Below are 60,948 nucleotides of genomic sequence, written 5' to 3' on the forward strand. Positions count from 1 at the left end.
AAAGTAATCTGTGGTAGCAGATTCAACAGACGCATGGTTCTTTGCTCTGGGTACATTATGAGCTGTTTATTGTTGACATAGGAACATTTCTTGAGCAGAGTTTTTTTCACTCCCCACTGACAATGTGAAAACAGTTGGGAAGAAACCACTTGTATGTGCTCACTCAGCACTTTCCACTAGAAAATAACATGATATGGACAGAAGACCTTAGACCAGGGGTCTTCAAAGTGTAGGAGACTGAGCCCCCCCTCAGAGAATGAATGAATAGCTGCTCCCCCCACCAACACACATGCACACAATTTCAACATCTTCGTGTGTTTCTTTTTACTTTTACACATCTTAAACACATTTTAAAAGTATTTGTGTGTTTTTAAGGAACTGTCTCTGCATCCATCCATCCATTTTCTTCCTCTTTATCCAGAGTCGGGTCGTGGGGGCAGCAGCTCAAAGCAAAGCCGCCCAGACCTCCCGATCCACAGACACCTCCCCTAGCTCCTCCAGGGGGACCCCAAGGCATTCCCAAGCCAGCCGAGAGATGTAGTCCTTCCAGCTTGTCCTGGGTCTTCCCCGGGGCCTCCTCCCAATGGGACGTGCTCGGAACACCTCTCCAGCAAGGCGTCCAGGGGGCATCCGGAAAAGATGCCTGAGCCACCTCAACTGGCTCCTTTCAACGTAGAGGAGCAGCGGCTCGACTCTGAGCTCCTCCCGAGTGACCAAGCTCCTCACCCTATCTCTAAGGGAGTGCCCAGCCACCCTGCGGAGGAAACTCATCTCGGCTGCTTGTACTCGCGATCTCGTTCTTTCGGTCATGAGCCAAATCTCATGACCATAGGTGAGGATCGGAACATAGATCGATCGGTAAATCGAGAGCTTTGCCCCCCTACTCAGTTCTCTCTTCACCGCGATGGTCTGATACAGCGACCGCATCACTGCAGATGCTGCACCGATCCGTCTATCGATCTCACGCTCCATTTGTCCCTCACTCATGAACAACACCCCGAGATACTTAAACTCCTCCACTTGAAGCAAGGACACTGGCGCCCCCCAGGGGTGGCATACCTCACAGTTTGAAAACCACTGCCTTAGACTGTTGCCTGTTGGACTGACCACCCATGTGCCTGACCTCTGCCTGTCACTGTTGTAATGAGCACACACAACACAAACACACTTGTAGCTGAGCTACACTTAAAAATACACCCACAGAGTGAGTCGTAATAATAATATGAATACAATAAGAACCAGGCCTCATTCCTTGCGCTTTTTAAGAGATGATAGTGTTGGGTGATGAAGTGTTTTTGCTTCGTCATTTTCACACCCAGTGGCCATTTTGTGTAAGGAGCGAGTCTGCTAGCAGTCATCATCAGTGTGTCCCTGAGTGTGCTGTGCTGGTTTGCTATCATGAGGACAGCAGAAAATGTTTGCGCCATACAGTAGACCACCAAAGACAAACTGTAACGTCGAGTTTTACAGCTATTTCTCCAACACAATATTCAGATATGTCTTGCATAGGTGGGTTCACAATGCACATGCAGGCAGCCTGTGTACACAAGGAGGCACATTAATGCAATAAACTACATAAAACTGAATTAAATAAAAGTGAAAACTGATTTTAAAAATTAAAAACAACAAAATATAATAGATTAAAGTTTCTGCAGGTGGACAGCATCAGTTCAAAACCAGCAGGTGTATGTATTGATTGGGGGTGTGTGCTCCGCACCTTATGGATAGGATGTTGCAAGAATGAAAAATTAATTTTCCTTCAACTATTTCATCTCAGGGTTCTGTGGTGACCCATCTCGTAAATGATACACTTGCTCACTTTGATGCTTCACTTGCAGATCTTCACCAGTAAACCTCTTATGTGTAAATAGCAGTGGGCCAGGTTCCCGTGGCAATGGCAGATTACACTGACTAATTAAAATCGTGTGAACCCCAAAATGATGATTAGACTCAATACATCCCCATTGTGAGTTACTTTACGCTGATATTACATGCAGTGTAAACAGCATTGAACATGCCTTGAATGCGCATGGGCTATGTGCATCAGACTGTGCTCTATAGTTCGAGCTCATGTTGTTTTCTAATGAACAGATTTTCTGTAAACCAAACAAGAAAGCTGGAACAGAAATAGAACCTGAAATAAGCATAATAAAATTTGCCAGTGGGTATGAAAAAAAGAGGTCAAGATGAAAAATGTATATATAAAAGTAAGTGGTAATATATATATAATATATATATATATATATATATATATATATATATATATATATATTACCATTTACTTTATATTCATTTAATATGAGTGTCTCTGAATGTTGCAGAGTACACCCAGGTACATATCATTCCCATTACATGCTTGTTTGTAAATGCTACTTCCGCGTTTCCCCCACACTTTTCTAAAAAGTTAAAAAACTGTCTTCTGCTGAAGAGCACAGCATGCTGTTCATGTGTTTCATGTTGTGGAGGAAGATTAGATGGAGGCTTCTGCTCAGAGAACAGTAAGTCCACATTACTGCATATTGTACTTACTTTTAGGTCAGTGTACCCCTGCTCTGCAACAGTTAAATCCTGCTATTCAGATTTTGTGGATATAACAATAATAATCCATTCTATTTATATAACACTTTTATAATACTTAAAGACACTTTACAATACATAAAAAGCAATAAAACACATTTAGAAAATCTAAGAGGATGATAATTTAACCCAACATCACAAGTTTTTTAAAAAACATGTTTCAAACTTTACTGATTGCTCAGAATGTTCTACAACTCTACTTTCACCACAGACTAAACCTGCTTTCAGGTCAGGATGAGGTATTCTTTATTTTATTTTATTTTATTTTATTTATTTATTTATTTTGTGGCAAAAATAAAAATGGCCAGTTTTTGTCAAAACATTAGTCCTTAGTGACAACAATACACATTGCACACATTAATACATTCCTCACATCAATGCGTCAGTACTATAGTCAACAAGAGAGCATTGAACATTTTTCTGCACTAAAACATTAGACAATAGATCACATTTTACTGCCATAAATATCATCTACTGTTTTGTTTGTGCACCTCTGAAGTTTTGATTTGATGGTATTTGATGGTATGAACCTGCAGCGATGTGAAGCCACCCACCTTTTGTTTCAGGACCTGCTAAATTTGGGACTCAGAGATCACTGGTGGAGGTCTGAGTCTCACGTGTACCATGCAGCCTCAATCCTCTTACAAATGCACTTCTTCAGACCAGACTATAAGATCAGCTCCCGATGCCAAGTCTGATCCTGAAAATGCACCAGATTCTCTGCACCGACTCACACCAGCAGATATCAAACACCACGGCCAAACCACTGACCTCTGCACACAACTTCTACAGCTGCTGGTCCTGAAAGCTTCTGACTTTGTTACGTTTCTGTTAATAACACTACAATGTTGCAGAGATTTCTTCATGGTTTACAACATAGATTTTCTATATAAACATTGGGGATTTTATGGTGAACTTAGTACGTTATCCTTATGTTACTGTGAAATAACTAAGGCAAATTTAGTGGAGAAAAGGTGCAGGGAAACATTCAATAATACCTTAGATTTAAGATGGTAATGAATTTTACTGACATTCTCTACAGGAGGGGTTATACCCTGCTATTACACCCCCCCATCCAGTGATGTGAGAGGTTGGAGGTCATGTAATTACACCCACTTCTCAGTTTTAAAGGAAGGTTTGCATATAATAATAATAATAATAATAATAATAATAATAATAATAATAATAATAATAATAATGTTTTAAGGGTGGTAATAAAGTAATCAAAGCTTGTATAATGAGTTGGAATGATGTGTGAGTCCAGATTTTTTTAAAACCTTAGACCTCAACAATTTTTAGAAGAGGAACTCATCCCATTTATTTCCTGTTAATTACGTAATTTTTTAACATTAATTTGCTGTCTTAATGTATTTATAAATTGTTTAGGTTCTTGTTATTGTATGCACACTATTATTATTATTGTTATTATTATTATTGTTATTATTATTATTATTATTATTATTATTATTATTATTATTATTATTATTATTATATTTTACTTCTATTTTTCATTTGATTTTTAAATGGACCATAATGGAAATAAGTGTTTTCAATTTCTTGTGTCATCCATGTATTTTCAACGTATTTACAATTATATTATGTACTTACATTGAGCTTGCTAAATAAAATCACTCACCACACTCACACTTTTAATATAAAGATGACTTATCGCCTCCTGCTGGAATGGAGTGTGTAGTTAGCAACATACATTTTTCAGTGTTGTTAGCTAATATCTGTAGCATCTCCAAAAATATTTGTCCTATCAAAGTTCCATTTTGGGCAGCACGGTGGCTTAGTGGTTAGCACTGTTTCCTCACAGCGAGAAGGTCGTGGGTTCAATTCCCGTGGCCTTTCTGTGTGGAGTTTGCATGTTCTCCCCGTGTTTGCGTGTTTCCTCCAGGTGCTCCGGTTTCCAAAGACATGCAGGTTAGGTGGATTGGAATCTTTAAAATTGCCTGTAAGTGTGTGTGTGTGTGTGTGTGTGTGTGTGTGTGTGTGTGTGTGTGTGTGTGTGTGTGTGTGTGTGTGGGTGTGTCTGTGTTTGTTTGTCTATTTGTGGCCCTGCAACAGACTGGCGTCCTGTCCTGGGTGTACCCCGCCTCGCGCTCTATGATTGCAGGGATTGGCTCCAGCCCCCCGCGACCCTTAATTCGACTAAGCGGTAGAAGATGAATGAATGAATGAAAGTTCCATTTTTGCAGCGTTCATCCATGACCCAAAATACATAAGCATACCAAACGGCAAATGTCAGCTTTCCACAGTTTCTTTGTGATCAAAGTTGCACACACGCATGCACAGCTGCTGTAAGGAGATGCTTTTAATTTGACAAACAAAGACAGTGGAGGAAGACAATAAAAACACTACACATTTCACTCATGGTACAATAGGAAACTTAAGTCACTCATGGTAACACACCTATCTTTGGACAGTTTTGTCTATTCCTCTTTGCAACACCTCTCAAGCTCCATCAGGTTGGATGGGGAGTGCTGGTGCACAGGCATTTTCAGATCTCTGCAGAGATGTTCAGTCAGATTCCCATAGCACGATGTGGCCTGGTTTCCTCCAAACATAAAACCAAAAGTAGTCAAAACTGCCAAATATACCCTGGACCCAGAGAGTTATAGACTTGCTTAAGGACAAGGGGAACTGAACCGAGGATCCTGCCTCTCTAACCTCCAGACTACTTTCCCTTCTGACATGGATTTGTCCCTTTTCATGGTTGTTTGGTGGTCACATGAAATATAAAATACTAATTTAAGAAATATTTGAGGGGATTTTAAAAACATTTCAATGCTTTATTTCTGTAAATGTCCATTGGAAATGTTGGAATTTAGTCATTAAACTCTAATGTAATAAATAATTGTGCTGTTTTCCACCTGCTTATTTATTAATGATTTACTTTCGTGTATTACTCCAGTTACATGGGGAATTATGGGAGTCCCTGCATGTGACGTCACTGCAGAACCTGTCTCTGTGAACCTTTTACTATTGATTTTTTTTAACTGATTTTTGTGCATTTATTTATTTTAATTTGGTGTGCCATGGAAAAGCGGATGGAAAATTCTGATGTCATCAACCTTGGCGCGGCAGGGCAGAGGAGCATGCAGACCTTCAGGGTGCCACGTTGGCGCCCATGTGTTGGTGCCCCATAGATGGTGAAATAGATGGTGCAGTGCCGCCCGCCTGCACTGCACCTGCGTCCCAGCATGCTGATTGATCAGTTTGGTCATGTGGAATGTCACCATCTGCTCCCCGGTCCCACTCACCCCTTCTTGTGTGAATGCCAATCAGATGCAGGCTGATAGTTATTTAAGCCGTGTCCAATCAGGCGCATGAGAAATATACCAGTAACATGTTAAATGTGTGCTGCAGGCAGAAAATGGACCACAGATTGTCTTAAAAGGATGTCACACTGCAATATTTTTTGCTTTTCTTATAGATTATAAAATTAATCTTTCTGCCCTTTAATAATATTTTTTTGAGAATTTAATAACTGGAGACTGCACTTATGCACAGTGAAGACTTATTTATTTATTTAGCATTTTATTTTTGAAAAAAAAAAGTTATTGTGTCCTAGTGACTTTTTTTTTTTTATCTTAATGGCCAACAACATATTAGAGGGCACCAGGAGTGACACTCTTCATTGTAGATTATCATAACCAATGACATTTCAACCATGAGAAAATAAAGATATGCAAATTTGAACTCATTAACATTTGCATTACCTGTTTGAATAATCACACTCCTGACAAGATGGCAATTAAGTAAGATTGATGCAAAGTTCAGGGTTGGGGGACTGTATGTATTAGCTCACTGGGTCATTTACTCAACCTGTGTGTGTGTGCGTGTGTATGTGTGTGTGTGACATATTCCTGTGGGATGTCTGATGAAGTGCATTTATATCAAAAGTTACTGTAAATTAAAATAGAGCATTTCTAAATTAACACAGCTGTATTAATTTGAAAGTGCTTCATCTTTCAAACGTGTAAAACTTAATAACACAAATCTTTAGGCCACACCCCCGACACAAACAAACAAACAGCCCACAGGTGACTGTTGGGTTGAAGATGAGCAGACTGACCTCCTAACCCAGTTATCTCTGGTGCGGCCGCTCAGGATTAGAGTTTGACTTTAAAGATGCGGCACAGCTCACCTTCACAGAGACAGACAGCAAAGCACGATAATTAGATTCTTTGTTATCAGGTCAGATTTTTACACTCTACAGTTTCTCCTTTGCCTCCCTGCAGGAAGTGAGAAGTGGATGGGCACTCATAGAGTGCAGACCTCGGCCACAGCCAACAGTCCATTCTTCTATAATGTGTGTTTCTGAACCTCTGCTATAAAAATATATTCTGTCTCAGTGGATGGGAACTTTTATCCAAATCTGCATGAATCCCACAGATTCATAGATATATGAGGTCTGTGATGAAAAAAGCGGTCCTTTTTATTTTTTTCAAAAAATAAATGGATTTGATTTATATGTTTTTACGTCAGACATGCTTGAACCCTCGTGCGCATGCGTGAGTTTTTTCACGCGTGTCGGTGACGTCATTCGCCTGTGGGCAGGCCTTGAGTGAGGAGTGCTCCACCCCGCCCGTCGGAATCTCTTTGTCTGAATAGTCGCTGCGGACGGCGCGCGTTGCTTTATCAACCTTTTTTCTGGACCTGTGAGGAATATCCGAGTGGACACTATTCGAGAAATTAAGCTGGTTTTCGGTGAAAAGTTTAACGGCTGATGAGAGATTATGGGGTGTTTCTGTCGCTGTAAGGACTTCCCACAGAGCTGGACGTTGTGCAGCGCTTCCAGGCGCCGTCATCGGCCTGTTTCGACCTGAAAACATCCTAATTTAAGGCTTAATTCACCCAGGACGTCGTGAGAGAACAGAGAAGATTCAGAAGAGGCCGGCATGAGGACTTTATGCGGACATTCCACTGTTTAAGGACATTTTGTAATGAAAGACCTGCGCGCAAATTCGCCGAGTCGTTTCCGTGACGACTCGGCAAATCTGTGTGCGCCGCGACAGGAAAAACACCTCCGTGTTGAAAACCATTTGTAAAATTCAGGCGGCTTTTGAAGGCTTTCAACAAGTGAGTAACTGAGAAATTGTTTAACAGCTTGTGCATGTTCCAACTTGCCCGTTAAGGTTTCCAACGGAGGTGTTTTTCCTGTCACGACCCCCCGCGGTCGGGTCCGGCCCGACATGCGACTCTGCCCGCACGTTCTTTCATTACAAAATGTCCGTTAACAATGGAATGTCCGAATAAACTCCTCATGCCGACGACTTCTGAAAGTTCTCTGTTCTCTGATGACTTCCTGGGTCAACAGAACCTGAAATGTGGAAGTTTTCAACTTGAAATGGTGAGACGCTGCCGCCTCGAAGCGCAGATCGCCGTCAGGCGCCGTGGGCCGTCCTTAAAGCGACACTACCAGACCAAAATCTCTCATCAGCCGTTAAAATTTTTACCGAAAACCAGCTGAATTTATCGAATGGTGTCCACTCAGTTGTGCCTTACAGCTTTGAACAAATTTTTATCAAACAAAGCAGCAGTCTCTGAGCCATTCCTAAACAATGAAAAAACGATGAGAGGGTGGACCACTCCTCACTCAAAGACTGCCCACAGGCGAATGACGTAACCGACAGGCGTGAAAAAACTCTCGCATGCTCACGAGGGTTCAAGCATGTCTGATGTAATCACACATGATTCAAATCCATATGGTTTTTGAAAAAAATAATAAGGTCTGTTACTTTTATCACAGACCTCGTATTATGAAAACAGTTTTTTTTGCCATTTCATTTTTCATTTCATTTATTTAGCACAAATGAGAATCACAATAGAAAGAGAATAAAAAATGTACATACATATATATACATACATACACATACATCTATAAACATGAGATTATAATGATGAAAAGAAAAAGAAACACAATATGAATATACTGTGCAGGGGAGAGGTCGAAGCCAGAGAGGCTTATCAGAAACCCACTCCCAAACAAAAAGAAAAAACAAAAATATCACAACAGTAAACAAAAGAATTAAATCAATTCATGAAGTATAAGACTTTTGAATCAGTTAAAACCAGGTAATATATTAACATTATAAATACTCATACAGGAGTTCTGCTTTTAATCCGCTTTTATATCTGTATAAGGTGATGGGTGGATTTAGAAGATGTACTGTATTATTCCAAGATTTAACACCATGATATTTAATGTGATGCTGACAACGAGTTGTTCGTGCAAAAATAAATGCAAATATGAGGTCTGCCTTGTCAGATAATTATGAATTTGTTTTTATGGCAAAAAATGGCAACAGTTTGTTTGCCATAAAGTTCCCTGCAATATTTCTTGAGAAACTGGTGAAAATGTAACCATGTTAGAGAAAGATTTATTTATTTATTTCAAACATTTATATTTTCTTCTCCTGACATGTTCAAAATGGAGATGGTGGATGTATAAACTTATTCCTACCCAGTTGCATAACTCAACTTAACAAACAACTTTACCATTTTTCCCAACTATTTACACTATGTACAGTTTCAAAACAATGTTCAGTTTTCTTATCAAAAACAACAAACAAACTAAAAACAAAAGAACAAAACAAACAATGTTTCTTTTTATATTGTCATTACTATCCTGGATTAAACCACTGCACTTCATCTTCATATTTATTTTAAAAATGTATTTTGTATACTGATGTATCTTTTTACTTTACTTAAGTTCATCTGTTAGCTTAATTTTACCCCTGACACAAAAACACTTACACTTGTCAAAGTTGTCCAGACACACAGCATTTTTAAATTCAGTTCTCCTCTCACGTTATATCTCCCTTTTCTCTCTAAAACAATTTATTTTATTTGGAAGTATATTATTTCTTGGTTTAAATATTTTTTCTGCTCTTTTAAAATGAATCAGATCCTGAAATTTTATAGCTTGTGTTTTTAAAAATAATTCACTTGTTTGGTCCCTATATCCAGCATTATTTATTAATCTAACACAGGAACTCAATATGGTAAAATCAATGTGCGATATAAAGTGTATAATGCTTTCTCATTTAGTATGTGTCTTGTTTTCCTCAGGACAGCGATGCTCCGTGTCAGCATCCCTCGAAAATATTTCACGTGTGGTTTCCAACAGATTTTGTGGTTTAAAATCACATCAAGGATTTTAATTTAATTCATTTTTTCAGTCTTTACATCATCAATACTTGCTTTTACTCTTCAGTCATCTTATGGTTTCCAAACAACATAAAACTAGTTTTGTTCAAATTTAAAGACAATTTATTTATGTCAAACCAATTTTTAACTTATTTCTTTCTTTTGTGACCACCTGCAATTTCACACCAGAACAGAAAATATTTGTGTCATCTGCAAATGACATAAATAAATGAATGAATAAAAAACATATTAAATAGAAATCTTGGATCAGCCCCTTGATTTGAATCAAGACTGAATTTTTTGCATAATTCTGCAGACAGACAGACAGACAGACAGAGATAGATACAGACAGACAGACGGCGGGGGGGGGGGGGGGATACAGACAGACGCATAGACATACAGACATGCAGGCAGACAAGCAGACAGGTACAAAGACAGACATACAGAAAGGCACGCAGATGAATAGCCATAAAATCAGGCGGATCAGCATACAGACAGACAGACACAAGGGTAGACAAACAGACAGACAGTGTCATGATTTGGCCTGTGCTGGGCTCTTGTGGTCTGACTCATTTTTGTATCTGTGCCCACCGTCTTCAACCCTCGGAATTTGTTTTTCTGTGTATCATATTTGAGTGATATACTGTATCTAGTTCCCTTCCTGTTTTGTCCAACCTTTGTTTTTCTCCATTGTATTATCATTAGTTGTCTCACCTATTTATTTTTCTTTTATCTTATGTGGAATCATCTGTTTTAGTTTTCTCATGATTGACCATCAGTTACTTACAGTGAAGAAAATAAGTATTTTAACACCCTGCAATTTTGCAAGTTCTCCCACTTAGAAATCATGGAGGGATCTGAAATTTTCATCTTAGGTGCATGTCCACTGTGAGAGACATAATCTAAAAAAAAAAATAAAAAAAAAAAAATCCAGAAATCACAATGTATGATTTTTTTAATAATTATTTGTATGTTACTGCTGCAAATAAGTATTTGAAAACCTGTGAAAATCAATGTTAATATTTGGTACAGTAGCCTTTGTTTGCAATTACAGAGATCAAACGTTTCCTGTAGTTTTTCACCAGGTTTGCACACACTGCAGCAGGGATTTTGGTCCACTCCTCCATACAGATCTTCTCCAGATCTTACAGGTTTGTAGTTTCAGTTCCCTCCAAAGATTTTCTATTGAGTTCAGGTCTGGAGACTGGCCAGGCCACTCCAGGGCCTTGAAATGCTTCTTACGGAGCCCCTCCTTAGTTGCCCTGGCTGTGTTGTCATGCTGGAAGACTCAGCCATGACCCATCTTCAATGTGCTTACTGAGGGAAGGAGGTTGTTTGCCAAAATCTTGCAATACATGACCCCATTCATCCTCCCTTCAATACGGTGCAGTTGTCCTGTCCCCTTTGCAGAAGAGCACCCCCAGAGTATGATGTTTCCGCCCCCAATGCTTCACGGTTTGGATGGTGTTCTTGGGGTTGTTCTCATACTCTAAACATGGTAAGTGGAGTTGATTCCAGAAAGCTCTATTCTGGTCTCATCTGACCACATGACCTTCTCCTATGCCTCCTCTGGATCATCCAGATGGTCACTGGTGAACTTCAAATGGGCCTGGACATGTGCTGGCTTGAGCAGGGGGATGTTGCTGCCCTGCAGGATTTTAAACCATGACAGCATCATGTGTTACTAATGTAATATTTGTGACTGTGGTCCCAGCTCTCTTCAGGTCATTGACCAGGTCCTCCTGTGTAGATCTGAGCTTTCTCAGAATCATCCTTACCCCACAAAGTGAGATCTTGCATGGAATCCCAGACCGAGGGAGATTGACAGTCATCTTGTGTTTCTTCCACTTTCTAATAAATAATCATAACAGTTGTTGTCTTCTACCAAGCTGCTTGCCTGTTGTCCTGTAATCCATCCCAGCCTTGTGCAGGTCTACAGTTTTGTCCCTGGTGTCCTTAGATAGCTCTTTGGTCTTGGTTATGGTGGACAGGTTGGAGTGTGATTGATTGAGTGTGTGAACAGGTGTCTTTTATACAGGTAACAAGTTCAAACAGGTGCAATTAATACAGGTAAAGTGTGCAGAGTAAGAGGGCTTCTTAAAGGAAAATTAACAGGTCTGTGTGAGCCAGAATTCTTGCTGGTTGGTAGGTGTTCAAATACTTATTTGCAGCAGTAACATACAAATAAATTATTAAAAAATCATACATTGTGATTTCCGGATTTTTTTTTTTTTAGATTATGTCTCTCACAGTGGACATGCACCTAAGATGAAAATTTCAGACCCCTCCATGATTTCTAAGTGGGAGAACTTGCAAAACCGCAGGGTGTTCAAATACTTATTTTCCTCACTGTAAGTCTTAGTTTGGTTCTGTTTGTTTCTTTTCTTTGTGCTATGCTTGTGCCGCTGGTTTTACTCTCTGCTTTTCTTTGTGTAGTCATTAGTTGAATTATCCATTTTACTTTTTCCATTGTGAGTTCTGTTCTGGTTTAGTCTTTTATTTTCTTGTTGTTCCCCTTTTCAGGCTTGTCACTTTATTACCTAGTTTTGCCCCTTTGTTTTGTTCACATTAGTAATTGTTTGTTTTGGGCACGTCATGTTTTTCACTATTGTTTTTTTTTTTCTGTCACTTATTTCTCTTGCTTTGGTCTGCTTTGCTTTCTGTCTCACTGCATTCTCTTGCACTCTTTCTCTCTTGCCTTTGTGTTTTTCGGTCACGTCCCTTTTCCAGAACCTTCCTCACACCTGTTCCTCATTCATGCTCTGATTACCCTGCCCATTATTTAAGCCCTCACAGTCCCAGAGTTCCTTGCCAGTTTGTTGAACCTTTCATTCACTTACCAGCCTTCCACAGTCCTGTTCTTTTGTCTGTCCATGTTTTGACCTGGTTTTTGTCTCAGCCTCTGTACCCTGCCTCACCGTGTTTGAGAACTCTGCCTGTTTTTTTGGACCACGTCTCTGCCTACTCCTACTTGTTTTGTCTGCTTAGCTGATTGACCACCAGTCTACCAAACCTTTGACATTTGACTGATAAGGCTTTTATATAACTCCTATTCCCGCACTGTGAGTTTTGCATTTGTGTCCTAACGTGTTTGTGCTATGCCTCAGCCCATGCCTGACAGACAGACACAAAGGTAGACAAACAGACAGACAGACAGACAGGTAGGCAGGCATACAGGCAAGCAGAAAGACAGGACCAAACACATTACCTCCTTGGCAGAGGCAATAATTAATAAATAACCTTAAAAAGGACATTCATGGGGCTGCAAGCCTCCAGTGATAATTTCAAAAAAGGTTTTAAAAATGTGTCTTCATCCAGACAAACCCAAACTATAACAATATTTATTCAAAGAAAAGACCTGGCAATTTTACCAGCTTTTGTAAAAAATGGGTTGCCAAACTGAGTCCTATTTTGCAGTTTTTATAGGTACATTTTTTCTCTCTCTCCGCTTCTTCACTGTAACACATTTCAAGATAGTTTAACTTGAAAATTAAAGTTATACACACAGTATCTATATTTTAGTTGGAATTCCAATGGTATAAAAAGGGAGTTTCTAAATCTCATTAGCCATTTTTTTTTCTTGAGCTGCAGGAGAATTGCCTCTAATATGTGCCATTTTACTTTTGAAATACAAGAGTTTTCCAAAAGTGTTTGACTATAATGCAGTTAAAGTGGCCGTCTCCTGTGTGAGACATTCAGGTTAAGAAGTGGACTTTGCTCCCATGCAAGTGTGAATTATTTGAGTAAACCATTGCGAGATCTGTGTTGGACAGTTCCACACACGGCTGTCCTCAGCAACTCAAACAGTGTGCATCATGGGATATCTTTCTGTAATAATGTAATATCATAAAAAATATGCGTATATCACCTCCATTGTGGTTCCACCTTGTGGTTCATACTGAGTCCAAAAGTAATTTGTGTCCCTTTAAGCCTCTAAATGATAACTATGACTGGTTTGTGTGCACATGCAGTCATTCACTTTCAGCTCCTTGGACGGATGTTGTTTTTGCATGTACACCTTAACACAACACTCAGACAGTCTAATGTATAAATAACCTTTAACCCAGACATTGGCGCTGCACGCCATGTGCACACGTGCCTACAAACTACGGTAAGACCATTTCTATTTGTAAATGTAGGTCAGACTAGACTGCGGTGTCCCCAGTTTACCGGAAACCTCTGGGAGACTAATCTTCTCAGCTTCACCACTGTTGTGGCTTCTCAGCTTGCTGTCTATAGATTTGACACAAATAGTGCAATAAAACTTATTGCTCACACTGTTGATTGCATTATTTCCATGGTGAGGGCAAGATGACTGATGCCTGGGGAATTCCCTGATATTACCAGTTTTACTGTTTGTGATGATTTCATCTTGCAACAGCAAACATGTAACAAAGCATACGAGGGTAGGCTGAAAAGTTCTAAGGCTCCCCATGAAGGAGTAATGCATTAACTGCATTATAGTGAGCCTTAGAACTTTTCAGCCTACCCTCGTATATATATATATATATATATATATATATATAAAATGCACTTGGTTTCAGTAGGTTCCCGGTTCAAATCCCACCCCTGCCACATTTCTCCATGTAATGTGGAGTTCTGTCAGGAAGGGCATCCGGCGTAAAACTTGTGCCAATTCAACATGCAGATACACCTTGGATTTGCTGTGGCGACCCCGAGTGCAAACAAGGGAGCAGCCGAAGGGTCTTACTTTTACTTATATACACATGTAACAAAGCATTTGTCACTATACACACACACACACACACACACATATATATGTCATAAACTACATGCATGAACTCAAATAAAAAAATAAGATCCTCTGCCCAATGTATTACACAGAGCATCATCCTCTCATCCTCTCAGCTCACCCCTCTCTGCAGCCTGGAATGGACCAGCCCTTATTTGCATAAGTTGTCTGCGGGTAGCTGCATAAGCAGCAGGAAAGGGTTAGTGCATGTGGACACATGCGTGCAGACGTGGACAGAGGAGCTGCACTGTGAGTGGATCGTTGCCCTGAACCAGAGTTATGTACTGTGCTCATCCTGTCTCATGCACAGGCAGCAGCTCACTGATGTACTGCTACAACATGAAACCAGTGAGTACCTTTATTGCGTGTGAACGTTGTTTGTTTCTTTGGCACACAGAGGATATGTCAGTTTCATGACAGGAACAAGTGCTGCTGCATTCATAAGTTGTCTTCTCACTTTGTTGGAGTGGCTGGTTTTCATTAAAGCATCCATGTGTTTGGTCATAGTTTTAGTTCGTATAATTTTCTCAGACATGATGGAACACTTTGCTGTGTGGAAGTCATCGGTGGTGTTATTGAACTTTAGTGCATGTGTTGTGTGGAACAACTTTTGATTGTTATATGTAGTTTGTTTCAAACGTGTCACTGCTTTTATGACACATGCACATAAACGTCAGCGGCTGCACAGGAGTGACTCAAGGAAGGAGGAATTAGTGCATCATAAAATTTTTGTTTGTAAGTCCACAGAAAGATTTGTGAGAAGGATAATCACCATGGCAACACTGCACAGGGGATTGTTCTATGACAGCTTGGTTACTTGTGTATTTGTGTTCAGCCGAAAGATTATTCATGTAAATGATGACTTGGTGAATTGATGAATTGAACATTCTGACATGTTTAAGTTAATTATGAAGGCAAAAATATCAACCAACCTCTGGTTCCATCTTCTCCCATGTAAGGATTGTGTGTGTGTGTGTGTGTGTGTGTGTGTGTGTGTTTTCCTCCTCTTTTTCCATCAATAAAAAATGGAATATGGTTCAGTCTTACATACTGTATTTTCCAGAGTAATAAGTTGCACCTGCAAAAAAGAAAAAAGAAAAAGCATCTTGAAGAGAGAGAGAAAAAAGAAAAAACAACCATCAAATTTCAAATTTATTAATTTATATAGTGCCAATTTCACGACGGAGTCACCTCAAGGCGCTTCACACAACTCAACTTGAAAAACAGAACAAAATTAAGTAAAAGATTAAAAGGCGCAATAAAAGAATAAAAACATAAAAAGTAAAAAGAATAAAAAACACACAATAACATAAAATACTAACAATAATAATACAGGGGAAAAAGGTGGGTAAATATATATTAGTTACACGTTTTTCTGTATTACCAGCTCTTTCATTTCAGATTTTTGTTCATTGTTGTGGTGAGGTTTTTTATTACTGGCATTTCTTCTTTTATTATTGAGTCTCTTTAATTTAATGCTTTGATTCCTGGGAAAGTTCTATATCAACAGCGATTATAATTATTATTGTTAATAATGAACATAGGATTTTTCCTTATATAAGTCGCAGAACCTCCCAATTGAGTTAAAAAACAAACAAACAAAAAAATCCAGAAGGCATCTCAAGTCTCACTTTTTGTTGTGCAGAAATTGCAATGTCCATTGAAAGATTTAAAAACCTACAGATTACTCGCTAATAGAGATACGTGTTCATCGTAGTCCTTGTTTTGCGTTGTCATCTTGGCAAGCTTGTGTCAAAACTGTGTGCTTCCCGTTAGGAGGAGCAGCCTGTAGTCAAACCGAGCAGCAGAAAACATCTTGACATGAAACAGATTGCTCCTCTTTCTATTTGATTTAACCCTGCGAGGTTGGAGCGGTCCCTCCACCGCTGTAGCCACTATCAAAGGCAGCTTTGATCTCCGTCTGACTAACCATATCCAGACATCGAGGATCACAGAGGCAGAAAATTGGTTGCATGTGGCTGCAGTTGGACCACAGCAGAGGCCTTGAATAGCAAGTTAATTTTCAGCTCATCCAACATGATCACATTATAGTCAAAACAAATTAAAATAAATAAATTAGAAAAGGTCAGCTGTGATTTTTTTTTAGTTTTGCTCTGTTATTTAACATTACTCAATTCAACTTGCAATAATTGTATTGAAACCCTGATATTCAGATACAAATAGTTTATAAAATGAAGTGACAATTTTCCATAATTATTCTGGATTTTTTTTTCCCCTGCAAACAATTGAGATTCTCTCTGGGGATCTTCATTTGCTAGAAAAAAAAGAGAGACTCCCTTATCATTTGCGATGCTGTGATTGATGGTTCCTAAATCAATGCTATGTTAAAAGAGGATGCCATGGTGACGGCCCCTCTCTGGCGGGACCCAGAGAGGGCGGGCCGGGGTGGGGGTGTGACCATTATTAACGGGTCGCCTGCTATGCTGTTGGTAAGGAGGACAATTGGCTTTATCCCACGCCATATGCTGCCCACGGCGGCTCAGACAGACCCACTGTCAGCAGGGGCTCCTGTGTTTGGCCTGGACTGCAATCACCATGGGACTCATGCCAGCCAGGGTCAAGATTTGTGTGTTTGTGTGTGTTTATGTGTGTGCTGGTGGATTTGTGTGAGCGTGCTTACGTGAGCATGCTTGAGGGAGCCTTTAATAGCCTGCTTTACAGAACTTGTCGTCCGGGTAACTGACACCCCATTGATGCTGCGCAGGGAGGTTTATTTTCATTTCCTGGGGCACATCAAAGCAGTGGAGGGAGGTGCAGGTGCAGCCCAGACCTCTTGGTGTGTCCCTGTGATTTGTGTGCTTTTTGTTGGCCTTTACTGTAAAATGACCAACATTAGCTGAAGGTATATTTGTTTTTATGTTTTAAATATCACATCTGACCCTGTAGATGTGGTCTGATTTCTTTTTGAGTGTAATGTGTTAATAGATCTGCCCTTTATGTGGGAGGAAATTACATCCCAGTCTTCAGAAGCCAGCAGACCCTGATCGTGATTAGGGCAGGGATTTCTCATGATGAATGGTTCCTAAATCCGGATGAGGAGGTGCATGGATCTGCAGCTTATGGATTATTGCAATAGCTCTAAGTGTGCATCAGCTCTTTGTTTTTATAATACTGTGCTGCTGGAGCCGGAAGCCCTTTTGTTCATGTATTTGTGTCCGTGCACATTACGGTGTGCTTCACGCTTATAAGCACTTAAACATGTGCTGTTTTTTCATTTTAGATGTATGGACAGTCACCCAGTAATGATGTCATCAACCACAACTCATCCTCACATCCGCCCACAAAGGCACCCGGAAATGTCTTCGCAACTACTTTCTTTGGTGAGCTCAGAGCCTCCGTGTTAAGTGAGCTGGTCCTATTGGTGTAGCAGTTTTAAAAGTACAAAATTCTTTCAAGAATGTTCCAACGGGCTCATGCTCAGTTCAAATCAGGCAAAGGTTTGTGAACAATTTAGCAACCTGCTGTAGGGTGAATCATTTTGGCCAGCGCCTTGGTAAAGTAGTATGTCTCAGAACTCAGTGGAAGTGTTCATGTCTCTGGGTCCTTGGCCTTTAAGATCAAGACTCTTGGGAAGACCTATGGAATCCTAAAGTTGCTGGGGTGTTTGGCGAAGCTGATACCTTTGCAGAAGAATGAAGGTCCAAGTCGCGCCCTGTTTTTCCTGTCTTACTATATAGTTGTCAGACGTGGACACTAACCAGTGATCTAAAGCAGCAACTGGATGTCTTTAGTACTAGATGTCTTTGGAGGATTGACTCCAGAAAGGGCAAATTGGGTCCAGGTTTCTTTGTAACCACCAACTCTAGCAGGTGATGTCACTGATTAACACTAGACGGGATGAGTAGACAGGATGAGCTCATCAATTCAATTCAATTCAATTCAATTTTTTTTTTTATATAGCGCCAAATCACAACAAACAGTTGCCCCAAGGCGCTTTATATTGTAAGGCAAGGCCATACAATAATTATGTAAAACCCCAACGGTCAAAACGACCCCCTGTGAGCAAGCACTTGGCTACAGTGGGAAGGAAAAACTCCCTTTTAACAGGAAGAAACCTCCAGCAGAACCAGACTCAGGGAGGGGCAGTCTTCTGCTGGGACTGGTTGGAGCTGAGGGAGAGAACCAGGAAAAAGACATGCTGTGGAGGGGAGCAGACATCGATCACTAATGATTAAATGCAGAGTGGTGCATACAGAGCAAAAAGAGAAAGAAACAGTGCATCATGGGAACCCCCCAGCAGTCTACATCTATAGCAGCATAACTAAGGGATGGTTCAGGGTCACCTGATCCAGCCCTAACTATAAGCTTTAGCAAAAAGGAAAGTTTTAAGCCTAATCTTAAAAGTAGAGAGGGTGTCTGTCTCCCTGATCTGAATTGGGAGCTGGTTCCACAGGAGAGGAGCCTGAAAGCTGAAGGCTCTGCCTCCCATTCTACTCTTACAAACCCTAGGAACTACAAGTAAGCCTGCAGTCTGAGAGCGAAGCGCTCTATTGGGGTGATATGGTACTACGAGGTCCCTAAGATAAGATGGGACCTGATTATTCAAAACCTTATAAGTAAGAAGAAGAATTTTAAATTCTATTCTAGAATTAACAGGAAGCCAATGAAGAGAGGCCAATATGGGTGAGATATGCTCTCTCCTTCTAGTCCCCGTTAGTACTCTAGCTGCAGCATTTTGAATTAACTGAAGGCTTTTTAGGGAACTTTTAGGACAACCTGATAATAATGAATTACAATAGTCCAGCCTAGAGGAAATAAATGCATGAATTAGTTTTTCAGCATCACTCTGAGACAAGACCTTTCTAATTTTAGAGATATTGCGTAAATGCAAAAAAGCAGTCCTACATATTTGTTTAATATGCGCTTTGAATGACATATCCTGATCAAAAATGACTCCAAGATTTCTCACAGTATTACTAGAGGTCAGGGTAATGCCATCCAGAGTAAGGATCTGGTTAGACACCATGTTTCTAAGATTTGTGGGGCCAAGTACAATAACTTCAGTTTTATCTGAGTTTAAAAGCAGGAAATTAGAGGTCATCCATGTCTTTATGTCTGTAAGACAGTCCTGCAGTTTAGCTAATTGGTGTGTGTCCTCTGGCTTCATGGATAGATAAAGCTGGGTATCATCTGCGTAACAATGAAAATTTAAGCAATACCGTCTAATAATACTGCCTAAGGGAAGCATGTATAAAGTGAATAAAATTGGTCCTAGCACAGAACCTTGTGGAACTCCATAATTAACTTTAGTCTGTGAAGAAGATTCCCCATTTACATGAACAAATTGTAATCTATTAGACAAATATGATTCAAACCACCGCAGCGCAGTGCCTTTAATACCTATGGCATGCTCTAATCTCTGTAATAAAATTTTATGGTCAACAGTATCAAAAGCAGCACTGAGGTCTAACAGAACAAGCACAGAGATGAGTCCACTGTCCGAGGCCATAAGAAGATCATTTGTAACCTTCACTAATGCTGTTTCTGTACTATGATGAATTCTAAAACCTGACTGAAACTCTTCAAATAGACCATTCCTCTGCAGATGATCAGTTAGCTGTTTTACAACTACCCTTTCAAGAATTTTTGAGAGAAAAGGAAGGTTGGAGATTGGCCTATAATTAGCTAAGATAGCTGGGTCAAGTGATGGCTTTTTAAGTAATGGTTTAATTACTGCCACCTTAAAAGCCTGTGGTACATAGCCAACTAACAAAGATAGATTGATCATATTTAAGATCGAAGCATTAAATAATGGTAGGGCTTCCTTGAGCAGCCTGGTAGGAATGGGGTCTAATAAACATGTTGATGGTTTGGATGAAGTAACTAATGAAAATAACTCAGACAGAACAATCGGAGAGAAAGAGTCTAACCAAATACCGGCATCACTGAAAGCAGCCAAAGATAACAATACGTCTTTGGGATGGTTATGAGTAATTTTTTCTCTAATAGTTAAAATTTTGTTAGCAAAGAAAGTCATGAAGTCATTACTAGTTAAAGTTAATGGAATACTCAGCTCAATAGAGCTCTGACTCTTTGTCAGCCTGGCTACAGTGCTGAAAAGAAACCTGGGGTTGTTCTTATTTTCTTCAATTAGTGATGAGTAGAAAGATGTCCTAGCTTTACGGAGGGCTTTTTTATAGAGCAACAGACTCTTTTTCCAGGCTAAGTGAAGATCTTCTAAATTAGTGAGACACCATTTCCTCTCCAACTTACAGATTATCTGCTTTAAGCTACGAGTTTGTGAGTTATACCACGGAGTCAGGCACTTCTGATTTAAAGCTCTCTTTTTCAGAGGAGCTACAGTATCCAAAGTTGTCTTCAATGAGGATGTAAAACTATTGATGAGATACTCTATCTCACTTACAGAGTTTAGGTAGCTACTCTGCACTGTGTTGGTATATGGCATTAGAGAACATAAAGAAGGAATCATATCCTTAAACCTAGTTACAGCGCTTTCTGAAAGACTTCTAGTGTAATGAAACTTATTCCCCACTGCTGGGTAGTCCATCAGAGTAAATGTAAATGTTATTAAGAAATGATCAGACAGAAGGGAGTTTTCAGGGAATACTGTTAAGTCTTCTATTTCCATACCATAAGTCAGAACAAGATCTAAGATATGATTAAAGTGGTGGGTGGACTCATTTACATTTTGAGCAAAGCCAATAGAGTCTAATAATAGATTAAATGCAGTGTTGAGGCTGTCATTCTCAGCATCTGTGTGGATGTTAAAATTGCCCACTATAATTATCTTATCTGAGCTAAGCACTAAGTCAGACAAAAGGTCTGAAAATTCACAGAGAAACTCACAGTAACGACCAGGTGGACGATAGATAATAACAAATAAAACTGTTTTTTGGGACTTCCAATTTGGATGGACAAGACTAAGAGTCAAGCTTTCAAATGAATTAAAGCTCTGTCTGGGTTTTTGATTAATTAATAAGCTGGAATGGAAGATTGCTGCTAATCCTCCGCCTCGGCCCGTGCTACGAGCATTCTGACAGTTAGTGTGACTCGGAGGTGTTGACTCATTTAAACTAACATATTCATCCTGCTGTAACCAGGTTTCTGTTAGGCAGAATAAATCAATATGTTGATCAATTATTATATCATTTACCAACAGGGACTTAGAAGAGAGAGACCTAATGTTTAATAGACCACATTTAACTGTTTTAGTCTGTGGTGCAGTTGAAGGTGCCATATTATTTTTTCTTTTTGAATTTTTATGCTTAAATAGATTTTTGCTGGTTATTGGTGGTCTGGGAGCAGACACCGTCTCTACGGGGATGGGGTAATGAGGGGATGGCAGGGGGAGAGAAGCTGCAGAGAGGTGTGTAAGACTACAACTCTGCTTCCTGGTCCCAACCCTGGATAGTCACGGTTTGGAGGATTTAAGAAAATTGGCCAGATTTCTAGAAATGAGAGCTGCTCCATCCAAAGTGGGATGGATGCCGTCTCTCCTAACAAGACCAGGTTTTCCCCAGAAGCTTTGCCAATTATCTATGAAGCCCACCTCATTTTTTGGACACCACTCAGACAGCCAGCAATTCAAGGAGAACATGCGGCTAAACATGTCACTCCCGGTCCGATTGGGGAGGGGCCCAGAGAAAACTACAGAGTCCGACATTGTTTTTGCAAAGTTACACACCGATTCAATGTTAATTTTAGTGACCTCCGATTGGCGTAACCGGGTGTCATTACTGCCGACGTGAATTACAATCTTACCAAATTTACTCTTAGCCTTAGCCAGCAGTTTCAAATTTCCTTCAATGTCGCCTGCTCTGGCCCCCGGAAGACAATTGACTATGGTTGCTGGTGTCGCTAACTTCACATTTCTCAAAACAGAGTCGCCAATAACCAGAGTTTGATCCTCAGCGGGTGTGTCGTCGAGTGGGGAAAAACGGTTAGAAATGTGAACGGGTTGGCGGTGTACATGGGGCTTCTGTTTAGGGCTACGCTTCCTCCTCACAGTCACCCAGTCGGCCTGCTTTCCCGGCTGCTCGGGCTCTGCCAGAGGGAAACTAACGGCGGCTAAGCTACGTTGGTCCGCACCGACTACAGGGGCCTGGCTAGCTGTAGAATTTTCCACGGTGCGGAGCCGAGTCTCCAATTCGCCCAGCCTGGCCTCCAAAGCTATGAATAAGCTACACTTATTACAATTACCGTTACTGCTAAAGGAGGCCGAGGAATAACTAAACATTTCACACCCAGAGCAGAAAAGTGCGGGAGAGACAGGAGAAGCCGCCATGCTAAATCGGCTAAGAGCTCGTAGCTGCGCTAAGCTAGCGGAGTCCTAAAAACACGCAAAGTGAATAATGTGTAAATAATTTAGAGGTGATTCAGCAGAAGGAGTGCTTTAGTTAAGGCACGTGAAGATTACACTGGGAAACAAATCGTTATCTAGATAACTAGATCAATCTAACTGCGCAGATTAAACAGCTAACAGATACAGCAAAACACCGCTGTGCTCCGGAACAGGAAGTGATACAATACCGCAGTGAGAGCCAACCACCTGTTGGAGTTGGTGGTTACAAAGTAACCTGCACCCTCTTTGCCCTTTCTGGAGTCAGGTTGACACCTATGGGATCCTCATGCACCACTGGAATGACTTTATGCCAAACAGACGGTTACTTAGGGAGACTCAGAAGAGGCATACCACTTACATTTTCAGGGAATGTCAGCTATGACATTTTGGGCATGTGGCGAGTTTCTCTGGGCATGATCCAGCAAGTTGAGGATCTCAGCAATTGGTAAAACCCAAGGGAATGCCCATGTTTAACTGGTTGCAGTTGATAGACGGTTACTTTTGAGAGGTGCGGATAGATCAATTGTCTGTCTGGGTGGTTGCCATCAAGGACGCAAGGCGGCTCAGTAGCGTGGTGGATGTGGCAATGCTTCACACCAGTGCATGTTCCCAAACCTGAGCTGACCTGACATTTGTGAGTTTGAGTGGAACTTATGAGTGTCAGTACCTCAAACTGTTCTATCTGATAATAATTTTATAATAATTTTAAAAAGAATGTCCTGCAAAGACACAACATGACCAAATCCGGATCATGGCATCTTGTATAGTTTCTTGTTGGCTCATTTGATGTGAAGTTGGCTTAAAACACAGTGTCTTGTGCTGTTCACTCTTTATTAAAAATGTCATGTCTCCAGTGTTTATAGCTAACCTATTCAACAGGTTTGTGAAAATAATCTCATTCACTTAGCCATCTGCATGTTGAACTGGCGCAAGCTTTACGCCGGCTGCCCTTCTTGACGCAACTCCACATTACATAGAGAACTGGGCACATTCCCTAGTGAAACCAAGTGCACTAACCACTTGGTCACCGCCTCTGCATTAAGAAAATATAGCATTTCATTTATTAGAGTGTAGCATTTGTTAAAATGTTCTTACATTCACCTCTTTTTTGGACTTGCTGTAGAATTATTTAGCTTCTTCCATGGTCCATGAATAACGTTTAACCACATTTCATCAAAATTGGTTGAGGAGTTTTTCTATAATGCTGCTAACAATTGAACAAACAAACTAACAAGCAGATGTGAGTGATTACAAACTCTTTGGCAAAGGTAATTATTCATATTAAAAAAGAGCAAGTTATTTACTAGTTTAGCACCTAGTACTGGACACACTGCGAACTGTAATCTGTTGATATTTGAGAGGCTGTTACGTGCTAGTTAATCACAGCTGGCAGAAATTTGTCTGTTGCACATGTTAAACCAAGTATTACACAAAGGATTTTAATTATTAATGATATACAGTGGGATTTTATATAGCATATGTGTGCACAAATGATCCGCTGTCTAAATGAGAAAAATTGATATAACAATTTGCATAGATTTTTTGAATGATATTTCAACTTAACTATAGAAGTCTTGTGACATTAACTCAGTTGAACATTGACATAACTTTAAAAAAATCTATGCAAATTGTTACATCAGTTTTTATCGTTGAGACAGCTCTTTCTTTTTTGGAGTGTGACAAAATGGTAATCAATAATGTATCAGAATGTTTTGATTGATTACACACAGTTACACTAAATTCTAATCACACATCTTCATGTTAGTATTAACCCTCATGCAAACTTTCACGTTTCAACATGTTTTAGTTTTTGACTTACTGTATTAACAATCGCTTACAGACTAATTGACACTAATTGACACTTGCGTTATGGGGGTTTAAACCCTGGTTTACTACAGAGAAGTCCCCAGTTTCTCAAAAACCTTGTCCCATTTAACCTGATCATGATGCTGATTCATCAGACATAATGAAGGTAACTTTTTAAAGGAATGCCACTGAGGCTTCTTAGGGGTTTGTGGTTCCTTAAATGCTACTCTGGTGCACTATAACTATTTGTTGTCCATTTTAGAGGGGATAGGTAATTTGCCTGACATCTGGAATGCTGTAAATGGGCTGAACCAGCAGGGCTATGAAGGTGCACTGGGAGCAGACACGTCCCACCAATCGCAGAGCTACAACAATCTGCCGCCGCACAGTCACCTGGTGAGATTTCACTCTGCCACATGTTGGAACTGAAGCACCGTAGACCGCCGGAGACTCAGTTTGTGTTTGTTTTTTTCCTTTAGGACTACTCTCCACATTCAGTGATGGCTGCAGACATGAACAGGGGCCTTCCACCTATGTCCACATTTCACCGTGGTGGCACCACGTCACTGTCAGTCAACACCTCAGAGAATCCTGCAGGTGATTTATTAACGTGGCTTTTGTAGCTGTTTCAGCTGATTTCTGTTCTTTCTCCTGATTGTTTTTACTGCTCTCTTCTACTTGCAGTAACTCAGGGAGGTGTTTCAGGGCCTTCACAGACAGGCGATACCTTGGGCAAAGCTCTGGCTTCTGTAAGTGTGAACCACCCATACTGTAGAAGCAGGTAGAACTAGAGCGCGGACTGCCTATAACGTGTAAGTATTGCCCGTGTGCCACCATGTGGAGTTGTCCCTCATCACTGAATGGGGCTGGAAGTGCCAGTCCAAAGCAATTACTCATCAGTGAACACTACATACATTTATATTTGCGAAATCATGACAGTAAATGAATTAATAGCTCTTGCTACAAATGGATTTTATAAGAATAATATTTTCTTAGCTTGAATTGAAAATTTGGGACAGAATGTCCTTGGACTGCTTTGAGCTGGAGCATGGCCGCAATTTGGTGGGGGATAGGGGGGACATGTCCCCCCCCCCCACCTTTTCAACCAGGGGGCACAGAATATGGTATGTCCCCCTCCCACCTTCTGACATATATGTGTGTACTTGAAACATGCTATGTCAGTCTTATGTGCAAACCATGTCAAAATAGTATCTTTGTTTCTGCAACTTTGTATTTTTAGCAGCATTGACTTGTTTGCAACACCTGTTTCTTGTTTGTCACATTTGGAATTTTCTGGAACTGCATTTGCCCAGATTTGAAACCAAAAATAGTTGCCTCTAGGGACTAGTGTCTACACATGAGTATCAATGGACCATATGCTAATTTACTAAATTCTGAAAGTTAGAAAAGGAAATCAGAAAAGCTATCTGGGACCTCAGAAAGCCCATCTGGAATTATTGCTTGATCTCCAAAATCAGTCTAGGCAAGCGAAATTATGTTCAGTATGAGAGTTGTCATTAGTGCCACTTCGAAAATTAAATTCATGATAAGTAATTTGTCCTAAACTTATGATCTGTTGTTTTTTCAAACTTATGCAGAAACAAATCTTGAGAAAAAAATACAGTATACGATAGTTAATAATTATTAAGAGCCCGTTCTTTCATAGTTATGAATACATTTTACCACATTGCAGTTGTTTTTTTAATGAAAACTCAACCTATCATTCTTTTTGAGTTCTACACATGTGGTGATACCTTATTTACACCAGGATGTTAATAAAATCAATGCTGGCTATTCTCAGAATAAAGTACTTATATCCACAGTTTCAAATTGCATAAGTCAAATGGTGTCCACTTTATGGTCTTCTCAAAACATTAAAATTACTTTTCTGGATGCTCAGAATGCATCTGAGCTTATCTAGAAACCGTTGGCTTCTGGGGACCTAAAGCGACCCCCAGACCCACGGCCTATGGGCTTCGGACTTGTGGGCCTCACACTTTGTCCCCCCCAATTTCTAGTTATAAATTGTGCCCTTGAGCTGGAGTCACTAACAGGAGAAATGTGCAGTACAAGCTTAAGGGCCCCTTCACACAATACATGATTGAGGCAGAATGGCGCACGGAGGAGTAGTCAAATGCCACTTGTGAAAAATCAGAGCTGCCTCAAATGCCTCGTACAGCTCTTGCTACAACCATTCGTGCACAGCAGTGGCCAAAAGACAGCGAGTGCCCTACGAGTACCCATTCAACTCCTCTCTCGACAGGTGTCTGCCAAATTCCAGGTGTCGTACACAAACATTTAACACTGCTCACTGGACACTTAAGTCTACTCTCGTGCTCTCAGCACGAGAGTAGACAGCAGGTGACCACATTCGAGCTGTTTGGGAAAAATTGTCTAAGTGCAACACGAGTGTGACATAACCTAGCAGCACACATGGGCGTGACTGTGCCGACCCCCCCCCCCCCCCCCCATTCCATTTATTAATAAAATTAATAAATGGAATAGTTCTGACCATGTTAAATGTTTACTGTCCAAATTAAAGGGCAGACAATGTCAATGCCCATTGGATTCTATGAGATGTGACATATGTTACCCTGTAACATGGTAACTAAGTACAACACATGATGCAAACTATCCTTTTAAACCCCTCTTCACTCTACTAATTTGCATCACTTTTTACCAAAATTGTAGCAACTTTAACTTTGGCCCCTGTACAAACTTAAATTGACCTTTGTCACCATTTTTGCTGTTTTTAGCCCATAACTCCGTAAGGGCCCGGTCCCACTGGCGTTTAGGATGATTTGTGTATGAATTGCGCACAGAATTGGTTCATATTCGCTAAACGGCCGCAACATCCGTGAAACATGCTTGTATGAGTTGGCCGACAACCACACACGTCCGCATTTATCCGTAGAGGCATGTTTTTCCGTTGCCAGGATTTTTGAGCTGCACAAAATTTTGGCTGCAGTTGACATCTGCCTTACATACTCCATACATACTCAATCTATGTGCTGTATATCCGCTGATATCCGCAATTAACGGGGATTTGTGGCTTGGCAGCGGACTGGGACAGTGTGTAAAGGATATATTGCGTGCCTATCATGTCCACATCATGAACTAAAATAAGATGTAGCGACTGCATACAGAGTGGCCACGAATAAAGCTGTTGTATTACGTCAGCTTTGCATCTGATTTGTGAATGCACAACAAACACTCCACATGAACCCAAAGTACCATGGCAGACATCGAAATACCTGCCACTCAGTGCCAGTCCAGCTGTGGAAATGTACAGATGTAGTTATGGAACCCCAAAAACGCCATCCAACAACATAAAGGTGCACTGACACGAGCATGTTTTGCTTCACGCAGCAGCACAACCTGTGTCCTGATGATCCCACCCGCTGTGTTCACAGCTGGATGCTGTTCTTTGTTCTGCCAGCTGCCACATGTTCTGTGCTGGACGCTGTCAGGGTTGGGAGGTTACTTTAAAAATGTATTCCGATACAGTTACTAGTTACCTGTTGAAAAATGTAGTCAGTAACGTAATCCAAGTACCGTAATATTAAAGTAATGTAATTTGATTACTTTCAATTACTTCTGGATTACTCCAATATCAAATATGCTAATACAGACAAAAGAAACTAAATATAAATAGTCTTGACCACATAGTACAGTTTATTAAGCAAAAATAAAACTTTTTACATGGCATGCTCCGTTTTACTTCACATTATGAATTAAGAGCACCACAATATTGTTTTAAACACCCCCGGTGTTCACCTGCTAAATTTTCAACAAAAAACAAATGAAGGATAATGAAAACTCAGGCGGTGTGCGGAAGAATTTGTAATTAAAAGTGGCTTGCAGAACAATATACAAAAAAAAACAAAAAAAAGTCTGCTACTTGTTCAGTAAACATAAAATGATCTTACTTTAGTCTTTCACATAGCATTTGCACCATGTTTAACATATCAGTCCACTTATTGAACTTTCAAAATAAGAATCAAAGCATAATGAAAACCATTAAGTAAATACTGTCAGTAAGGAGGCGTGATCGCCATTTTAATTCCGGGTAAGTTAGTGATTTGCGTGCATAGAAGTTCAAGAAACAGGTGGAATATGCCGGAAAGCTGAGCATGTTGGCAAAGCCACAAACAGAGGAACAAGGGAGACAATATTTCCTTCCATAAGTAAGCGGTTTTGGTTCTTCTTGTCACTTTGTGATATTTGGATGATAAACAGCTGTATGTCTCCTGCCGTACCTGTGTCGCCCAATGACAAGGACCATTAACTCTTCACTTATGTCTAGTTGATATTTTCCACTGCTAGACCAGTGTCTAGTTAAAATACTTGTCGTTCGTGATTAAAATTGTTCGACAAGACTGGGGATGTTTTTAAATTTGCACCTTAAAATATTGAGATTATAATGACCCGCGCTGTGCCGCTCACAGTCACACCCACACATAGAGATGTGTACCCACACCACTGACTTCATGAATGAAACTCGGTCAATAAAGGATAATTGTGTAAAAAAAATAAAAAAAAATAAATAAATTAAAATAAATAAATTGAAAATGCATTAACATCTGGGAACTTCATCAATATTTTGCCCGGTTAGGAGACATCATGTCACTGTCCATGAAGGGACGTTTTTATTTCAAAGCAAAAAAATATATACAGATAATATCATAAAATGCATTAAAATTGTAATCCTGTGAACTAATCCCCATTTTTACTAAATATACCTGTAATCTGAATACGTCTTTTTTCTGTAACTGTAGCGGAATACAGTTACCTTTTTTTGTATCCTAATTACGTAACGCCATTACATGTATTCCGTTACTTCCCAAGCCTGGACGCTGTGTATATAAAATAATTATTTTGTGGTGGATTAATCAGGTTTTCTGCAAATTCGCTGTTGAAAACGGCTCGAATCACTTCTTGAATCACAGAGGAGGCTGCAGCCTTAGCTGTTCGTGCGTGCCTAACAAGCTGTAGAAAGCATTTTGAGCCATCTAAAAAGGTAATTATTTGACTTGTTTACATTGTCAAGGCTTGATAAAACAGTTGCGTGTTTTTTCCTTCTTGTCTGCAGCTGTTACAGTATTTATTCGTATGTTTATAACAGATTTAACTTCGTTATAATCGTTCAGACGAGCTGCGCTCTGATTCGATCCACTGACGTCACCACTCGCCCTGTTCACTGCTTGTTTACTCCAATCAACTTGTCCAAGTCCAGCAATTGCTCCAGAGGCTGTGGTGTTGGTGTGAATAGTAATGCCGGAAGGCCCGAGTGCACTTCATTTATGACCTCAATGCAGATGTCGTGCATGTGCAACACGTGCTCAATGCATTGTCAATACATCTGTAATACCTCCGTGATAATCACAATGTGTCTGATCCGTTTGCTCAATACATGCGTTATACATCCGTGACTGTTTGTCATATGTTCACTGTACATTATTAATATATCTGTAATTCATACTGAGACATTTGTCTTTTTTAGCCACTTTTGTTGCGGACGACAATGAACGCCCAACATTTGTATACTCAATTCATGCGCAATTAATCCCCTCCCCAGTGGGACAGGGCCTTTAGATTCATTCAAAGATAGTCCAAAATATACCTTTTTGTAATCTTTATGATCAGATGAATAATGTGGTATACTTTTCAATATGATTGGAGCATTTATCAATTTTGACCACTGTGTGATTCTTCATTAACCCCTACCTGGCTGCCTATTGAACAATCAAGTGGATAGTCTGCTTTTTCAAAAGAGTAATGTTTAAGGACTATTTATGCCAAATGTGGTGCTTGTGTCACCATTTGAAAGATTGTTTCAGTTATCTGCTGCACCAACAAGCTTTTCTTCAATTAAAGCAAGAAAAATAAAGTTGTACAACAGTAAAAGAGTAAACAAACTGGATTGATTCAGTTTCAACCTTGCAGAACATTGTGCTTGTGCACTGATTCGTTGCATGTTTGTCCATTTGGTGATGGTGGCGCTGTCTCCTTGGTGGCACACGGTCATGTGATGAGTCTGCGATCTTGTTCTTCAGTATGTATTTCCATGGCACCACTCATATAGGAGTTGCTGTATTCAAACAGTGATGCCTCAAGCCAAAGCAATATAATGCAAAAAGGACCTATAATAGCTGATCTTCCCAGCCAGTGGTGGTCCAGTGCATATTAACTATGTTGGACATTTTATTTGCTGCCATCTATTACAATGACCAAAACTGATTACTTGACTTCAGGTTACGAGCCTGCTCTGGAGGCTGTGACAGCGGCTGTAAAAAAAACCCACAGAAATGACAAGTTGTGCTCTTAAAATGATCCATGTGCTGTTCTCCCTCCTCTGTATGTTTGCTGGTAGATTTACTCTCCTGATCGCACCAGCAGCAGCTTCCCCTCCAGCTCCTCCACTCCAGTGAGGTCTCCGTCCCCACTGACAAACACAGCTGAACCTGCAGGTAAACTGGACTAACAGGTGCTCCTCCAACAGCGTCTTTGTTCTATCTTGTATATTTCAGCCTCTTCATGATGTGCTATGGATGGTTTTTCCTCCTAGGTACTAACATATGGCCACGGAGTTCAGGTCAAACAACCGTGTCACCACATTATGGGTCTTCACTTATATCCCTGGTAAGGACCTGATTTAGAACATAAGCTGTACATTAGTGATATAATTGTAACTAATGATTATATATATATATATATATATATATATATATATATATATAACAATAAAGATATATCAAAGTCTCTCTTTCCCACCTGTGGATGGTGCATTAATTTGTAAACTCTGGGTCCTTTGGCAGAGGTGCAGAAGTTTTTGAAGTTTGAAATTTGATCATATAACTCTGGTGTTTGATCATATAACTCTGGTGTTTGATCATATAACTCTGGTGTTGGCCTCCCTTCACCGGGTCCCTGTTGATACAAGAATAGAGTTCAAGGTTTTGCAGATACTGAATGGCTGTGCATCATCTTACCTTACTGAACTGGTTGAGCCTTATGTGCCTTCATGCTCAGGGTCCTGGCTGTTTATGTGTTCCTAGGGTAGCAAAAAATTTAACAGGTAGTATAGCCTTTGCCTATCGTGCTCCAGTGTTATGGAACAGTCTACCTGCTGTATGTAAACAGTCACATTTGGGTGAAAGATTTAAGTTGAGTATTTTCTTTACTAAAAAACAAAGGCTTCAAATTCAAAAAGTGTTTTTCAAAAAATACATTTGGAAAAAGGGGGTTTGTCTTATAATCAGGATTGTCTTATATCTGGGACAGTGAGGTGTATCTGTCCTTTCTGTCAGCACTGAAGACAAAACATCTATTTAATATGTGCTGATATTACTGTTTTTACCTGAGGCCATCAAATATGGCCATAAGGTATTGTGAAGACTGTGTCTGTCCGCCCTTTTGTCTGTCCATCTGTCTGTGCTCAGCGTAAGTCCAGTCCTATTACTGTCAGAATCTTCAAATTCACAGGGAACATTCTTGGGACACAGACCTTGGAGAAGTTCAGAGATGGCTAACCTTGACCTATTTTAAGAGGTTAAAGAATCTCATTATCTTACTTTTTTAGGGGCAGGGGTGACAGCCAATCAGAGTAGAGTGGCACGTGATGTCAGTGGCTGGTCTAGCTAGCTGCAAACTCTGTTTCATTTGTGTGTAAATATAACTTCTTTGTCATATATTATGTAAAAGCTAGCAAGAAATAAACACTTCTAAAACTGAAAATGCTGTTTTTGTAACCTGATAACACCTCTGAAGTGATTTACAAGACATTTCGCGGACATCAGCATGCATGCTAGCTTCCATTAACTTAAAGCTAACTTCCGCTCTTGTCAAAAGCTCATGTATGCGCACATGTACGCCCTCCTGCAGATACTGTTAAAAATGTAAATGGTGTTTATGATTGAGTGATAGAGGGGTTCTTATTAAACATGTACAACTTGTACGTAAGACGGATCTTAATAATTAATGCAAATAAGAATAAATGTATAACTACATATATACATTGCACTGGGATACTAATTAAAGAACTGCAAATTCTAAAGAAGACAATGGTCATATGGCTGAGGGTATTTTAGCATTGCGTTATATTTTATTAAAGTTAGAGTGTGTAGGACTGAGGGGTGTTTATTATCAGAAATAGAATACAGTAATAACTATTAATGTATATCTAACTGCAACAATGAATCCATGTGTTTTCATAAGCTTAGAATTAGCCTTTCATATCTAATTGGGAGTGGGGCTCCTCATGGAATGCACCTTATTGATACAGTAACCCAAAAGGGGCATACTTACTCCACCTTTTGCATTTTACAGCATAGCCAGTACACTGAAAAAAAAGAAAGAAGAGGAGTCAGTTGTTGCTCCCTTATAAACTGCCTACTGGTTGTTTGTGCAGGCTAACAACTCTGAGAACTCTTTTTGTGAAATAGGAGGATCATACATATTGCTTATCACAAGAGAAAGCAACGCAGTATGAATACTTGTCACCAAAGTAGTAAAACACGAAGGGAAAGAAAAACGTGACCAGCGACGGCATAATGCAACCTGTACACTCACCACTAGATAGCACTAAATCACACACACTGCAGCTTTAAAAATAAAGCTGGCATATGCATTTTATCAAACAAATGACTTTATATTTGATTAACTCAGTGAGTGTGTAAAACCTTAAAGTACATAACAAATCTGACAGTAGCGCTTTTTCTTTGTGTGTATTTGCAGTCTCAGGTGGAGGATCGGTTGGACAGGCTGGACGATGTGATCCACGTCCTGAGGAATCATGCTGTGGGTCCCACTGCTGGTCTGCCCACTGACATCCACGGCCCGCTGAACCACAACCACCAAGGCCACTCGGCGTCCGCCGGCACCCTCCCACTCAGCTGCCACACACCAGCCATGGTTAACACCTGTTATATTGAAATATTTTAAGAAGGACAGGGCCTCGTGTCTGTGGAAATAGAATGTTCATGAATGCTGATATTCAATGTGAGGAATTTTTCACATACAGTCTGCATGTTTTCAAAAATTTAAGTCAAAGTAAGCAACCAGTCAAGCACCATGGCAGAGCTTTGAAACGCACTTCAACTGTGGGGTGATGGTGGGGGCATCTGAACTGTACACTCTCAATTCAGCATGTTTCTCAATCAGTAAAAACAGAGGATTTTTAGCCCATCTGGAAACATGCACAGTGATTGGGGGGGGGGGGGGGGGGGGTAAAGAGAGAGATCTCCACAGAGTTCAGCTGAAACTGAGTGTGCAGATGTTGGTTTTGTTGGCTCTGAGTTGTCTACTGCGTGTGTTTAACCTGTTATCAGTATTAAAGTACACAGAATTCTTCTCCGTGCATAACCGTTAATGAAATTTTTCTTTGTGTGTTATAAAGGTTGAAGCTGCCAACATCAACAACAACCACTCTGTTTTCCAGAACCGCACACAGAATGGCCACCCATACCCATCCAGACCGCGGGCTACCCTTCAGACTGTGCAAGGAGGCCGAGGCGAGTCAACTCTCTGATGATTTTTATATAGTTTGTTCAATTAATCTGTACTGTTGGACTTACAAAGACATTCAGTTATCTCAACAGTTACATTCATTTCTCTGGTCCTTGGCCTTTGAGATTGAGAACTTATGGAGTTATTAGGTTGCGTGACAGAGTCTTGTGGAAATTCTGGTATCTTTGTTGGAGAGCAAAGGTCCGAGTCTTTAAGGTCCTGGTGCTGCCTGTGGTACTGTTTGGTTGTGAGACTTGGATACTTACCAGTGGTCTAAAATGACAACTAGATGCCTTTATGACTAGGTTTCTTCAGAGGATCCTTGGGTACCACTTGAACCATTTTGTGTCAAACTAGCGGTTACTTAGGAAGACTAAGATGAGGAGTGTCACTTGCATTGAGAAAGCGTGTCAGCTTTGACATTTTAACCACGTGGCACTTTGCTCTGTGTATGATCCAGCATGCAGGTGCCTGATGAAAGACAAAGAGATGCCTACACGATGGAGGCAGTTGGTTATTTTAGAGATGAAACATTCTCTTGTGCATCAGTTGATACTTAAACTAAATAAGGAGCTTAATCCATAACAACATTATCAAGGCTGCAATGCGAGTAAATTTTATTGTATGGATTGTTTGTGAAATATCTGTGTCTTATTTGTGTTATGTGTTGTGTTGTAATGGAGCTACTGAATATGTAAGACAAATTTTGGATCTCTGATCTGACAGTAAAGTATTATCTTATCTTATTATCTTATCTTATGTGGGAATGGACTGGTTGTCTGCTGGCTGGTTGCCATCCAGGAACCAAAGCATTTCTGCGGTGTCATGGATGTGGTGAAGTGCTGCACCAGTGCATTCTCCCAGATTCAACTGACTTGAATTTGCGCTTCTGTACCAGTGAACTATTAAAGGTTTCTTGTTAAGTCCACCTTTTCAGCAAGCAATAGACTGTAGTTCACTAGATGGCAGTGATGGAGTACTTGAGACTGGACTTCGACGCACAACGTACACCATTTGTTTGTTTCATGTGAATACTGTGGTGACAGTTTTGAAAAAGAACCTGGTTTTTTAACAAAATCTTTCCATGTCCAATTACTCCATATATCAGTACGTGATAGACAGTGGTAACTCTTTCTTGACTGGTTTCCTCAAATGGCACAAAGGCACCACAATCCTGAAGAGGGCTTATAGCAGGTATGCATCCTCCCACTGTAGCAATTTATTTTGGATTCTTTGAGGCATATTAATTTAGCATATGAACCTCAGGATGACAACTTACTACATCACACACTTTCTGGTGATTCTACGGTGAGATACTCAGCAAAACCATCTCTTCTAGGTCTAGCCTATCCACTTAATAACTAATTTATCAGTACTTAAATAGCATGAGATTCATTGAATTTGAAGGCCAACATTTCATGATTTACAAGAATCACAGTCAAACTCAGGACTAAATTGTAGTTAGTCTACTATGCAGGCTAGGCAAACAATGGGAGTGGTGATGAAACTACAACACTTTGGTATCTTTCAGTTGACCTGTGAAGTAGGTATTTCCCAGAACACACATGACTCCAGATATGGATTACTGTGATATATGTCACAGATGTCTAAAATGAGTAATTTCAGACCTACATTTTGCTTATGAGGCAATAGTACCGATGGGCTTGAAGACAGTCAGGACTATGACAACCTGACATTTAGCTCCAATGACCTTGACCTTCACCCAAATAACTGACCTTTGTTTGGCCCTGCCAGGGCAATTCTGGAGCCACATTTCTTCCACATTGAGTTGAAAATCAAATTGCTTGACCTTGACCACTGTCAAAATCAGTTCTTTAAGCACAACGTTCAAACGTTCATTGAAATACCAGATTTGGCAGAAATCAGCAAAATGACCTGGGAACCCAACAAATGGACAGACATGACCTTGGCCCCAGTGATAGAGGTTTGGCAAATTTGACCTTGCTGGACATTTCTGGAACACTCCTTCATATGTGTGCCATGCTTTGTGCAAATCGGAGTGAAAAACATTCATTTTGATTTTTGATCGCAATGATGGACCTTTGCAAAATTTGACCTTGCCTGGATAATTCCAAAACCCACCTCCACATGAGGGTCACTTTTGGTGAACTTCAGAGTGACAAAAAAAAAAAATAATAATCAAAATGTTGACCTTTGAGTCCAATAGCCTTGACTTATGCTGAAGCAAATCCTTTAAGGCCAATTCTGGGCTTGACCTTCATCGTCATAAAACATTTGGTGGAATTTGGGCCAAGGACCTGAGAAGAGTAGGGGAACAAACAGAAAAACCTTTCTCAAATTATAGTATAATAAAAGGAGAATCATAAAATTGTGGAATTTGATTCTGTGAATCTCTGGAGTCTTCTTGCTGACATTGTCAGGCACCTATTACAGATTGCGGATTGTTATCTGGAAATGGTGTCTCTGATTATATGTGGGAGCAAATGACATTACATGGTATAAGTCTGAGCTGTTTAAATACAATTTTATTGTTTTGTTTTTTTTCTTTTCAAACAGACTGAAGGACGGTGGGATGTGTTTTTATTTGAGGACCTATTCCCTTACTCAGTCATGGAATTATATGTTCCTCTGTTTACATATAAAATACTCCTCATGGTTAACCGTGAGGAGTATTTTAACAAAAAAATGGCATTTACCCTAAGATTCATGGATAATGAGCCTTATGTATAAAAATTTTCCACTTATTCATCACGACTCCACCTGCATGACTATTGGACCAGCCCTGTGATAGTCATTGTATGACTGTGAAGTTTGGATTGAATGTTAACATGCTGATATCATGGGTTCTATATCTGTAATGGATGCAATATTGTGACAATATTGTGTCTGTCTAGGGCAGTAGGCCTCCATGATCCATATCTATTGATAGGAACAAGATGTTTAGCTCTTGTTAATCTCTTAGTTACAACTGATTGCACTCATGTTTCATCTCACAAAATGATCAAGTGCATTAGTTGTGGCTTTTTATTAAATCAGATAATTGTCTATTAAACATTTGCTGGTTGTGATCTGTGGTAGAATGTGAAGTAGTTATGATGGGTTTGTGTGAAACATGGCTGAACCCGGATGTTTACATGCCATAGAATGAGGCCTCTCTGCCTGGGTCTGATATCCTTCCTGTTTCCCAAAATACAAGACCAAGAGGACAGGAAGTTCTGATTTACACATATTGGTTCAGTCTGATATCTAAATTAGATTTTTTTTCTGTCTGATAAATTATGAAACAGTGGTCTCATCAGCATGATGTATTGGACAGCTCTGACAAAGCTTAATATAAAGTTACCAGAGGTTGTTGGATCACTTTCTGGCCAGGAAGCTCTTTGGACAGAATTGATGACCATTTAAATTAATTGCTGCATGGACAGTTGAACTCAGCTGGATCTCTGATTTAATTAACAACTGCAAGATTTGAGAAGTAAATGCTGGTGTTCAGAAGGTAGATAGCATCATTTAAGTGTAGCTGTTGCCTGGTTCTCTCCCTCAACCCCAACCAGTCCCAGCAGAAGACTGCCCCTCCCTGAGCCTGGTTCTGCTGGAGGTTTCTTCCTGTTAAAAGGGAGTTTTTCCTTCCCACTGTCGCCAAGTGCTTGCTCACAGGAGGTCGTTTTGACCGTTGGGGTTTTTCCGTCATTATTGTATGGCTTTGCCTTACAATATAAAGCGCCTTGGGGCAACTGTTTGTTGTGATTTGGCGCTATATAAATAAAATTGATTTGATTTGATTTGATTTGATTTGATTTATATGCGAACACAGCTGCTTTTCTGACTATAATCATGAATTGAAGTTGCCAAGAAATGCTACTATTCCAACTTAATTAATAGTAATAACCATAATCTTTACTTAAGGTCACCAATATGGTAATTGTTTAGATTTTTCAGTATAGGAATTGTTGGATTTCTTTAATAAAATAGAGGATATTAGCAAAAAAAAAAAAAAAAAAAAAAAAAAATCCCATCTGTCCTTATCTACATTTGTACATCCTTTAGGATGTACAAGTGTATGTACTTTTGGTACCAAAACTGAGGAGAGGAGTTTTGCCTGAGTTTGACAGAATTTGGAGAGTTCTGAGTACCAAATGTGCTACTTGTTTTCTGAATTCATTGACAACTTGGCTTGTTAAAGGTCTGTAGTTATTACTATTCAATTCAATTCAATTCAATTTTATTTATATAGCGCCAAATCACAACAAACAGTTACCCCAAGGCGCTTTATATTGTAAGGCAAGGCCATACAATAATTACGTAAAAACCCCAAAGGTCAAAACGACCCCCTGTGAGCAAGCACTTGGCGACAGTGGGAAGGAAAAACTCCCTTTTAACAGGAAGAAACCTCCAGCAGAACCAGGCTCAGGGAGGGGCAGTCTTCTGCTGGGACTGGTTGGGGCTGAGGGAGAGAACCAGGAAAAAGACATGGTGTGGAGGGGAGCAGAGATCAATCACTAATGATTAAATGCAGAGTGGTGCATACAGAGCAAAAAGAGAAAGAAACACTCAGTGCATTATGGGAACCCCCCAGCAGTCTAAGTCTATAGCAGCATAACTAAGGGATGGTTCAGGGTCACCTGATCCAGCCCTAACTATAAGCTTTAGCAAAAAGGAAAGATTTAAGCCTAATCTTAAAAGTAGAGAGGGTGTCTGTCTCCCTGATCCGAATTGGGAGCTGGTTCCACAGGAGAGGAGCCTGAAAGCTGAAGGCTCTGCCTCCCATTCTACTCTTACAAACCCTAGGAACTACAAGTAAGCCTGCAGTCTGAGAGCGAAGCGCTCTATTGGGGTGATATGGTACTATGAGGTCCCTAAGATAAGAAGGGACCTGATTATTCAAAACCTTATAAGTAAGAAGAATTTTAAATTCTATTCTAGAATTAACAGGAAGCCAATGAAGAGAGGCCAATATGGGTGAAATATGCTCTCTCCTTCTAGTCCCCTAGTACCTTCCATCCGTGCTGAATTTTGTTTACTTACCATTCACCCATGGTGTCATTCCAACTTGCTTCAAAACATGGTAAGTCCTGTCCTGGAAAAACTGATATGGACCCAGTGATACTGGAAAATTACAGCCACATTTCAAACTTAATGCTTTTATTTAAAATAAATAAGTGGTCTTTTATTTGGAAGAGGGGTGTTGTTTTTGCTAAGATGATTTATCCAAGGATGCAAAAAAATACAACAACAACAACAACAATAATAATAATAATAATAATAATAATAATACAGAACATCAGGGGAAAGACTTCAACTTTGCATTTGGCCTTTTGTTTTGAACTTGACCCTCAAACAGCTTTCACTCAAGACACTGAAAAACTTGCTTATATCTCAAAACAGACATGAGATGTCAATATCACAGCAAAACAAAATCATTGCCGATGGGGAGGGAACATTTTAGAACATTTTCATGATGGTAGACATCTTGGTGTCTGTTTTGGATCTATGTTTCCCTTTTCTCTTATTAATGATGGGAGCACTGAGATCCCCCTGGGCCCACTTGTTGTGAATGTTGTTCTGTGTTGTTTAACCATCTGTGTTTCAGGCCTTTGTTTTGTAAATTTCTTTGAAATATTTCTTGTGAAATCACAGTATAAAGCTATTGTTATTAATGTTCTACATGAAAACCCAACTGGGGTTAACTAAAAAAGGTAAAGTACTTTTTTTTACAGTATGACCCCTTAAAGATTTCAGTTCTCCCACAATTAATAACCACATTGGTGCCCCCTCAGGTGCTTTGGGAGGTAATATGGATCTGAAGATGGAAACCGGGGAAAGGGAAGAGATGATGCACACCAGCCACAGCTCTGACAGCCAGAGATCAGACGAAGAGAGCGAACAAAAATCACAAGGAGAAAACAGCACAAGGACAAGGTAAACACAAAGCAACAACAATAACAACAACAAAAACCCAAAAACAGTTGCTTTACTGTTTTGCTGGGGGGGGGGGGGGGGTTAGGAGAAGGTGTTCATCATTTCAGAAAATCCTACGTAGAACCTGCAGAATGAAAAGACAAAAACCTGCCTGAAACTAATTCAAGGCCTCCTCATTAACAGACTGCTGACGATGCAGGATCGAGGTTTTATGCTGAAGCTGCTGCTTGCGTGCACAATTAATTATCTGCTTAAAACAAGCAACTGTGGCCACGAGCACCCTGCATCAGCAACAGTGCATCACAACCAACTTCATACCCCTGTCTGTGTTCTGGTCATTATGAATTTTCAAAGATGGACCAGAATAAGAGGTTCACTGGCCCTGGTTCACCACAAACCAAAATTTCTGAGTTGAATATGCAGTTGTTTTGACTGAAATTTTGAGGAATGACTCAGTTAATCCTGTGGTTGCCCTGCTAATTATAGGAAAAAAACTGAAATGAAAGAAAAAATGGAGACTGTGTGTGTGTGTGTGTGTGTATGAGAGATACAACCCCAGTTCCAATGAAGTTGGGACGTTGTGTAAAATGTAAATAAAAACAGAATACAATGATTTGCAAATCCTCTTCAACCTGTATTCAGTTGAATACACCACAAAGACAAGATATTCAGTGTTCAAACTGATAAACTTTATTGTTTTTGTGCAAATTTTTGCTCATTTTGAAATGGATGCCTGCAACACGTTTCAAAAAAGCTGGGACAGTGATATGTTTACCACTGTGTTACATCACCTTTCCTTCTAACAACACTCAATAAGCATTTGGGAACTGAGGACACGAATTGTTGAAGCTTTGTAGGTGGAATTCTTTCCCATTTTTGACTGATGTACGTGGTGTGTCCATAAAGTAACGGCCCTTTTTATTTTTTTAAAAGGACCGTTACTTTATGGACACACCACGTACGACTTCAGTTGTTCAACAGTCCGGGGTCTCCGTTGGCGTATTTCCAAAACCTGGATGTACCTTTCAGCATTGATGGTCCCATCACAGATGTGAAAGTTCCCCATGCCATGGGCACTAACACACCCCCATACCATCACAGATGCTGGCTTTTGAACTTTGCACTGGTAACAATCTGGATGGTCATTTTCCTCTTTTGTCCAGAGGACACGACGTCCATGATTTACAAAAACAATTTGAAATGTGGACTCATCAGACCACAGCACACTTTTCCACTTTGCATCTGTCAATTTCAAATGAGCTCAGGCCCAGAGAAGGCGGCGGCGTTTCTGGATGTTGATGTATGGCTTTCGCTTTGCATGGTAGAGTTTTAACTTGCACTTGTAGATGTAGCGACAAACTGTGTTAACTGACAATGGTTTTCTGAAGTGTGACTGAGCCCACGCAGTAAGATATTTACACAGTGATGTCGGTTTTTAATGCAGTGCCGCCTGAGGGATCAAAGGTCACGGGCATTCAATGTCGGTTTCGGCCTTGCCGCTTACGTATAGAAAGTTCTCCAGATTCTCTGAATCTTCTGATTATATTATGGACTGTAGATGATGGAATCCCTAAATTCCTTGCAATTGAACATTGAGAAACATTGTTCCTAAACTGTTGGACTATTTTTTCATGCAGTTGTTCACAAAGTGGTGATCCTCGCCCCATTTTTGCTTGTGAATGGCTGAGCCTTTTGGAGATGCTCCTTTTATACTCAGTCATGACACTCACCTGTTTCCAATTAGGTGTTCTTTGAGCATTCATCAACTTTCCCAGCCTTTTGTTGCACCATCCCAACTTTTTTGAAACGTATTGCAGGCAACCATTTCAAAATGAGCAAATATTTGCACAAAAACAAGTTTAGCAGTTTGAACATTAAATATCTTGTCTTTGTGGTGTATTCAATTAAATATAGGTTGAAGAGGATTTACAAATCATTGTGTTCTGTTTTTATTTACATTTTACACAATGTCCCAACTTCATTGGAATTGGGGTTGTACAAACATATATAAACATATATATATATATATATATACGCAACACTTTTGGTTTTGCTCCCATTTTGTATGAGATGAACTCAAAGATCTAAACCTTTTTCCACATACACAATATCACCATTTCCCTCAAATATTGTTCACAAACCAGTCTAAATCTGTGATAGTGAGCACTTCTCCTTTGCTGAGATAATCCATCCCACCTCACAGGTGTGCCATATCAAGATGCTGATTAAACACCATGATTAGAGCACAGGTGTGCCTTAGACTGCCCACAATAAAAGGCCACTCTGAAACGTGCAGTTTTATCACACAGCACAATGCCACAGATGTCGCAAGATTTGAGGGAGCGTGCAGTTGGCATGCTGACAGCAGGAATGTCAACCATAGCTGTTGCTCGTGTATTGAATGTTCATTTCTCTACCATAAGCCGTCTCCAAAGGCGTTTCACAGAATTTGGCAGTACATCCAACCAGCCTCACAACCGCAAACCACGTGTAACCACACCAGCCCAGGACCTCCACATCCAGCATGTTCACTTCCAAGATCGTCTGAGACCATCCACTCGGACAGCTGCTGAAACAATCGGTTTGCATAACCAAAGAATTTCTGCACAAACTGTCAGAAACCGTCTCAGGGAAGCTCATCTGCATGCTCGTCGTCCTCATCGGGGTCTCGACCTGACTCCAGTTCGTCGTCGTAACCGACTTGAGTGGGCAAATGCTCACATTCGCTGGCGTTTGGCACGTTGGAGAGGTGTTCTCTTCACGGATGAATCCCGGTTCACACTGTCCAGGGCAGATGGCAGACAGCGTGTGTGGCGTCGTGTGGGTGAGCGGTTTTCTGATGTCAGTGTTGTGGATCGAGTGGCCCATGGTGGCGGTGGGGTTATGGTATGGGCAGGCGTCTGTTATGGACGAAGAACACAGGTGCATTTTATTGATGGCATTTTGAATGCACAGAAATACCGTGACGAGATCCTGAGGCCCATTGTTGTGCCATACATCCAAGAACATCACCTCATGTTGCAGCAGGATAATGCACGGCCCCATGTTGCAAGGATCTGTACACAATTCTTGGAAGCTGAAAATGTCCCAGTTCTTGCATGGCCGGCATACTCACCGGACATGTCACCCATTGAGCATGTTTGGGATGCTCTGGACCGGCGTATACGACAGCGTGTACCGGTTCCTGCCAATATCCAGCAACTTCGCACAGCCATTGAAGAGGAGTGGACCAACATTCCACAGGCCACAATTGACAACCTGATCAACTCTATGCGAAGGAGATGTGTTGCACTGCATGAGGCAAATGGTGGTCACACCAGATACTGACTGGTATCCCCCCCCAATAAAACAAAACTGCACCTTTCAGAGTGGCCTTTTATTGTGGACAGTCTAAGGCACACCTGTGCACTAATCATGGTGTCTAATCAGCATCTTGGTATGGCACACCTGTGAGGTGGGATGGATTATCTCAGCAAGGAGAAGTGCTCACTATCACAGATTTAGACTGGTTTGTGAACAATATTTGAGGGAAATGGTGATATTGTGTATGTGGAAAAAGTTTTAGATCTTTGAGTTCATCTCATACAAAATGGGAGCAAAACCAAAAGTGTTGCATTTATATTTTTGTTGAGTATATATATATATATATATATATATATATATATATATATATATATATATATATATATATATATATATATATATATACACACACACTCACAGCTCTCTCATAAAATGAACCATCTCTAGATGCATAGACAGAGAGAAAGAGAGAGAGAGAGAGAGAGAGAGAGAGAGAGAGATCATGTTGTGTGACACTAACACAGTTTTTAAAAATCCATGCATTTTTATTGACTTATACAGTGCATCCAGAAAGTTTTTCCACATTTTGTTATGTTTCAGCCTTATTCCAAAATTGATGAAAAAATTTTTTTCTCAAAATTTTAAAAACACTTTTTTCATTTGTCATTATGGGGTGTTGTGAGTAGAATTTTGAGGGAGTGCCACTCTCACTGGACCAACATCTCTGCTATTATTGAACTGTGGGGTAGCTCGCGCACACAGATTGAGCTTGCCGGACTACTTTCTCCACCCTGCTCAGCATGCCGCTCTCGTTGGAGCGACAACACACAGAATGTGTCTCTTTGTCCCAGATAGATCTCTTTCAGTGCAGCTCCTTGTTCTGACTTTAACACGAAGTTAACACCCAAGTCTTTCATTGCCAACTGTAAATGGTAATCAAAACATTCCAATCGTATCTTTCTGAACTCTTCCACATCAAACTCCATCGCATCAATGTTTACAATGTGCTTGAGCGATAACAGGTGAAGGTGCTCATGAACTTTAAGTTTCTTAAATATTTATTACGGCCACTCTTAAAACTACAGTTGTCTTTATAATTTCATTACTGGTAAATTTTAGATGTAGATGTAATGCAGATGAGATAAACTCATTATCAATTATCTGGGAACTACTTTTTGCGCAGGAATTCATCAAGCACGTTGGCCGCAGGTGCGTACTAACACAGAATCCCCAGAAACTGGAGAGTTGTTCGGCCATAACGACAGCGTCCACTTTTAGTTTGCCATAAGCTAAGCTAGTGGCACTCGTGAGAGTGTGGGAAAAAAATAATTTACTCCATTTTGGAATAAGGCTGTAGCATAACAAAATGTGGAAAAAGTGATGTGCTGTGAATACTTTCTGGATGCACTGTGGATTTTATACAATTCTATATCAGTTTTCCAAAATATAACTCTCTCACACAAAAGCAAGTTAGAGCACCTCTTGCATCTTCGGTTTACTGATTTTAAATCCTGTCTGACCACTTGAAGCAAAAGATGGAAAATTAATTTAGATGTGGCTCCATGAGCTGCACTTTATTGAGAAGGGGGTTAATACAATAATTTGGACTAATACTGGGATATACATTGTATTATAATACTGTTGCTCAGTTTGCATCAGTGTTGGATTAACATGAAGAAATTATGAATGTCTGCTCCACATATTAAAATGAGGAATAAGGATATGGAGGAAAAAAATGTGTTTGGCAGAAATCTGTGGTTTTGCATATTAATTATTAATCTATAAAGGTGCAGTTGATTATGTAAGGATGTTATCAATACACTAACCAATTTCATACCTAAAATCCAGTGGTGGGCACAGATAACCAAAAAATTAACTTCGATAACAGATAATCAGATAACTGAAAAGTTATCTTTGATAAAGATAAAACGATAAACCACCCAAAAGTGTATCGGAAGTTACAGATAACCGATAAATTCCATTATTGTCTCTGGTACATTTGCATCTGCTAATAAACTGAATTTGAGTTTTAACACCACGATCGCTTCTGGTAGCATCAAAAGTGACAACAGACCCAAACAATGAGCCCACACTTCTGTCTTTGTACATCTTGCCCCCTGCTGGAAGCTCTTGTTTACTACCCAGCTTCCAGCACAGAAGCAAGCTCTCTACCCAATCACAACGCTCCGGTCAGGCGGAGGTCTTGGAAAATAAAGCAGTGCTGACTTATGGTTTTCATTTATAAATAACATTAATACTGATAGAATAACTCCATTAATGTCAATTCTGTCATTTGTACAAAGTTAAAATATAACATATATGTTAGGGAAAGTGAAATGCATGGACCCACACCAGGGGGCGCAAATGAACGGCCAATAGAGATGCCAATAAATACAATTTATTGCTGCAAATGTGCACAACAGGTCAGATACTGCTTTTAGTCTGTCAATCAAGCTACACAAAAGATGATGTGTGGGCAGACCCAAGGGTAGGAGATGCCTATCCAGAGAAGAGCCTGGACCCACGAGGTTCCACCGCCAACGGAGACCTGCAACACACCGGAGCCGCCAAGTCCAGAGTCCCCAGGTGGCCACCGCTTCCAGCTGTCAGATCCGGTACTGCTGGCAGGAACAGACACAGGTGAAAGGTGGGTGTGTGTACACCCAGCAAACAGTCAGCAACTCACAGTTATCATCTTGGAGGAATAAATCCAGATACTCCCAGAGTGCAGAGGAAAAACTGGAGGACGTGCAGTGTCAAATGTTATACTTAGTAAGAAGTTAGGAGTGGAGACGCCAACTCCTCCAACTTCCACAAACTCGGCTACAAGCTGCAAGTATAAATCACAACTGCAAAGATTTCAGAAAACAATGAATGTGCGTAGGGCACAAAACGGCTGAGTCGGTTTACCTGACGGGTAAGCTGATAACTCAGCAGAGTTATAGTGTCTCTCCCAGGCTTTTATGGATGTGATGTGATGATAACTGATGACTGACAGCTGTCAGCTCAGGTGCTCCTGGTGCTCCTGCAAGGCGACTGCGCCCTCTGGTGCCTGAAACCCGACAACAGGCAGGGAGCCCTCTGGTGGTGAGCCAGCAGTACCTCCTCTTTGGGCAGCCCACACAACAGGACCCCCCCCCTCAGCGGGCGCCTCCTGGTGCCCGACCTGGCTTGTCGGGGTGTCGCTGGTAGAAATCGGCCAGGAGGGCGGGATCCAGGATGAAGCTCCTCTTCACCCAGGAGCGCTCTTCAGGTCCGTACCCCTCCCAGTCCACCAGATACTGGAAACCCTGACCCCTCCGGCGAACATCGAGGAGCTTCCTCACCGTCCAGGCTGGCTCGCCGTTGATGATGCGGGCAGGAGGCGGCGCTGGTCCGGGGGTGCAGACGTCCGATGTGTGGTATGGTTTGACCTTCGAGACATGGAAAACAGGATGGATCCGCAGTGAAGCAGGGGGTCTGAGCTTCACTGTGGCCGGGCTGATGACTCTGACAATGGGAAATGGTCCAATGAAACGATCGGTCAGCTTAGGTGAGTCCGTGTGCAGAGGGATGTTCTTTGTGGAAAGCCAGACCTCCTGCCCAGGCTGGTAAGTGGGGGCCGGGGCTCGTCGGCGGTCTGCATGGGTCTTCTCCCACGTCCGGGCTCTCAGAAGGGCAGAGCGTGCTGTCCGCCACACCCGACCGCACCTTCTGAGGTGGGCCTGGACCGAGGGGACCTCGACCTCTCCCTCCATGGCTGGGAATAATGGGGGCTGGTACCCCAAACACACTTCAAATGGGGAGAGGCCGGTCGCCGATGAGATCTGGCTGTTGTGGGCATACTCGATCCAGGCCAGGTGTTGACTCCAGGCCATCGGGTGTGCGGAGGTGACACACCTCAAGGCCTGCTCCAGATCTTGGTTAGCCCGCTCTGCTTGTCCGTTGGTCTGGGGGTGGTACCCGGACGACAGGCTTGCGGTGGCCCCCAGTTCCCTACAGAAACTCCTCCAGACTTGCGAGGAGAACTGGGGACCACGATCCGATATGATGTCAGTCGGGATACCATGCAGACGCACGACGTGGTGGACCAGGAGGTCTGCGGTCTCCTGGGCCATCGGGAGCTTCGGGAGGGCCATGAAGTGGGCCGCCTTGGAGAACCAGTCCACTATCGTCAGGATGGTAGTCATTCCCTGGGACGCAGGGAGGCCCGTAACAAAGTCCAGGCCGATGTGAGACCAGGGGCGTCGAGGCACGAGCAACTGCTAGCGGAGTCCCTTCTCTGTTTGATGAACGGCCTTGCCCCTGGCGCATGTTGTGCAGGCCCGGACATAATCCCGGACGTCGGCTTCTATTGATGCCCACCAGAACCACTGCCGGACCACTGCTACGGTTCTTCGCACCCCTGGATGGCAGGAGAGCTTGGAACCGTGACAGAAGTCCAAAACTGCAGTCCTTGTGTCTGGTGGGATGTACAACCGGTTTGCTGGTCCACCGCCGGGGTCCGGGTGACAAGTCAGGGCCTCCCTGACCACTTCCTCTATGTCCCACGTGAGGGTGGCGACGACAGTGGACTCTGGCAAGATGGTGTCAGGTGGATCCGACAGCTCTGTTTTAACCTCCTCTTCATGCACCCGAGACAGTGCGCCAGACCTCTGGTTTTTGGTCCCGGGGCGGTAGGTGATCTGGAAGTTAAAATGACCAAAAAACAGTGACCAACGGGCTTGCCTGGGGTTCAGACGCTTAGCGGTCCGGATGTACTCCAAGTTCCAATGGTCAGTGAAAACCGTAAATGGAACCACAGCTCCCTCCAACAGGTGTCTCCACTCCTCAAGGGCCTCTTTCACCGCCAGGAGTTCCCGATTGCCGACGTCATAGTTCCGCTCTGCCGGGGTTAACCTGCGGGAGAAATAGGCACAAGGGTGGAGAACCTTATCGGACTCCCTGCTCTGGGACAGCATGGCTCCTATCCCTGAGTCAGAGGCATCCACTTCAACAACAAACTGGCGGTTAGGATCGGGCTGCACCAGAACTGGCGCAGTCGAAAACCGGTGTTTCAACTCCCTAAACGCGGCTTTGCACTGATTTGACCAGGTGAAGGGGACTTTTGTGGAGGTCAGGGCTGTAAGGGGACCAACAACCTGACTATAGCCCTTAATGAACCTCCTGTAGAAATTTGCGAAGCCGAGGAACTGTTGCAGCTTCCTACGGCTTACCGGTTGGGGCCAATCTCTCACCGCCGCTACCTTAGCTGGATCGGGTGCGACGGAGTTGGAGCAGATGATGAACCCCAGGAAGGACAAGGAAGTAGGGTGAAACTCGCACTTCTCGCCCTTCACAAACAGCTAGTTCTCCAACAACTGCTGCAGGACCTGACGTACATGCTTAACATGGGTCTCAGGGTCCGGGGAGAAGATGAGGATATCGTCCAGATACACGAAGACAAACCAATGCAGGAAGTCCTGCAAGACATTATTAACCAACGCTTGGAACGTCGCGGGGGCGTTGGTGAGGCCGAACGGCATGACCAGGTACTCAAAGTGACCTAAGGGGGTGTTAAATGCCGTCTTCCATTCATCTCCCTTCCAGATCCGAACCAGGTGATAAGCATTTCTGAGATCCAGTTTCATGAATATTTTGAAAACTGAATCCAATAGAGGCAACGGGTACTGATTGCGAACCGGGATCTCGTTCAGCCCTCTATAATCAATGCATGGACGGAGTCCGCCGTCCTTCTTGCCCACAAAAAAGAAACCTGCACCCAACGGGGAGGAAGAGTTCTGGATTAACCCGGCAGCTAAAAAGTCCCGGATGTAGGTCTCCATTGATTCGCGCTCAGGACGTGAGAGATTGTACAGCCTGCTGGATGGATACTCAGCGCCCGGAACCAAATCAATAGCACAATCATACGGTCGGTGCGGGGGAAGCGTGAGTGCCAGATCTTTGCTGAAAACGTCAGCAAGATCATGGTACTCAGCCGGCACCATTGTGAGATTGGGGGGGACTCGAACCTCCTCCTTAGCTGTCTCACCGGGTGGGACTGAGGATCTTAGACACTCCCGGTGGCAGGTTTCGCTCCATTGAGCCACAACCCCAGTCGGCCAATTGATCCGGGGATTGTGCTTAATCATCCATGGATAACCCAAAATAATTCTGGAGGTGGAAGGTGTTACAAAAAACACAATCTCCTCCCTGTGATTTCCAGATACAACCAGTGTTAAGGGCTGTGTCTGGTGTGTTATTATTGGAAGAAGGGTGCCATCTAGTGCCCGTACCTTCAAAGGTGAAGGAAGGGCCACTAGAGGGAGCCCTACCTCCTTCGCCCATCTACTGTCCAGTAGATTCCCCTCTGACCCTGTGTCGATTAGTGCTGGGGCATGAAGGGTTAAATCCCAACAGAGGATTGTGACTGGGACTCGTGCGGATTTTTGTGTGTTTCCCGCATGTGTGTTATGGCCCACCCTTAGCTGAGTCTCTACGGGCGAGCGTTGGCGTTTAACCGCTTGGGGCAGTTTTTCTGCAGATGCTCACTCGAGCCGTAGTAAAAACACTCTCCGCGGGCCAGCCTCCTTTGTCTGTTGGTTGATTTCACTTTAGCCCTGCTCGTGTCCATAGCTTCGTCAGCAGGGGGAGCTGTTGTCACGTGGAGCGTTCTGGCTTTGGAGCGGGGAGAAGGAGGCGCTGCTTCAGACCTGGAAGGGAGAGGGGCGGCGCGTGCCCGGCCACGTCCTTCGTCTCGCTCCCGTCGATGTTCTTCTAACCGGTTGTCTAACCGTATAACTAGGTTGATAAGCCCGTCTAAATCCCACGGCTGATCCTTAGCCACCTGGTGCTCCTTAAGGGCCGGAGACTGCCCGTTTACAAAGGCAGCGCGGAGCGCTACCGTATTCCAGCCGGCCCTCGCTGCCGCGACGCGGAAGTCGACTGCATACTCAGCGGCGCTCCGACGCCCCTGTCGGATTGACAGTAGCACACTTGAAGCAGTTTCACCTCGATTGGGGTGATCAAACACCTGTCTGAACTCCCTCACAAACCCAGTGTATGTCGCTAGGAGCCACGAATCCTGTTCCCAAAGTGCCGTAGCCCAGGCGCGTGCCTCACCTCAAAGCAAATTAATAACATAAGCCACCCGGCTGTGGTCTGACGCGTACATCACGGGGCGTTGTGCAAAGACGAGCGATCACTGCATCAAGAAGTCTGCGCACATCTCGACGCAACCCCCATACGGTTCCGGGGGGCTAATGTATGCTTCAGGGGATGGGGGGGGGGGGGGGGGAGTTCGTTGAACGACCACTGGAGGATCTCTATTCAGTGACAGGTCCACAGGAGGAGGAGCTGCAGCCGCGCCCTGTCCGCGCGCTTCCACCTGAGCGGTGAGAGCCTCCATCCAACAACTGCTCGGCCACCAAATCCAGCTGAGCAGTGAGGGTGGTTAATATCTGCTGCAACTCACCCAACATGTCTCCTGCTGGAGCCTGTGCATCTTGCATCTCCATTAATTGTTCAACAGGTGGCATGTGCCCCTCGGAATCCATGACGTGGCCGAGTTATCCTGTTGGGGAAAGTGAAATGCACGGACCCACACCAGGGGGCGCAAATGAACGGCAATAGAGATGCCAATAAATACAATTTATTGTTGCAAATGTACACAACAGGTCAAATACTGCTTTTAGTCTGTCAATCAAGCTACACAAAAGATGACACGTGGGCAGGCCAGAGGGTAGGAGATGCCTATCCAGAGAAGAGCCGGGACCCACGAGGTTCCACCGCCAACGGAGACCTGCAACACACCGGAGCCGCCAAGTCCCGAGTCCCCAGGTGGCCACCGCTTCCAGCTGTCAGATCCGGTACTGCTGGCATGAACAGACACAGGTGAAAGGTGGGTGTGTGTACACCCAGCAAACAGTCAGCAACTCACAGTTATGCTCTTGGAGGAATAAATCCAGATACTCCCAGAGTGCAGAGGAAAAACTCCTCCAACTTCCACAAACTCGGCTACAGGCTGCAAGTATAAATCACAACTGCAAAGACTTCAGAAAACAATGAATGTGCGTACGGCACAAAACGGCTGAGTCGGTTTACCTGACGGGTAAGCTGATAACTCGGCAGAGTTATGGTGTCTCTCCCAGGCTTTTATGGATGTGATGTGATGATAACTGATGACTGACAGCTGTCAGCTCAGGTACTCCTGGTGCTCCTGTGAGGCGACTGCGCCCTCTGGTGCCTGAAACCCGACAACAGGCAGGGCGCCCTCTGGTGGTGAGCCAGCAGTACCTCCTCTTCGGGCGGCCCACACAACAATATATCTTTTAATGTTGAATAATGCACTAATTCTGAGGTTTTGTAACAAACACAGACAGATCGCAAAGAATTCTGGGTAAAATGTGCCTCTGCTAAACACTGATTGGTTGAGACATTCATTATGTAAACCAACACATTAATGTGACGTGTGTTGTGTGTTGGTGTTTACAGATAAATGTGCTTTTGTAAAATATTCCATTTTTTTTATTTGTAAAAACAGGCATTTTTACGGAGCCCTGGAAGTGTCATCGCAAAATGTTTTGCATGTGTAGAGAATGTGCGCTCATTTTATTATATTGTGCGCACATTTTATGATGTTGTGCGCACGTTTGATAATACTGTGCACACGTTTTATTATATTGTAAAACGTGCACTCAATATTGTCTTGACACATAAATGTTGGCTTTACACTGTGTGAGTTCCTTCGTCCGCACCATTTATCTGTAAGGGTGAGGGCCACTGTAGCATCACCAAAATAAGACCAGACAGTGGGCAGCTGGGCAGAGCATGGGACAGGAAGTTGCAGGCAGACTTGGGAAAGAAACTCTGCTTTCCAGCTGAGATCGCATCTACCAACTTGTGACCTGACCTTGTTCTGTGGTCAGCTTCACTCAAGCTCATCTACATCACTGATCTCACGATGCCTTGGGAGAGTGCAGTGGAGGAGACCTACGAACAGAAGAAGGTGAGGTATGCTGAACTTGTAGCTGACGCGCAACAACACAGCTGGAAAGCAAAGGTACGCCCAGTGGATGAAGGCTGCAGAGGGTTCATAGTCACCTCAACATCCAGGCTACTCAGGGAGATGGAAGTGCAAGGGAAGACCCACCGGCAGGCAGTCAAAGACCTCTCTAGGGCTGCTGAGAAGAGGAACCAGTGGCTGTGGATGAAGAGAAAGGACTCTGGGACTTCAAGTGAGTTGATGGCAACTAGGGAGTGAACCGGGGATGCTGGGATTCGCTGATGAAACCTCTGGAGGTGCCGCGGCCTATCAGCGAAACACCCAAGAAGGAGGATGGCCACTTGACTACCCAAAGGATGCCATCACCCAATTGACCACCCCACAGAGTTTCATCGTTGCCTCAAGTATTTTTTAAGGGTTAGCAATATCTAGAACTACACAAGAGATAGATCAATCAGCTCTTTCCTCCGCTTAAATCCTCTCTTGTCTATCTTACAGTGTCAAATCAAGTCAGTCAACACAAACAGAGTTAATGTACACTATGACGGAGTTGAGTTAACACAATGACAAAGTTGACGTAACATAATTTTGAATGAGACCTTATGAACTCGATCCACTGTCACGGGGGGAGATACACCTACCTATCTATATTAATGACAGCAGTTACAAATCACATTACTAACGTTATTACACTGCTGGTTTCAAAGTGCAGTTCATGTTTGGAACTCTTGTTGCAATTGCCATGCTCACTCTTTTTCATTTTTTTACATGCTAAACTAATTAAAAATAAAGTTAATAAATTCTCAAAAGTGAAGCAATCACCAAAATTCAGAAGCTTGAATACTAATAATGTTTTAATATGAGTATGATTCTAAAAATGAATTAACCTTGGACATTTTGAATGACTACAGCTTCATATGTGTGTTCTTACTTCTGTTTGTTTGTTCTCTGTTTCAAAGCATCCATGAGGACGAGGAGCTGAGCCCTGAACAAAAAGCTGAACGTGAGCGTGAGAGGAGGATGGCCAACAACGCCCGTGAACGTCTCCGTGTGCGGGACATCAACGAGGCCTTCAAAGAACTGGGCCACATGTGTCAGCTGCACTTGAAGAGCGAGAAGCCTCAGACCAAACTGCTGGTGCTGCACCAGGCTGTGGCAGTGATCCTCAGCCTGGAACAACAGGTCAGAGGTCAGTGCATCGCTGCTGCATCCAGGCTGCACAGGTCACAGGCAGGGGGCGCTGAACGGCCCCCTCTTTGTGGCATCATACAAGTGAAAGAGAGCACAAAAAAGGAGCTGAATGTGAAAATAAAATAATTATTGCAGCACATGCAGATGGTTAATAGAGTCAGTGAGCAGGTCTGGAAAATCTCTGTAGGTAACGTCATATAAACTACTCTCATATAAACTACTGTAGATTCAGCTCTGAATTTTAGGGTTCACATCTTTTATCATGCAAACTAAAATAAGGCCAGGCACGCTTGTCAAGCTGCTTGTGAAGTCTTAACTGTAGGGTCCTGCTTATATATCATGGAGTTAAAGGGGAACTCTAGGAACTTTGAACTTGGACATTATTTCCAAATGTTTTTGGGTCAAAAACGGAGAGAATCAGTCTAATATTCAAATTCAAATGGTGTCACCGGCATGAGTTAAACAGCTATACAATGTTAATGCATAATGCGCTTTTTAAGGTTCACCAACATCAACATTAGCCTCATTTTAATATTTTCCAAAGCAAAATGTAGAAAACCTTTAAAAGTTAAGTGACTGGAATTCTGTCATTGGGTTCACACAGTGGGGACGTAAGGTAAAAAATTAACACACTTACTCACTCATCTTCCATCGCTTACTCCAATTAGGGGTCTGGGAGGGCTGGAGCCTATCCACAACCAGCCTATCCCCACCATTTGATAGGGTGTCAGGCGGGGTAAACCCTGAGCAGGATGCCAGTCTGTCACAAGGCCACATATATTCAAACAAACATATTCACACCCACACGCACACCTACGGACAATTTAAAGTTTCCAGTCCACCTAACCTGCATGTCTCTGGATGACATTCTTGCTGTGAGGCAACAGTGATAGCCACTAAGCCACAGTGCTACATTAAACGTGACACAGTGAGGAAAAATATTACGACTGAAGCGACACGCAGCGGCACAAAGCTCGCTCATGGTACAGGGAGTCCAAAACAGGAAGCGCCAAATTTTGAGTTTACAGTGAAACAGGAAATGTCAAATGTCAAACACTTCCTGGATCGGCACTTCCTGGATTGACAGACGAGATCTCATGGAATCCTGTGGGAAGTTAGAGGCAAGTTCACACTGAAGCAGGAAGTGCCAAATTTTGATTCCACAGTGAAACAGGAACAAATGTTGAACACTTCCTGGCATGGGTGGAGCTAGTGCAGAGGCCAGGGTTGCACTGGACTCCCCAGAAATCTGATTGGACACAGATGATTGACACGTCACAGCACCACACGTCTGGTTGAAAAGAGCTGCATTTTGAAATCAGTGAGTCATATTGGGTGGTAGGTTCCTCCAGTCCTCTAGAGATTTGCTTTCAGTTTGAGTTTGAGGAAGATAATTTTAGAAATTTTTATTCTTTATATTGTTTGTATTTCTTGTATTTGAAATGCCATAAACAAAGTACAATGTCTGAAATACCAAGTGTTCCAGTACTTTTGGAGGGCACTGTATCTTAACCTTATGATGAGTGCAAAATGAGTGTGGTGTTATTACTGTTTTGTTTAAGAATGTTTAATTTTCACTGTTGCTGCACTTTGTGTGAAATCATAGTCATATCGTATATCATATTGATATGACAATATTGAGCTACGATAATTTGGCCGTATTGTGCAGTCAACTAGCTGAAAACGTTGAATTTCCATTAATTTAATCTACATAAAAAAAAAAAATAATTAAATGCTTAAAAATGCTTAAAGTGGCAGGGGGTTAAGAGAAAAATTAAGAAAAATGTTTGAAAAGGTGGGGGAAAGCTGTAAGGTTTTAGTCATGCTAATGTTCCCCTAAAGCATTTTCTCAAAAAACAGTCTGAAGGACCTCAATGACATGGTGAGATGCTGAAGAACTTTGCTCATTCATGTCTGCCACATATACATATTGGGGATGTGCTGATCTGATATTTTAAATTGATATCAGTCCAATATTGGCCAAAATTGCTGGATCTGATGTTGGAAATGTAATACAAACAAACAAAAATCCGATGTGATCCACATCATCTATTGTACATCTAAGACATGTTGTCGACTATGTGTTTTTTTTCTGGCCGGGGGGTAGAATATTTTATTCACAGTTTGAGTTGATCTTTTGATTACTGGGTAAGTTACCAAAGTATGTATTTATGAACAGATTCAATTTTATTCAATTAAATTTAATTATATGGTGCTAAATTGTAACATAAGTTACCCCTAGGTGCTTCACAAGAGTAAGGTCTAATTTTACCCACCCCTTGACCAAGCACATTGGTAACAGTGGTGAGGAAAAACTCTCTCAGACATTTTTAATACAGGAAGAAACCTCAAGCAGACCAGACTCAGTGGGGTGACCATCTGCTTTGCCCACTGTATCAATAACACAATAAAAAAATAAAACACAGCAAATAAATTTAAAACATACAAAAGTAACTAAGTAACCTTATACGTATAGAGTCCAGTGGTTACAAACAGTTCATGACCCCAAAAACATCCAAATGAGCAAAGCAGACTTTCAGCGAATGGAATACAACTGGCGACTCAGTGTCCAAGCAGGAATCCAGCAGCAACACCACTGAGAATTCAGTTCATATGAGTTGTAATATGTATATCCCGTGGACATGAATGAACAAAGCTCTTCAGCATCTCACCATGCCATTTAGGTCCTTCAGCCTTTTTTTTTCCAGTAAATGCTTCTGGGGAGCATTAGCATGGCTAAAATCCTTCATGCAGTTTAGACACTAAATAGTCACTGACTGACCTCATGTGCTGTCAAGGTGCGCACTGCCTCTCACTTTAGGATTCCCAGATTCAATGTCGACTCAACATTTAGCATTTCCTGTTTCAGTGTCGACTGTGCACTGAATTCCCATGAGATCTTTTCTATTCACACAAGCGCTCCTCTTTCTCTTTTTTTAATTTTTTGTTTTTAATTGACACAACCCAATAGCTACACAAAAACCTTACAGAGGATAAACATACCAGCGCAAAAACAACATAATGAAAAACAGGTTAATATCTTCTGTTGTAGCTCCAGAAAGTATTCAACATGTGACATTTACTGTTTCACTGTGGGCTCAAAATTTGGCACTTCCTGTTTGGGACTTGGTGTACCATGAGTGAGCTTGTGCCGCTTCTGCTATGTTTTGCTCATATTAAAACAGGGGAAAAAGGTATATGACTGGTATTGGCAGATGCTGAAGGTTCCAGTGCTGGTATCATTTCGGACATAAAAGGTGGTATCATGCCATCCTTTTTTCTTTATTCTTGCAAATGCATGTGAGGTTATAGTCCATTAATTACAGTAATTGGATTATTAGTGATTGACAACACAATCTAAGCAAAAATCCGAGGTGTTTTTCAGTAGAAATGTGTGATATTCACATTTATATGTCCAAGGTGTGCTAATCAATCCCTTATTAAATTCCACAGAGAGGAACCTGAACCCAAAGGCAGCTTGTCTGCGAAGGAGAGAGGAAGAAAAGGTGTCCGCCGTCATGACAGATCCACAGTCCATTCATTTGGCTTTTCACCCGAGTCTGACCGACCCAGTTAACCCTCTGCCCCCCCTCTGAACCGGCTGTTAAAACCTACATCAACTTCATCACTAAGTATTTATAAATCACCACCATTTAAACAGCCGAGCAGCTTCTGTTCTTCCAGTGAGACACACAACATACTTGACAGATTTCTGCAAACATCAAGAAGATGTTAGTTTGTTTAGTGATGTTAATTTAAAAAAATGTGTCTATTCCAACAAAAATCATACTTGAACTGATTAATGATGTGGAACAACTTATTGTCTCTGATGTGACTATCTCTGACATCCAGATGTTGAGTAAAGATCAGAGTCTGTACATACATGAAGTGTGATGCAGTGAGCAATCATCTCCGCACTTCCCAAACCAACTTCTAACTATGTGCCTAAACTTAGCTGGAACAGACACATGCATTACAGTATCTAGATGTTTACAAAAACAGGGCTCCTTGTTGGTCTCCAAGATGCTTCATCATTCATTCAACTGACTTGTTTAATTCTTAAAAGAGATTGCTATTGCTATTTCCCTCAATAACCTTGAAATTTTATTTCTCATGTCCAGAGGATTACTGAGTGTGTTTCGATAAATTTTCTTGGGTAGCCATGAAAGGTCAGATCAGGTTTGGGAGCGTGCGCTGATGCTACGTTGCTGTATACGCCACATGACAGAACTGCCCTTGGTCCTGGATGGCAACCACCTTGGCACACAACCAGCCCATCCCCACCACTTGAAAGTGACCATGTGTCTGCTGTAGGCAGGTGAAATATGGCCGTCCTCTTGGTCTTGTCCAGCTGCTGGAGTCTTCAACACTGAGGCCCAGAAACGTGCCACATGTCCAGAATGTAGGAGGTGAAGCTCCCCAACAATCCAAGTGAAACCCTTCATCTTAGTCTCATTAAGTATCTGTTTACCATAAAGCCATTCCAGTGGTACCAGGGGAGCAGTGGAAGTACTGTGGGTGTGGTGAGGGGGCTACAGCACCCACTGCTGGTGAGACTCTGTAGCTGCAAGGAAAATAGACAAAAAAAGCACCAGGACATCAAAGATTTGGACCTTTGTTCTCATGTAAAGATATCGCCATCACCAAACACCTCTGTACAGCAACCTCACCACTCCATAAGCTCTTCCCAAGTGTCTCTCTATCTTAAAGGTTGAGGGTCCAGAGACACGAATGTCACTGCCAAGATAAGGGAGCAATAAAAGGGCAGCATGATAAGTGTCCGAAGATACACAATTCCTTCATCCATCACGTCAACTCACTTTTTAAAGCCTGAATAACGGGAGGTTTTTAACAACACACTGAACTATATACCTTAATCTAGTAGGCCTGGGTGAGTCCTGTCGATGTCTTGATGATGTCAGTCACCATGTCGTATTATTCCGTGATCCTTCTCTGTCATGTCATAACCATGTATGCTTCTTGTGGATTCTTGGTGATACTTGAGGAAAATAAATAGTCACAAACCAGCAAGATGCCGTCACATATGCAACATAAAGCCCACGAGGTACCACCCAGAAACCACCAATACACAGTTAGGATCAAGCCACAGCATTCTGTCTTTTCAGCTGCAGCCTGGAACAGTATCCATCATTCATAATCATTTCTCATATTTCATGATAGTGAAAATAAACAGCGCTCCCTGTAATAATAAGAGATTTTGGCACATTGTCCTCTGAGTCATGCAACCCATGGTATTGTGATATGAATATGTTGTACTGGCATCATAAAGTATTTCTGGCATTGCATATTGATGTCATGACCGTCTGTGGTGGACCTTGTTGACTTTTTGTGCAGTTTACCTGCAGTGGTGTCAACACATGCTACAGCAAGTTAGCTGTGGTGGTATGCCAGTGTTATGACTACATACTGGGTTTGGCAAGTCCATCGAAATGTTTTGTGCATGCTCAAAACTTTTTTAATTTAACCATGTTAGTCCCATTGAGATCGAGACCTCTTTTGCAAGGGAGACCTGGACAATTATAAAGTTTCCAATTCACCTAACCTGCATGTCTTAAAATGTGGGAGGAAACTGGAGCACCCGGAGGAAACCCATGCAAACACAGGGAGAACATGCAAACTCCACAGAGAAAGGTCACAGGTGGGAATCGAACCCATGACCTTCTTACTGTGAGGCAACAATGCTAACCACTAAGCCACTGTGCTGCTGCTGGGTGGGGAACTCTGCCAAATGGCCAAGGACCATTATGATCTGCAGTTCATGGTGGTTCAGCTGAGAACTCTTTACAGTTTGTGAAAGTGGAAAGCGAGCCTGTGATGAGTGCCAAAGCATCTTGAAGACCAACCAGAAGGCCAGTTGCTGTAGAACATATTAGTCACCAAACCTGCTCCTGGAGATCCCCTGTCCTGCACGTTGTCCTTGTCTACCTGCTGCAACCATAAGTTGAGTATGGTGTTTTCCTAACTCTTGATTGGCTGAGCACATGTTGGTTAATTAGCAGTGGGTGGACCAAGAGAGTGGGAAAACATGCAGGGCGGGTGATCTTCAAGAGCAGGGTTGGTGGCCTCTGCTGTCGAGTAAACATCTGTATATCTCCTCTCTGGATGACTGAGAACCTTCATCGACAAATGCATTGTAAACTGCAGATGTTTTGTACATATTTTGTATAGTAATGAATTATAGTTTTGTTGTACTATATCTGAATGGATTAAAAACCATTAAAGGTGCAGTGTTATCTGCAGTTAGTGGCAGATTTTGGGAAGACAGATACTGTATTTCTGACAGACTTTTACAATGTATCATAATACGCTGTGTACACTCGGAGCTCAGAGGTATCACATTCCAATGTTTGCGTCTTCACATAACAGATTTAAAGTTACAGTGTGTTGGATTTACAATGCGTTTATTGCCAGAAATGGAATGCAACATTCATAACCATCTATTTGTTTGTGTACAACATATAATGAACTGAAACAATGAATTAATGTGTTTTCGTGTGCTTAGAGTGAGCCCTGCATATCTGTATAGGAGCAGGCCCCCTCGTGTAGGCCTCCATGTTGCACCACCATGTTGATACAGTAGCCCAAAAGGAACAAACTCACACTACTTTTTGCATTTTGCAGCACAGCTGGAAGACTGTAGCAAAAATAAGTAGAATCAGTAGTTGCTCCTCTAAGCACGGTCTAGTGGTTGCTAGTGCAAGCTAATATGTTTGAGAACCTTCATATTTATGAAATGGAGGATGATGCATCTTGCGTTTCACAAGAGAAGGCAAGAGACCATGAATCCCATTCCAAACGAAGTGAAAATGTATAAAGGGAAATAAAATTGTGACCGGCAATGGCATAATGCAATCTGCAACCTCACCATTAGATGGCACTAAATCTCACACACTGTATCTTTAATATGTGTCATTGTATGATTGTGTGTGTACATGTTGAGTTTGTGTCGTATGATTGAGTACTTCAGGAGTTTGACCATTCTGTGAATGAACAGATCTCCTAGAATGTTTGTAAAATGTGTAAATCATAAGGTGTTCTGCTGTGTGTATGTTTTAACCAAATTTGTGTTTTTGAGCTATTTAAACACAATTTCACATCATGACACTCTGGAATCACTTTACAGGGTTTGTTCAGATGTAGTCAAAGCTCCTTAATGGTTCTGACTTTTAAAAGAATATTTATTTTTTTTTTTCCTAATTTGTGAGTTCTATTTTATACAGATATTGTCAATCTAGTAATATTTCTGCTTCTATTCCTCACTTTTTCCATAAGGAAACCAGAGATGGGATGAAGTCACTGTCAAGTCATTCTCAAGTCATGAATCAGTAAGTTCCAAGTCAAGTCTCAAGTCCGCTTGCAAACAATTGGTGGTCATGACTTGAGACTTGACTTGGGACTTACTGATTCATGACTTGAGAATGACATGATGGTGACTTCATCCCACCT

At 41.8% G+C, this 60,948-nt stretch overlaps 1 protein-coding gene across 1 annotated transcript; it reads left to right on the forward strand.

The window, feature by feature from the left end:
* Positions 1 to 14,667: 14,667 nt before the first annotated feature.
* LOC117515583 (transcription factor 12-like) lies at positions 14,668 to 57,363 on the forward strand. Its single transcript, XM_034176204.1, has 12 exons — positions 14,668 to 14,836; positions 17,730 to 17,829; positions 24,880 to 25,013; positions 25,097 to 25,214; positions 25,302 to 25,366; positions 30,991 to 31,087; positions 31,186 to 31,259; positions 33,354 to 33,530; positions 34,015 to 34,129; positions 39,884 to 40,025; positions 53,250 to 53,479; positions 56,935 to 57,363. The coding sequence occupies exons 1-12, from the start codon at positions 14,768 to 14,770 to the stop codon at positions 57,075 to 57,077; spliced, it is 1,464 nt and encodes a 487-aa protein (XP_034032095.1). The 5' UTR covers positions 14,668 to 14,767; the 3' UTR covers positions 57,078 to 57,363.
* Positions 57,364 to 60,948: the final 3,585 nt, after the last annotated feature.

The sequence above is a fragment of the Thalassophryne amazonica genome, chromosome 8, assembly GCF_902500255.1.
Source record: "Thalassophryne amazonica chromosome 8, fThaAma1.1, whole genome shotgun sequence".
Lineage (NCBI taxonomy): Eukaryota > Metazoa > Chordata > Actinopteri > Batrachoidiformes > Batrachoididae > Thalassophryne > Thalassophryne amazonica.

Bases quoted from the DNA above. Each gene is read 5' to 3' on its own strand.
- LOC117515583 (XM_034176204.1), top strand. From the start codon at position 14,768: ATGTACTGTGCTCATCCTGTCTCATGCACAGGCAGCAGCTCACTGATG. The intron at 17,830-24,879 runs GTGAGCTCAGAG...TGTCCATTTTAG, and splicing joins CTTCGCAACTACTTTCTTTG to AGGGGATAGGTAATTTGCCT. The intron at 33,531-34,014 runs GTTAACACCTGT...TGTGTTATAAAG, and splicing joins GCTGCCACACACCAGCCATG to GTTGAAGCTGCCAACATCAA.